At 34.7% G+C, this 72,089-nt stretch overlaps 5 protein-coding genes across 7 annotated transcripts; 1 reads left to right on the top strand and 4 right to left on the bottom strand.

The window, feature by feature from the left end:
* Positions 1-7,791: 7,791 nt before the first annotated feature.
* Positions 7,792-9,911, bottom strand: LOC103501632 (uncharacterized). Its single transcript, XM_051085624.1, has 3 exons — positions 9,731-9,911; positions 8,603-9,628; positions 7,792-8,369 (listed from the first exon to the last, which is right to left on the bottom strand). The coding sequence occupies exons 1-3, from the start codon at positions 9,909-9,911 to the stop codon at positions 7,792-7,794; spliced, it is 1,785 nt and encodes a 594-aa protein (XP_050941581.1).
* A 13,180-nt stretch (positions 9,912-23,091) lies between these two features.
* On the bottom strand, positions 23,092-42,940 carry LOC103501618 (uncharacterized). Its single transcript, XM_008465229.3, has 20 exons — positions 42,621-42,940; positions 42,433-42,521; positions 42,034-42,143; positions 41,833-41,887; positions 40,446-40,534; positions 37,579-37,645; positions 37,443-37,505; positions 36,316-36,486; positions 36,087-36,180; positions 35,916-35,995; positions 35,751-35,826; positions 30,678-30,721; positions 29,936-30,003; positions 26,891-26,976; positions 26,603-26,760; positions 25,188-26,502; positions 24,723-24,997; positions 24,347-24,553; positions 24,111-24,267; positions 23,092-23,802 (listed from the first exon to the last, which is right to left on the bottom strand). Exons 1-20 carry the CDS (start codon positions 42,730-42,732, stop codon positions 23,507-23,509), a joined length of 3,612 nt encoding a protein of 1,203 aa, XP_008463451.2. The 5' UTR covers positions 42,733-42,940; the 3' UTR covers positions 23,092-23,506.
* Positions 42,941-47,169: 4,229 nt separating this feature from the next.
* On the bottom strand, positions 47,170-47,754 carry LOC127149751 (secreted RxLR effector protein 161-like). The gene is made up of 2 exons (XM_051085622.1): positions 47,311-47,754; positions 47,170-47,250 (listed from the first exon to the last, which is right to left on the bottom strand). The coding sequence occupies exons 1-2, from the start codon at positions 47,752-47,754 to the stop codon at positions 47,170-47,172; spliced, it is 525 nt and encodes a 174-aa protein (XP_050941579.1).
* Positions 47,755-62,928: 15,174 nt separating this feature from the next.
* LOC103501617 (uncharacterized) lies at positions 62,929-70,502 on the bottom strand. 3 transcript variants are annotated; one of them, XM_008465228.3, is made up of 2 exons: positions 69,367-70,493; positions 62,929-63,779 (listed from the first exon to the last, which is right to left on the bottom strand). In XM_008465228.3, the coding sequence occupies exons 1-2, from the start codon at positions 70,389-70,391 to the stop codon at positions 63,776-63,778; spliced, it is 1,029 nt and encodes a 342-aa protein (XP_008463450.1). In that variant the 5' UTR covers positions 70,392-70,493; the 3' UTR covers positions 62,929-63,775. The 3 variants fall into 3 exon arrangements, with proteins under 3 accessions (XP_008463450.1, XP_008463445.1, XP_008463448.1); XM_008465223.3 differs by having other exon boundaries at positions 62,929-63,775; XM_008465226.3 differs by lacking the exon at positions 62,929-63,779 and adding an exon at positions 66,862-67,377 and having other exon boundaries at positions 69,367-70,502.
* On the top strand, positions 63,775-68,655 carry LOC103501615 (probable galacturonosyltransferase 12). Its single transcript, XM_008465222.3, has 6 exons — positions 63,775-65,211; positions 66,427-66,482; positions 66,588-66,746; positions 67,020-67,610; positions 67,788-68,090; positions 68,190-68,655. Exons 1-6 carry the CDS (start codon positions 65,001-65,003, stop codon positions 68,472-68,474), a joined length of 1,605 nt encoding a protein of 534 aa, XP_008463444.1. The 5' UTR covers positions 63,775-65,000; the 3' UTR covers positions 68,475-68,655.
* Positions 70,503-72,089: the final 1,587 nt, after the last annotated feature.

The following is a 72,089-nucleotide window of genomic DNA, read 5'->3' as shown; positions in this document are numbered from 1 at the left end:
TGGTAAAAGGAATAAAAAACAATCTCTAGTTTAAATTATTGCCAATCTTTTTGTTTATAGCTGAAACAATATTTTGTTGTAATTAGAAACCACATAATATGATATCGTAAATATAAATCATTTTTATTGAGATAAAAATATAATGTATTTCAAACCATTTAAATTGATATAATAATATGTTAGGAGATAAAAAGGTACTAATATGACTTTAAAATAATAAGAAATGATTAAGTTAATTCAAAATCTAAATATTTATTATAAATCAAAATCAAAAGGATGAGACAAATGGTTAAATCAAATATTTTTCTGTTTTTAAATAGTGGCTAAACAAATATTTTCGAGAAGTTGTTAAAGCCAAATCAGATCTAATGTAAAACTATGACTCAAATTTTGGTCCCTCTCTATCTTAAATCTGTTAGATTGCAATCTCATAACCCATGATTTCAATTATACTGTATTTGTATTTCTATTGATAATTGATAGACAATCTCATAATTAACGATTCAACCGACAATTTCTAGCAATTACACATTTTAAAAAGTTTTTATTTGACCATATTAAGGGTAAATTGGAGATTATGAAAATAAGATGTAATGTACGTGACATATTTTTGCTAAAAAAAACTTATTATTTCCATTTCCACGTATTTTTCTTTATTTTATCGGACTGACAAAATAAATATGTTTTATCTTGAAAAATATATATATAAATAATCAAATTGGAAAAACGGAAAAGTGATCGTAGAGTTTTTAATTATGAATTAGTAATTCACCAAAATATCCCTACCTCAAAGTCCTAACAACTAATATTTCATCGTAATTATATTGAAAATTGGATACTTTTAAATCCTATTAAATATTGACTAATTTAAAAAATCTAAATTTCAAATCGTAACTACAAAATCTTAACTAAATTTCCAAATAATTATCTGTAAAAAACTATATCAACTATATAAAAACATAAAATTTTCACAATAAAACTTAAATTATCTTTCCAAATACATTATATTGAAATAAATAATTAAATACATTGTATTCTTAAAATATGGTATTGTATTCGAAAGATTCTTTTTTGCATATGTTAAAAATAAAGTAGATTGATTCGAAGTCAATTTTAGTTCATGAGAGCAAACTTCAAATCGGAGGACAACACTTCTTTAGAACCTTCAATCCAAAAGACAAATTCGTTATCGAAGAAAATCAATTAAAGAGTTTGTATGGTTGAGACAATGTTAGATACCATTGTTCACACGAGATTTCAGGATAAATTTAATTCGTGGAATTAAATTTTGTATATTGATTGATATAGTGGATCCAATCTCTTTGATTCTTTCGCTTACATACAATTTAAACTTAGAACTTTTTGATCTTTGGTCTTCAGGAAGTTGTAATTACAAGTCAATTCGAACTTCAATCTTCTGAAATTCAAGGAAAGTTGATCTTCCAAGTCTTCGATCTTTCAGAAGGATGATTTCGAGGTTGATGATAACTTCATGTTTTGAGAGTCTTCAAAAGTTTTTATCTTCAGAGCTTCGATTCTTCTTTTTAACCAAAAAGTAAAAAAGTCCCTAAATTGTATGGGCTTTAGGTGGGCCTGGGCCTTTTGCTTGTTGGGCTTGGGCTTGGGCCCATCTGTAGGCTTGGCCCATTTGCTTGTTGGGCTTGGGCTTGAGCTCACTTGGCACTCTGGGCTTGGGCTCATTTGCTTGTTGGGTTCGTCCCCGCGTCCACTTGTTTGATGGGCTTGGTCCATTATTTCTTGGCCTAATTTATATTTAGGGCTTAATTAGATCGGGTACGAGAAAACTTAATTATCCAAACCCAATCGAATTATGATTATCACAATGTTTACTGTGATGACGTGGCAGAATTTAATTAGCCAAAATTTATTGCTCAACAAATGCCCCTTTTCGAAATTTGTACACCTGCATGAATGGATGAATTTCGAAAACAATAATCTGAAACCAACAATATAAGCGATTTGTTCTTGATTTTGACTCCCAAAAAAATGTCAAATTAATCAATATGCATTCAGATATGAGTGATTAAAACGCTATGTGAAATTTAATTTAATTTATTTTTTTAAAATAGTAATTGGAAGATTGAAGCTTAAAAGTAATGAAATTGGAATATTGTCAATTCATGAATGTAAGCCGTTGTTATTATTATTATATTTTTGAAGTTGTATCACAATTTTTTTTTAAAGAAGAAACGGAAGAAAGTAAATTTAGCATGTATTTACTTATTTTATTTTTATCTTTTATATATATTTTTAACATATTTAGAAGGATTTTTTTTTATCTATTTAGAAAAGAAAAAAAAATTAAAGCCCTTTTTTTAATTATTATTATTATTATTTATTTTTATGTATATTTTTATTTTTGAAATGTTTTGTTTTTTTTTACATTAGTTTTTTCTCTTTAACAGAATACTCAAATATCTTCCACTTTTAACAATTTTTTTTATTATAATTTTTATATATATTCTTTTCATTTCTTTTCTTTTTTTAAAAAAAATAATCTCAACTTTCTCTATATCTTAACCATTTGAACTTCAAATAACTTTCAATCTCAACAATTCTAGATATGATTTATTTTTACTCCCTATAAATATATGAAGCTAAGATGCAAAAAAGCAGAACATTCAATTATTTACTTTCAAAGAGGGAGGAAGAAGAAACAAAGTTTTTCTTGCTTTTTTATTTTATTTTGTCGACGCACGCCTCTGTTAGTCCGCACCGCCGCTGCACCATCGTACGAAGACTCATTGCTTGTTCGTTTTTTTTTTTTTAAGAATAAGTTGAGAGAAGGAGAGAAAAAGAATGAGATGCAAAAAAGAGAGAAAAAAATACGGAAGAGAAGTAGAGGAGAAGGGAAGAAAAAAATGGAAAAGGAAGAAGAAAGAGAAAAAAAAAAAGAGACAAAGGAGGAAGAAGAAGTGCAGAAAAAGAAAGAGAGAAAAGAAAAGAGAGAAGAGGGGGGTGGCTGTCCCTTCTTTTTTTTTTTTAAATCTATTTATAATTCTTTTTCTTCCTTTTTTAATTTTAATTTTTTGTTTTTTCTATACATACATACATACATACATACATACATACATATATACATACATACATATATACATACATACATATATAGAAACACTTTTTTTTATTGTTAATCTTTTCTTTTTCTTTCCTTTTTTTTAATTTATATATGATTTCTATAATTTTCTTTTTTTTTTCTCATTTTTCGTATATACTTATTTATTTATTTATTTATTTATTTATTTATTATTATTATTATTATTATTATTATTATTATTATTATTATTATTATTATTATTATTATTTTAAAAACAATTAGTTTCTTTTCTCTTTTTTTTGTTAACTCTCCTTTTTGTTATTCTTTTTTTTCTTTAAATCTATTATTTATATATTTATGATTTTTTTCTTTTTTTTCTTTTTTTTTCTATATATATATATATATACCTTTTCTAAAAAAAAGACTTTTCATTTTTTTTATTTATTTTTGTTAATCTCTTCTTTTTCTTTTTCTTTATTTTTTTATCCCTAGCTTACCTATTTTTTTTCTGGTTTGCACCAACTTGAAGCTCTATCAAAGGTTGGTCCTTTTTTTTTGCTATTAATGACTTTTTTTTTAAAATGGAGATCCCATGCGAGTATATATGAAGTTATGATCTCCTGGATGCCCTGCTTCTATGACTGTCAACTTTTGGGGTTTGTTCATGATAGACGATTCAACTCTATCATGACGCCCTGCTGCTTCCTCGACGCCTAGGATTTGTTCGTGATAGACGATGCAACTCTATCATGACGCCCTATTGCTTCCTCGACGCATGGGGTTTATTCGTGATAGACGATGCAATTCTATCATAACGTCCTACTGCTTTCTCGACGCATGGGGTTTGTTCGTGATAGACAATACAACTTTATCATGACGCTCTACTGCTTCCTCGACGCCTGAGGTTTGTTCGTGATAGACGATGCAACTCTATCATGACGCCCTACTGCTTCCTTGACGTCTGGGATTTGTTCGTTATAGACGATGCAACTCTATCATGACGCCCTACTACTTCCTCGACGCATGGGGTTTGTTCGTGATAGACGATGCAACTCTATCATGACGCCCTACTGCTTTCTCGACGCCTGGAGTTTGTTCGTGATAGACGATGCAACTCTATCATGACGCCCTACTGCTTCCTCAACGCATAAGGTTTGTTCGTGATAGACGATGCAACTTTATCTTTATGCCCTACTGCTTCGTCTACTTGGTTTTCATATATTCTTTGTTCCAAAACAATGTCATCGGCACTAACTTGCTTGTGATGATTTACTTTTACAGAACGATTCTTGTCTTAAGTTTGACACCTCGTAATACTTTCTGATAGAAATAAACCCAGAGAAGATGGACTTAGTCTCATTGTGGAGAAGCCACGGGCTGGCGCTTTTGCAGATCATTGGCCACGCTTAGACAACAACTCAGTTCTTCCTAGATTATCCGTGTAGATACCTTTATCTGAGGGAAAAAGCGCATGGGTCTTGCAATCTTCTCTCCACAACGTTTAATTGAAGGCCAAACACGTTGGGGTACTGTGACCAAGGTCCCTGGAGAGTTCTGCTTTACTGACTGCTATTGGGAGTGGTTGGAGCTTGTAGTTGGTCGAAATACATGACTTCTTTACAGTACTCGTTTATATGGCGCCGTAACAGCTTCTTTATACACTTATGATCGCAGCAGTGATGTTGTTCGAGCATTTTGTGAAGCATGGTGTCCTTCGACTAATACTATTCATACTATGGCGGGCGAGTTATCCATTTCTTTGTGGGACTTATGGTCCTTTGGGGGTCTTCCCATTAAGGGAGATTTCTACGAGGAAAGGATCCCTTCTTTTAAAGAATTAACCTCTACATCGCGGGACAAGTCGAAGTGTCTTCCAATGACCTGCCAATATCTTTTCCAGGCGTATTACTCAATAGTTTGTACACAGAGGAATGATCGCTCGGCATCTTCTAAGAATGACTCCCAAGTAACTATTGGCTCTTGGATTTCATTCTGGTATCTTGGATCTAGGAGTTATGATAAGCCAACAATGCGAAAGCAAAAGAAGGCGTCGCGCTCCAAATCTACTCAAAACCCTGATGGTTCGAAGATCCAAGCTCGTGAGTGGTCTTCTAGGGAGAGCATGTTATTTGCAGAACTCGAAATCAGGGATGATTTGAAGGATGAAACGTATTTAGTTGCCTTATTATCTTGCTGGTTGTGCCTTTTCGTATTTCTTCAGAAAAGATCGTTTCTTCATTCTGGAGTATTTAGGGTTGCAAGCCTAATGGCCGCTGGCACTATTTATAGTCTTGCAGTTCCAATTTTGGCGAACATGTACCATGGGCTAGGTTTGATAACCAAAGCCTCCAATCCGATAGGACGCATGGACTTTCACTTTCCCATGAATTACGTCCATGGCTGGTTAGCCCATTATTTTGGCACACATTATCCACTTCCCACGGAAGTTCAAGGCCCCAAGATGACTAACTTTTCAGGCGAAGGTAGGTCTATTTATTTTGGCAAATATGAGGCACGAGAATTGATCCATATTGGTGCGAGAATTTAGTGGCACGCTAACCTCCAGAACAGGAATAAACATGAACGTATGGTTGATACCCATGATTCATCGTTTCTGCAAACGTCATATTTCGTAAACATGCGTTCTTGCTACTTGTCCTCTTGTTGTGAAAATACCTGAATCATAACAACATACAGTACGTATCGATTTGGACGACAATTTGGCTTATACCAGGATATCCCTAATGATATAGGGGGCATGCCACATGCGATCACGCTGGATAATATATTATATCACTGGAGAATATGTACGAGACGTAACACTTTATCTGAGCTATACTTGCCCGCCCGTTCGTTAGAGCCTTGCAAGCATGTGACTCAGCGATTTAGAGACTGGTGGACCACGAGGCACAGAACCTATTTTGAGGATAACAGACACCATTTGGTGAGTAGTGCCATTCCTCCCCCTTCACAGCCTAGACTACCCAAGAACCAAGGGAGCAACCTGGGTGGTAAAGAAATTCGATTGGTTGAGGCGATGGCTCATAATCTTGAGGAGGAAGTAAAGGAGCATAAAGATGAGAGCGATAGCAGCAAAAGTGATCGTCATTGGAAGAGACCTTTGAAGAAAGCGAAGGTATCAGGTGATAATCCCGAGGGAAGGGGTTTAAGTGCTTTGGGAGTTCCTGATGTTCCACCACTGGTTTGCACGTTTTTCCTTCTAAATTTTTTTTATTTTGTTCATCTTCTTCATAAGTGACTTATTAATTGTTTACTTCTACAGTCACCATTGAACGATCATCTTGAAGGACTTATAGAGCTAGACAGTGATGAATCTTTGACGGGACATCACGCAGTTGATTCGGTCTTTGAAGAAGTTGGTACCTCGAAAACTCCCATCAATAAACTGGCTGAACAATCCTTACGCCCATCTGCTATTCTCAAGGAGATTCGTCAAGGCAAGATGACAGTGGGGGGAAAAGACCTTGAGAGCCCTTCATCCAAAGAAGGTGTCTGTCCTAAAGCATCCTTACAAAAAGTTAGCTCAATACATGCTCCCCTTAAGTTTTCTGAATTACCATTAGGCGCTTCTAATAAACAGACTACGAGAAACCCTGAACCTTCTCAGTGGGTTGGTGAAAAGGTGGTTTCAAACTTCTTTCGGAAAACAGCCTTATGTATGTGGGAGGATATTCAAGATAAGATCATGCGAACTCCTTTTGAATATATCCCGAGACTTAGGCCAGAAATAGCGACGGTTCTCTCGGAGATTGAGAAGATCCATGCGGATGGCCTGACTTCTCTTGAAGAGTATCTAAATAGTTACCTTAAGAGGGCAAACAATTTTAACGATGTGCAATCTTCATATTCTGCACAGCTGTTGTCGACGGACAAAGCTTGTCAATTAAATGAGAAGACATCTGCCATCAAGGAAGCTTTGACTTTGGTGAAACAACTACGAGGAGATGTCAAAGTTATTCAGGAAAGAACCGCGGAGTTATCTTTAGAAAGGAAGGAACTGGAGAAGAGACTTCGGAGCATAAATGTTGAGTCTGAACAACTGTCGATCTTATCTTGTGAAAAAGCGGAGGCCATAGACCAACAAGAACTAGAAATTGCCAAGCTCTAGAATGAAGTCAATACCCTAGAAAGCACCCCTGCTATTACTGAGGAAACGATTGAGGCACTAGCTACGGTTCGCAAGAGCATGGAAGCTGCACAAGAATAATTTAAGAACTTCAAGTGGAAGCTTTGATTTATGCCCCCTTTGTCCCCTTTTTCTTTTTGCTGCAAACCTGTAGATGTGAAAATTTTTGTTGAATTATAATGCAGAAGGATTTTTTTATATATATACATGTAATATAGCTACATTTACATTTATTTTTCCATGTTTTCATATGAGCAGACAATGAAGCATGATTTTTTTTTATACATGTAACTGAATTTAAAGTGAACTTTAAGCTGCCTACGTACCCTTTTTATAATATAGGGATCAAGTCATGATGTAGTTCAAAATTTATTTATTTATTTGTTTTTTTTTACATAACTGGATTAGGCATAAAACTTCTTGAGAAATTTGTCGTTGATTAGGCCAATTCGTAATCCGTCTTAATCGATGATTTTGTATGCTCCATTCGTGAAAACTTCTTTGACAATGTAGGGTCCGTCCCATTTAGGTGTGAACTTATTTCCCGTATGCCTTGTCATGATAATGGGTCTTCTTACTGCGAGCACTAAATCACCAACTTGAAATGATCGGGCCTTACCTGTTTGTCAAAGGCTTTTGACATTCGTGCTTGATAACATTCGAGTGCTTGTTGCTCTTCCAGTCTCTTTTCGTCAAGTGCTTCTAACTCTTGAAGGCGTAATTTAGCATTGTCTTCAGTAGTTAGCCCTTCTTGAATTGCCATTCTTAAGGAAGGAATTTCTCTTTCTAGTGGGAGTACTGCTTCAACGCCATAAACTAAGGAATAAGGTGTAACAACTGTAGGAGTACGATGGGTAGTTCTGTAGGCCCACAATGCTTCCCCAATCTTTTCTTGCCAATCTCTTTTTGTCTTGGAGACCGCCTTTTTAAGCAGACTACACAAAGTTTTGTTGAATGCTTCTGCCAATCCATTTGCTGTGGCATTGTACATAGAAGACTTGTACTGTTTGAAGTTAAATTTTTCACATAGCTTGTCCATCAAAGTGTTAGCGAATTGTCTTCCATTATCAGTTACGATACGATGAGGAATACCATATCTGTAAATGATGTGTGTCTGAACAAAATTAACAATGTTTTCCTTCTTTGCTTCTCTTAATGGCACGGCTTGAGCCCAATTAGAAAATAATCAGTTCCTGCAAGGATGTAAGAATGACCAACCAATGATTTAGGCGTGATAGATCCAACCAGGTCGAGTCCCCAAGCTTCAAAAGGCCATGAAGCTATTGTCAGATGGAGCGGCTCTGGTGGTTGATGTATAAATTTTGCATGGAATTGATAAGCCTCACAATACTTCGCAAAATGCATCGAATCGTGGATCATGGTAGGCCAGTACTAACCCATTCTTTTCAACTGATATTGGAGCTTTGGACCAGACTGGTGGGCATCACAAATACCTGAATGAGCTTCCTCTAAGGCCTTTGTCGATTCCTCTTTCCCTAGGCATTTCAGCAGAAGTCCCTCATATGAGCGTCGGTAAAGTGTGTCTTTGTAATAAATAAATCGCGCAGCTCTTCTACGTATTTTGGCTCTATGTCGAGGATCGGTGGAAAGTTTTCCATGCTCCAAATAGTCTATAATGGGCTGGCGCCAATCTTCTTCATCAATTGCATACACAGATATCACATCAGCTTCTTCGTATTGACTTTCAATTGAAGGCACAATCCATTTTTGACAAAGGGAAATGTTTATTGGTATGTCTTCCGAGACTGTTAAAGCAGTGGCCAAATTTGCAAGTGCATCAGCTTTCTTATTTTCTGATCTCGGTATATGCTCCAATATTATGCTGTCGAATCTGTCCATCAATCTTCTAGCATAACTAAAGTAAGGCTTCAAGTCTTGATGCTTTACCTCGTACTGATAAGAGAGCTTATTTATGATTAACTTCGAATCACCGAATATTTCTATGCACTTTATCCCAAATTTTGAAGCCATTTGGAGGCCGATAATAAGGGCTTGGTACTCGACAACATTATTTGAACAAAACTCACCGAGTGTGAAGCTATATGGCAACATATGTTTCTCAGGAGAAATGAAGAGAATGCCAACACCAGCTCCACTTCTTCGTGTCGCACCATCAAAGAACATGATCCAAGGCTCCATGCTTTCAACTAACAATACTTCCTCATCAGGTAAAACCTCACATAACTTCCAATTTGATGGAACTGGATGATCAGCCAGGAAATCTGCCAATGCTTGGCCCTTCACTGCTTTTTGGGGGATATATACAATATCATATTGTTGGAGTATAATAGCCCACTTCGCGAGGCGTCCCGAGATGACTGGCCTTGATAAGATATATTTGACAGGACCAGATTTTGCCACCAAGTGTATAGTGAATGCTTGCATATAATGTCTCAGTTTATCTATTGCAAAAAAGAGGGCGAGACACATTTTCTCAATTGGAGAATAATTTAATTCAGCTCCTGTCATAGTTCTACTTAGATATTAGAGTGCACATTCCTTACCTTTATCATTTTCTTGTGCAAGTAATGCCCCGAGCGAAGTCTCTTGAGCTGCAATATACAATATTAATGGTTTTCCAGCTGCAGGCGCACTTAAGACCGGAGGGTTGAACAGATACTTCTTTATGCTATCAAATGCATTTTGGCATGATTGGTCCCAATCAAAGACTGCATCCTTCCTCATTAGTCTCTAGAATGGTTGACATCGAGCTGCAAGATTAGATATAAACCTTCTAATGTAAGCCAAACGACCTTGCAATCGTCTCAATTCGTGCAGGTTCTTCGGACTTGGCATCTTCTAGATAGCATTAATTTTTGAGTGATCAACTTCGATGCCGCGATGTCTCATAATAAATCCCAAAAACTTCCCTGAAGTTACACCAAATGCACACTTGAGAGGGTTCATTCTTAGTTGATATTTTCTGAGGCGATCAAGTACAAGTTTCAGGTCTTTCAAGTGATCGCATTTCTTCTTGGACTTGACTACAAGATCGTCAACATAACATTCAATGTGTTTATGCAGCATATCATCAAAGATCCTCTGCATAGCGCGCTGGTATGTAGCACCTGCATTTTTCAATCCGAAAGGCATTACCTTATAACAGTATATACCTTTCGGAGTTCGAAATGTTGTTTTCTCCGCGTCATCTAGAGCCATTCTAATCTGGTTATATCCTGACGACCCATCCATGAAAGATAAAGCTTCATGCCCTGCAGTTGCATTTATCATGATTTCCATGATAGGCAAAGGAAAGTCATCTTTTGGGCATGTGTTATTTAGGTCGCGAAAATTGACACAAACACGTAGTTGGCCATTCTTCTTCCTTACGGGAACAATATTAGCTATCCATGTTGGATACTTGACTTCACGAATAAATCCAGCCTCAATGAGCTTATTTATCTCTTCCTCGATTTGAGAAATGAGTTCTGGTCGAGATCGTCGTTGGGCTTGCTTGACTGGTCGATGCTCTAGTTTGATCGCAAAGTGTTGAACGGCACCTTTGGATCGAGTCCAGAAATTTCCTTATATGACCATGCAAAGACATCTTTGTATGCTTTGAGTAAGTTCACATACTCATTTTCATCATTGTCAGAAAGTTGGGTGCTTATGAAGGTTGGACGAGGTTCTTCTTTCGTACCAAGATTGACTTCTTTTATTGGACGAGGTTCTTCTTTCGTACCAAGATTGACTTCTTTTATTGGACGAGGTTCTTTTTTCGTACCAAGATTGACTTCTTTTAACTCATCAATCGTTGATTGACCCCCATCCTCAAGTGATAATGGAACTGCTTCGACATCCTCTTCAAATATATCATGATCAGATGTCTCTTCTATTGTAACATGGCAACAACCTTCCACATCTACTTCATCTTCTGGTTCATTATCTTCAGGTCGAGTAAAAACAACATCATGTCACTTTACTTTCAATGAACCCTTTATATTTACTGAGACGAACATCTTTCATTTCATTCTTGATGGAACTGCACTACGAATTTCCTCGTCTCCTGTCACTAGGCTAGATTTCTGCAAGACGGATATGGAGGATTTCTTTTGGCCTCTTGTTACTGACACCCTTGACCTTTTAAAAGTAGATTTTCTTGTGGTCGAAGTTGGGCTTATAGATTGTACTTTCTTTGCATTTGTGTTTAGCCTTTAAAAGGCAAAAATTCGAGTGAAGCCGCAGGTTAAAACTTGATTATTGTCTTCCGCTATCGATGTACTCACCCTCTATAAGACTGAAGGACGTATAGCAGAAAAAGTAATGCGATCAAAAACTGAACTTCTTGTATTTCTATCTTTTTTGCCCTCTTCAAAATCTTTGTTTTCTTCAACTGTAATGTGGCATGTATTAGCAACTTTTGCTTTTCCTTTACCAATTATTCGAACTTGTTCAGAAGACTGATATCCAATTCCAGCTATGGAATTAGGTATAGAATATCCTTGTTTCTGTAGTTTCTTTTGAGTAGGGGAAAGCTCAGACCTTTCGTCAAATATTTTCACGCTTTTAAGCTCAGTACGAGTTGTAAAGTCATAACCCACCTTTGCCATCAACTTATATGCCTTTGGTTCGAATCCCTCCACTGTTCGTCTTTCTGGAAGGTATGCTTCTAAGTCCTTTTTCTCAATTTTTTTCGCTTCTCCTTTCTCTATCTTGGTAAGCGGCGCGATCAAATTTTCCTTTAATATCTCAATGTTTTTTACCGTCAGGTTTTTCGAACATTCGGCAAATGGTGACTCTCCCTTCTTACGTCAGGACAAAGGAATATAACGTAAAACAGGGGGATTTGAGACTTCCTTTTGTAAGGTTGCTATCTTTTCAGCCTCTGGCGCCTTTGACTTAGTTTCGATCGTTGATTCACCATTTTCTTGATTATTGAGTGCATCCCCTTTATTTGATTTCTTGCTTGTGATCATTTCTTGCTCGTTCTTAAAAGTGTCCTTAGTCACTGGAACTTCGGTTGATATGATTTCACTCACGTCTTCACTTTTTGTATAAAATTTTGCATCAACGAAGTGAGACTCAGCCTTTGTAAATGGCCTAGAGTCAGCATCAACCTTTCTAATTCCCTGTTTATAAAATTTAAAGCATTGATGAAGCATGGAGGTTACTATTCCATTTTCATGTATCCATGGACATCCCAATAACATTTTATAAGTAGTCCTCGAATCAATCACATGGAATATTGTGCTTGCCTGCAAATCCCCTATGAAGATCTCCAAACGAACAGTGCCTATTGCCCGTTGTGCTCCTTGATTAAAGCCTTGAATCACCAGTTTACTATTTGATAACTCTTCCACTGAGATACCTAATTGATTCATTGTTGACTTGGGTAGAATGTTGACGGCAGAACCGTTATCTATGAGAATTTGATTAAGCTTTTGCTCCCGAACGTATCCTGACACATATAAAGGTCTATTATGAAGCTTTGACCCAAGTAGCAAATCTTCATCACTGAATGATATCGACATACAACAGGAATCACACACCTTCGTTGGTGATGTAACAATAGTCGAGACATCATCATTTTTTTAATATCTCGATGATTATATACTTAACTTCTCGTGATATTGTTAACAAATCATTTATGCCTAAAGGAAGCAAATTCTCTGGCTTGGGTGTCTCCTCCATCGCATTTGAGGGGAAAGCGTCCTCCTCCGTCGTACTGGTAATATGACACGAGACTATTTCTATTGAAAAGTTTTTAGGGAAGAAGTCCTTTAGAGTTATCGATCGTCGTGGTCGAGAAAGCCCCTCACTTTCTTCAATAATCGATAGAAACTTTCTTAGGTTCTTTCTTGTGCTTCTTCTTTGAGACTTACCCTTGCTCCTGTATTTTCAGTACGAGCCGGATTCTTTTTGGAAAAAACTTTGCTTGCGCTTCTTTCGGCGCATTACCAGCGTCCATCCCTCTTCAATATTATCTACTTGTTTTTCTTCTTCCTTAGGGCCATTAGCCTGGAAGTCATTATTTTGTAAATCCTCCGGTGAAGAATATATAACAACAGATTTCAATGATCCAAATTGAATTAGATTCCCTATAGCAGACAATCTACTATCTGACTGTATGATTACTGCGGCATGATTTGTTTGTGCAACATCATCAAGTTCTAGCTCGTTCTTTTTGTCTAGAGCTAACTTTAGAATCAACTCCTTCAATACAAAACATTTTTCAACGGGATGGCTGATGACCCGATGATATTTGCAGTAATTGGGATCATTTACTCTCCCCATTTTTGCAGGCCTTTTACATTCGGGAAGTTGAATGAGTTGTTTTTCTAGTAGTTGGTCTAACATGTCAGGTAAGTCAGAGTCTGAAAAAGGATAAATTTTTTCTTGCCTCTCTTTCAATGTTGGACGTCTTTTTTTGCCTACGTCTTGGCGTTTTTTCATTTTCTTTTCCTTTGAGACAAGCTTCAAAGGGGTCGTACTGACGACCATAGCCTCCTTGGTAGCACCCTTCAATACCTTCTGGGTGCTCTTCACTTCTTTCTTTTCTTTTCTAACTTCTGGGACTAATAGATCATTGTTTCCTCTATTAGCAATACTTAGCTCCATATCATGAGCTCTGGTTGCTAACTCTTCAAAGGTATGGGGTTTTATTCCCTGCAAGATGTACAGGAGCTCCCAATGCATTCCTTGAGTGCACATTTCAACAGCTGATAATTCAGTTAATCTATCTTTGCAGTCAAGGCTTAATGCCCTCCAGCGATTAATATAGTCAATGACTGGCTCACCTTTTCGCTGCTTGGTTGCAGTTAACTCTATCATGCTAACAATACGTCGGGCGCTGTAGAAATAGTTAAGAAAGTCCCTTTCAAGTTGCTTCCAACTATCAATGGATTCAGGCTCCAAGTTGGTGTACCAGTCGAAAGTGTTTCCTTTGAGAGTTCGAACGAACTGCTTGACTAACAAATCTCCCCGTGTACCAGCAGTTTCACAAGTTTCGATGAAATGAGCAACATGTTGTTTTGGGTTGCCCTTTCCATCGAACTGTTGAGACTTTGGTGGCTAGTATCCATGTGACATCCTCATATTATCGATCCTTTTCGTATATGGCTTGGAATATAAAGAGAAGGTTTGAGCAGGTTCACAGTAATGAGTTTTGATGGAGTTTGCAATCATCTCTTGCAGCTGCTGGACAAACAACGATGCGATCGAGGTAGAATTTTGTGGTTGACTTTCTTGCATAATTTCTTTTCCTTTGTTAACATTTTTTATAATGTGTGTGTGACTTGATTCAGCAGCATCACAACTTTCGATGTGATTCTTCAATGATGCAATCTCAAAATCCCTTTCTTCAACTGTCCTCATGAGCATATTAACCTTTTTTTCGAGCTCTGTCATTCGGTCTTCGCTTGTATCCACATCAGTTACAATAACTGACATTATATTTGGCTGAGGCATCTCCTCGTTTGAGCGCTCAGATAACGAGTTGTGTTCGTCAATTGCAAGATTCTCTTTGATTACAATTCCACTTTTTGGTGGCTTAGAGATTTGCTCCCAAATATTCTTTGCAACTTCAAAAAGAGGCATATCTTCAGATGACTGAATCTCCCTTGAGCGGCTGCGAGTGTTTGGCCGTTTGTCGATGTCACTGAGAGCTTTGGAAGTGTTGCCTTGAGATGTCATGATTTTCTTTGGATGTTCTTCAAAAAGAGAAAGAGATGAAAGGTAGAGATGGTCCCATTGGGCGTGCCAAATTGTTCACACGAGATTTCAGGAGAAATTTAATTCGTGGAATTAAATTTTGTATATTGATTGATATAGTGGATACAATCTATAATATTTACTCCTTTGATTCTTTCGCTCACATACAATTTAAACTTAGAACTTTTTGATCTTTGGTCTTCAGGAAGTTGTAATTACAAGTCAATTCGAGCTTGAATCTTCTGGAATTCAAAGAAAGTTGATCTTCCAAGTCTTCGATCTTTCAGAAGGATGATTTCGAGGTTGATGATAACTTGCACGTCTTGAGAGTCTTCAGAAGTTTTTGCCTTCACTTCTTCAGAGCTTCGATTCTTCTTTACAACCAAAAAGTCCCTAAATGAATGGTAGATGTCTCTATTTATAGAGAAATTTTATGGGCTTTAGGTGGGTTTGGACCTTTTGCTTGTTGGGCTTGGGCTTGGGCTTAGGCCCATCTGTCTGTTGGGCTTAGGCTTGGCCCATTTGCTTGTTGGGCTTGGGCTTAAGCCCACTTGGCACTCTGGGCTTGGACCCATTTGCATGTTGGGTTCGTCCCCGGGCTCACTTGTTTGACGGGCTTGGTCCATTATTTCTTGGCCTAATTTATATTTAGAGCTTAATTAGATCGGGTACGAGAAAACTTAATTATCCAAACCCAATTGAATTATGATTATCACAATGTTTACTGTGATGACGTGGTGGAATTTAATTGGCCAAAATTTATTGCTCAACAACCATTTCTAGACAGGAGACTCCAAAATCATGAGAATGATAACTTTTTTAGATAAAAATAAAAATAATAACAACAATTGACATTTTAATTCAATTTGCATAATTTGGTTTAGTTGAATACAAAAGATGAACATAATAAAAAATTCTAGATTTTAATAAATACCTTGTATACGAAGGAACATGAAATTTTATGGTCTTCCACCCAACCTCATCATAAATTAATTATAAATTCATATCTCTCCATCAATGGATAATATTGTAGAAATTTCACATCTCTTAATCATCATCTTGCTTTCTTCCTCAAATATACGCTCACAATTGAGGCTACACATTGAGCTTTGTGCGATAATTGACAATTTTGACAGTTATGTTCATACCTTAATCCTCATCGTCGTTTCATATATTTGTAGTCGGATGATCCCTTTAATCCTTAAAACTACAGTTGCAACATCTCTATCTCAATCGCCTCGTTAGGATCATTTGCAAACACAATCCAACCTTACCCCTACGAAAGGATCGATTTCTCCAAACTTTTGATTCAATCTTCACATTTTCCACAAGTGTCATGCATTCTTTTTCTTTTCTTTTTTTAACTCATCAAATTTTCACTTAAATGGTTTTTACAAAAAAGAAATGAATAGATATGAATTGGGGTGAAAATCAATCTAATAAGATTTATAAGAATTTAACTATAAGATAATTCTCTCTTATTTCTGAATTTTAATTCTAAGAATTGCATTTGGGAGAAGAAAATCATTGGATTTAAACAATCAAATACTAAAAAAGGAAACCTCACTCCTACAATTGAAAGTTTTTTCGTTAAACACTGACGACATTTGGAAGGATTGCATTGGTGGGATGTGAAGATTGAATCAAACGCCAGGTAGAATCGATAAAGTTTTTGGAATATGTTTCTAAATATAATAAAATAAATTAGAATTTTACGACATATAATAAAATTTTGAACTCTATCAATGATAAAAACTGATATATTTCTATTATTATCTATCAATATGAATGATACGAGCACATTAGTGTCTATCATTTATAGAATCTAAAATTTTGCTATATTTTGTAAATATTTTATCAAAATTTTCATTTTTAACAATTTTCTAAATTTTTTTTATAGGCAAGGCCAAGTTACATTTGAAAATGATTCTATACAATTGGGATAAAGATATTGCGACTATAGTCTCAAGGATCAAATGAGAGATCCAACTGCTAATAGATGAAGATGGGGATTAATGTATGGGCATAAGTGCGATTTTATAAATTTATTGGCTAAAAATTGAAAAACTTGGGTTAATGTAAGATATGGTTCATCTTCATATACGCTGACAAGTGCCAAATTGTCGCATAAAGCTCAATGTGTTGTCTCAATTATGAGTGCATATATGAGGAAGAAAGGAAGATGACGATTAAGAGATGTGAATTTTCTACGATATTATCAATTGATGGAAATATATGGGATTTATCATTCATTTATGGTGGATTGAGTGAGAATACCATAAAATATTGAATCCTTCTGATACAAGGTATTTTCTAAAATCTATAATTTTTTACTATGTTGGTTATCGTGTTCAACCAAACTGAATTCTGCAAATTGAATAAAAACGTTGTAACTTTTTTTAAAAAAATTATCACTCTCATGATTTTGGAGTCTCCTTTATAGAAATGGGAACCATCCAAGCTAATATCTTCATCAAATTTGTTTTTTGGATTGAGAATTCTAAAAAAAATGTGTTATATTATACCTTTTGAGGTTTACTCTCAGTAATGGTTCTATAACAAGCTTCTAATGCTCTAAGCTTTCCTTCTACGTGGACTAATTGCTTCCTTATTTGGCTCTCAAATTTAGTTCATGAGCAATGTGCCTATCTCTTAATTTGACAATTAATCGTGCATGTAACGACCCGAACTTTTTAAACTAAGTTAAAGTCATTACTTAAAAGATAAACATCAAAAGACACTTTCTTTTTTAAAAGAGGATAACTAAAATCTTTACAAAATTAATATCAAAACATTCACAAAAACATAAGATTATCAAAATTAACAAAAATAATTTGAAAACGTGACCCGCGGGTTCTAACAATTTTAAAGAACTAAAAACAAATAAATAGGACAAAATCTTTAAGTAAAATGGTTGAAATTTAAAAATAATGAAAGACATAAATGAGTGCAGAAGCTGAACTGTGTCCCTATATGGCATGCCACGAGTCCTTCGCTGTCGCTCGCCAGCTTCTTAAGTTCTTTACCTTATAGCCTGAAATATTAGACATAGAAAAGAATGAGTATATAAATATACTCAGTAAGGGACCCACTATTAGTCCCGCTAGGTGATCTGTTAACTTTTCGTTAGAAACATAATCATAACGTTGTGTGTCCAATGGAGCACACCTAATTGTGCGAGTGGTCCCGTCGGAACACCCCTAGTCGTGCGAGAGACCTCATATACATAATATAACTGTCCCATAACCGTGCATGTGATCCGTAGGTACACCCCTAAATCGTGCGAGTGATCCTGTAGGAACACCCCTAGTCGTGCGAGTGACCCCATAGATAAGACCACAATACAGGTGGGGTAAAAAGCTTAACAGACACACCACAATCCAAAGCATGTAACATCATCATAAACATCATAACATGACATGAATATTAATTATAACGTTCTTATTCATGTGATTAATATATCATGTATCATAAACATACCAGTCATCATCATCATTCATAATATCAATCATCATCAATAGTATCGGATTATGCATCTTAGCAACCATCAATGCATAATCGTAAATACATGTAGTCTCTTAAATTTAGTTCCAAGGTCTAGTAGTAGAATCTCTTACCTGGAGATTAACTAAAAATATTTCTTTGCTGACAGTAATATCCCAATTAAAGCAGATCCTAAACAATAAGGGAAAATCAATAACTTAATTAATAAAATTTACCAATGGCTAGTATCTAAAATTTTCCAATTTACTTATCCAAAATTTAAGGTTGAAACCAATTCAACCTTGATTGATTGGGAAAAATACAAGATTAAATCTAAAAAATTTAACCAACTGAACCTTTAAAGAAACCCCAATTAGATCCGAAATTAAATTAATAAATTATTAGTTTGAAAAACATATACCCTATACCCTATAACCCTATAACCCTATACCTTATACCCTATACCATATACCCTATAACCCTATAACCCTATACCCTATACCTTATACCCTATACCCTTGCCCTTACCCTTACTCTTACTGATACCCTGTACCCTATAACCCTATACCCTAAACCCTATACCCTTACCCTTACTGATACTCTATACCCTATAACCCTATACCCTATACCCTATGCCCATGCCCTTACCCTTACCTATACCCTATACCCTCCATCCCTAAACGCAAATCCTTCTAAACCCTAAACGAAGTTTTTGGCCTATTTATAAATAATATTACTTTTCCTTTTCTTTTAAATATTACTATTTTTCTCTTTTCTTTCTAAAATTCAAATAAACTTATTTTTACCTTTTCCATACTAGAAAATGTGAAACTTATTTTTTAAATAAAGGTTTCATGTAGGTGGATGATTGGTTCTTTTGAAAGTTGTCAACATATAGAAAAGACTTAATTAATAAGAATTTAGTTCTTAACATATCTAATAATAAAGTTTAAGATTTCGACAAATAGGTAAAATAGTTTTAAAAAACGATTCTCCTATTAACCAATTTTAATTTGAAGATAAAATTGTGTTTTTTTTTTCAACAAATGGATAAATATAATCATATAGATTTAAATTTATTTTTCATCTTAAGTGAAAATGAACTTTTTTTAAAAAAATAAGACAAAAAAGGAGGAAATGTTGATTCTTGAACGAAAAATTAACAAACAATTGATAATATATTATATATCGTTTTCTTACTCTCTTACATACAAAAATAAGTGGTTGTATACTACAAGAAATTGACCTCTTGTCGATGACAAAAATCGTCGGCATATCTTCAAAAATGCATTGATTTTGCTTTTGTTGACGATATTAAGCGTCGACACAAACTGTTGATGTAAGTCCGTTGGATGAGCCTCTGCTGACAACGGAAAAGAGAATGTCGGCGTATACTGAAACTACCAATGAAAGTGAACAAATGGAATTATGTTGACGCTAGAAATTAACCGTCGGTGAAAGTTTCACCGATGACAAAAAAAAATCGTGGGCATGCCGACGGCGTGAGAATGTCATCAACATATCCTCATATTTTCGACAGTAATTTTAAAATAGTGGTGTGGACAAAAGCCTATTTTTATTTTAAATATATATTTTATATTTGTATTGTTTTTTAACCATTCTTCTTGTTTGTACCTAAACACAATTGAAAATATAGAAATAGAAAATACTAAAATGCATTTGATTTTTCAATAAAATTTATAATTGTTTCTTACGAAATAAACATAATCCAAATAGTAAATTTGTCCAAAATAACAAATATTACATAACAATAGATAAATAGTACAAAAATTTCTAATTTGCTTGCCATGCAGTGATCTCCATTGAAAGTTGAACTTGAAAAACAAATAAAAAGAAAACAATAGAAACATATTCAATTCTTACTTGATGCAAGCCAATGGAGCCCTCCAATAAGTCTATAGCAATTGGTTTTGTATCGAGGGAATCTCATAAGCCATACATAACGAATTGATGTGGTATATTCATATCATAACATATGAACAGTAAGAACTGGCATTCTTCTTCAGACTCGAACTCATAAGGAATAAAATTTATGGATGGAATCAAATATGCAGTATTTACAGACAAAAGTGTTCGGTTATTGGAAAAAATCAATATACTTCTAATGTCGAATCAGGATCAACTAGGACAAAAATAAACCCAAAACCCAAAATCCAAAACCCTGTACCCTATACTCTCCTAAACACAAACCCTCATAAACCCTAAACCCTATTAAACCCTAAATCCTAAACGCAAACGGCTCTGATTGAAATTATTTGCTTTAAATTTATTTTTTTATATTTTTTTAAACTCAAAATTAAATCTATATTTCATAAGGTTTCTTAATCAACTTTTTTAATAACCTACTTCGATTTCGCTAAAAATTCCTACAATGGAATTTAGAAATTTTTGGGAGTTCGTTATGTATAGATTTTTCAGGTGAGAGATCAATATTTTTGGGAGTCCGAGATTTGATCCCAAAAAAAAATGAATTTAATCAATGTTTTAAAAAAAGAATCTTTATTCAAAGACTAAACTATGATAGAATTTGAGAAATTGGTGAAAAATTCTTCCTCAATATAGTCTAATTCATAGAATATATTCTACTTATTTTATGGGATCATTGCTTCAAATATTGAAGTAATGAACAATAAAATAAGATATAAAAAAATTGTTTTTCTAAATGAATTTTATTCAAGACATTAAATTTGGCCACTGTTTTCTAAACAAGTGTTATGGGTTGTTAACACATTTCCCGTACACAAATGACTCCCAACTCAACTCTAGTTTTTTTTTTCAGACCATTTTTTATTTTATTTAAAATTATTTATTTTATTTCGGTGTTCAATCACACCGTAAAAAAATCGGTGGCGACTCCCTTTTTTTAAAGAAATAACTCTTTTTAAGGACGTCAATCGTTCCGCATCGTCTTGGGTACGTGGCAACACGAATAGGTGCTATGTCACCATTTAAGAGTGAAGGCCTTTCAATTAATGTATATGGAATGGGTGGGGAGGGTCACCGGTGAGGAAAACCCAATGATGGCCATGGTGGAGGGATAGTTATGAAAGATCAAAGTGGAGAGAGATGAAAAGAGAGAGGAGAGAGCACCTTTTTGGGAATTTGACAAAACTAGCACCATTTTGGTTTTATATTTTAAAAATAGTACGATTTTGAAAAACTCGTAATTTTGTTCTTCTCGATCAATATTGGCCAAGATTGATCCCAAGATTCTTTCCCAAATTTTAAAAGACTGTTTCAATAGAATTATTCGATCTTTCTCCACCAAGATCGTGATATAGCAAATAACCAAAATACCCTTGGAATACCAACCATTTGATATTCTCACAAAACGCGTTAAACCTTCAAAACTTTTCATGCTATTGACAAGAAGCAAGAACCCGCCTAAAATCTTTCATATTTTCCTTCCCCAATTTCTAACAAGGTGAGTTACTTTGTCTTTAGTTTTTTCTTTTAGTTTTTTAGTTTATTTTTAGGTTTTTAGTTTATTTTTTTAGTTGTTAGTTTATGTTCTTAGTTGTTTAGTCTATGTTTTTAGATTTTTAGGTTGAAATTTGAGGCAAATGGGAAATCTGATGTAGTTAGATGTTAAGTTAATTTGGGTTTGTGTTATTACTTATCGTCAAATCTTTCGAAGAATCTTGGCTTGTTTCATGAATCTTGGTAGGTACAGATGATGGATCTCGATCGAGATTCATGAATTTTTCTCGAGAAGCGTTGAAGAAGTCTCGATATCATATGAGTTTCACATGCATTTTGTAGGATTTTCTCAGGTTGATTTTGCTCAAGATGGGGACTGAGATTACCACACAGAATGCATGCAAAACCCTAGTCTCTATGCATCGCGTTACTCTAGTTCTTTGCTTATTCATGTAATCTCGATCAAGAATGGCCCAAGATGGCCCTGAGATTAATCGTCTAATACTAATTTATGTGTGTTTTCTTTTTCTTGCAGATGCCTCGTCACGAAGATCAATTCTGAGGATTTTTTTTGGCTAACCTCACATGTTGTTTGCACTTAGCAAAGATAGTTTCGAACATAAAAAACAAGCTTGCACATAACTACACATTTTCATTGAACGTGTCACAGTTGATGGTCTTATTAGTTGTCTAAATCAAAAGCAGACAAAGTTGTTTAGACAACAATACATTGCTAACTTATGGACGAAAAAAGTTTTTTGGTCTGATTAATTTTTTTTTCACATGTGCTTCTGAATTATTGTAAATTTCTTGTAACCAATTGAACCTTCTAGTTCTTTCATTCTTGTAATGAACTCTCTTTAGTAACAAAGCCCATATTATAATAAATGAGTCTCTTAAATTCATTATTAAATTCATCCAATCAACAACCATATTAAATTCATTCTTCTTAAATTCATACTTGCAATTACTACCTATTAAAATGCCTTGCACATAATCTAAAATGCATACCTTGGAGCAATGGTAGCCTGAGATCTACCGAGATCTATTAGAAATCACTGTAGATTCGTGGGGAAAAATGGCTATTGACAATTCCTTCTATAGTTTTCAATTTATCTTCATATGCACGAGCATGCAATAAACATGTCATTCAATATGTCCCCCGTTAAGAAAATGGAGAAAGGTTCACGGTGAATCATTCATATATGGACAACTCAATGTTACAAAACTGAATTCCATTAAGGGAGTAAAAATTATTATAGCAACACAATGATATTAGGGCAACAACAAATGAAGCAACTAATTTTCTACATGATAGAGCATTATATATATAACAAAGTCATGTACAAAACTCATTACTTTTGAGTGAGGAATCTGAGTCTACAAAAATGAAATATCATTTCTCCCGAGCTAAATTACATACACTCAACTTGCATTTCTATTTATCTCTATATATGTATATATACTGGAGAAAGAATGGTGAACTATATATTTGAGAAATGACCTCTTTCTATCTTGAATTACACAATTCTTGAATCACCCCGTGAGTTTCAGGGGAGACGAGCATGGCAGCTGCAGGTTCCAAACGATGAGCAAATATTGGTCACGTCACAGTATCTCATTCCTGAAAATAGGATATAGCCACCTCGACCCGATGAACCTCCAATTGCATAGCCATGGAAAAATAAGATAACAGCAGATGCAAATCAGATTTGATTCCGCAACCTTGACAGTAATGTCTGCATGCTATCAAGTTTCTCGTGGAGTTGTTTAATAGTTGCTACATGTGATGACGAATCTGAACTACTAAGTTCGGTCATGAGAGAAGTGCATTTAGATTGGGAATCAAGAACAGCCTGCTCCAGAGAAGTCACTGTAGATTCTATGGTTGGACGTGGGCTTTCCCCGATCAAATATGCTGACGGAGACACTCCCAAACTGGCCAGACTACTTCCCCTGCTAAGCTTTTCCGGAGTGAAGATTTTGTCAATGCTTTCACTTCCTGGAATAAATAAGAATTAACCAGTAAAATAGTTGTTGTCTAAGAGACCTCAAAAGAAGTGCTAGAACGAGTAAGTTCATCATGAGCACAAAACGAGATTGTGGTATAAGTTCCAATTTTGAAGTTTGAGACGTGGCTAATTTTGTCATCTCAGTGCATACTCTCCTCAATCCTCATAAGGTAAAAAAGATAAATTAAAACAAAATATCAAACGAAAGGTGAAGTTCGGGGAATTGGGGGATTGTAGGCACAAATAGAGAACTTTTCAAAAGCCTAGTATCATGGGCTTGAGTAATAAACTGACATACCAAGGTTGCTTAGCTGATCCAAGGTGGCTTGACCAATAGAACCCTCCAGCTTTAGTAGCCTAAGAATTCCAGCAGCAATTCGACCCATCGAATCAACTTCTGACTTGAAGAGTAAGGCAAGATGTTGCAGCTCATTCTTTGTAACAACTGCCTCGATCTATCATGAATAACAATGCTTAAGAACAGTTTCTAAACAAATATATGAGGTCACACAAGGAAAATCGATTGTCAAATACCGGATGCTTGACAGAGAACTTCAAGTTTTCCATAATCCAGTTGGCCATCTCAACATCAACATTATCCTCAGACACCACCATGCGAGCTTCAAGATTTATCCCTCCAAGTGGCTCGATCGTTTCATTCACCCCATTGATGAGAGAGACATTATGATGGGAGTTCTTTTGAGCCTGAGGCTTCAATGTTTGCAGGCCTTCTACGCTCATCTGAATTTGACACAAGTATTTCAAGCTCAGGCATATAGATTGGACTTAAACCATAAGCATGGAGAAAGAAAGAGAATGTTCAATAAAATCGTAGGCACCAGAAAGGGAGTAAATTGCTAATGGTTAGTCAGTTTATGTAATTTAAAATTTTCAGTTGGGAGGCGCTTACTATCACCAACTCCACGGGAAACTGTTGACTTCCTAATGAGCTTCCTTTGCCACTAAGTGGGTCCTTTCGTCTACTCTGCGCTTTTACTCGGAAGCTCTGGAAAGAAGTGTGCCAACACCTCTCTTCTCTGCCTGCATTATTAGGATTATAAAACCACCATCTTTCTGCCATTTCCTGTGCACCTTCAAGTGCAAATAACCAGTTTTTAAGTTCTATGGAAACGTCCACATCATCTGGCTTTCCTAATTGCAATAGAGAGCTTTCTTTCCCATCTCCTGAAATTCCACACAGAAAATTACAACTTGAAGATTGTAAAAATTTTGTTTCTAAAGAATTTAAAGTAGACAGATAACAAAGGAAACTTCTGCAACGAGAACAGAAGATACCATGCATCCTTAAAAGTCATTATAAATTAGAGTGCATGAACAATGTAATTCTTAAGCAGTCAACATATAGATCCTGCACCTTCTAAACTGCCAGTAAGAAGAGGTGAAGTTTTGAAAAGTTTCACAAGTGGCCCAGCCCGTAGATTCTCCAGACCTTTCATCAGACCCTTTCCTGGGCCCCCATCAGGACCAAGAATTCCAAACCGATGCAGCAAGGCTTCGGCATAGTTCATTCCTCCACTTAGACGCACTCCAGCAATACAAGCTGACACATTCAAACTATGACACTCCATGTCACGCTCATTTAAGGGAATCACATGCACTATGCTAACATCAAGAAACGGAGTTGGGAATCTATCCCCTTTGTTATGTACCCAAAGGATTGCTCTTAGTCGAGATAATTCATTCCCATTCATCAGAGAACCATTTTCAATTGAAGTTGACACGGTTCCATTGTCATATGTGGTATTTCCTTCGGTGTCTACACAATCCACCTCAACATTATCCCATCGTACTGTGGATGTAATAGCAACAGCACCACCAAGCGTTCTGTGAGAAACTTTGATGAACATGTCATTACCAACGAATTGAACAAGCGGTAGCTCCTCGATAATTGTGGAAGAAGACTCCAGAAATCTAAGTTGAAGGTTCCTTACCAATAAACTAACAGCAGTATCACTTGGTACCTTATCCACAAGCTTTCCAACCAACAAATTGCTTCCACTTTCTTTTGGTCGATTTTTCTTTCCAACAAGTGCTATCTTTTCAGTAACTCTACCAAAGTATGCATAGAGATCTAGAACAAAAAATAGTTGATCAACTGAGGTGTTTGATAGATACTGTTGACAGGAAACTCCAACTCTTACAACACCCCCAGGAGGAGGAATTGCTGTTAATGTTCTTCCATCTGCAGTTGCCATAGCTACCTCAATGGAAACGTCTGTCAGCTCCACACATCTCAACAAGGCTAAAATAGCATCAGATCTCTTAGATCCAGACACTTTATTGTATGTTTCTAATGATAAACTAATCTGAGACACACTAGTGGACCATTTTTTCTGGCTAGCATCAACAGGTTGACCTTCCCAGAGAAGGAAGCAAGCAGGATCTTTATCCAAATTCAGTAGTCTAAGATTCAGAGAAGGTGATTCAGAAAATTGCATGTTCTTAATATGAAGCCGGGCTCCATCAAAAGAGCTATGAGAAATGCCATCCCAGCTGCCATGATAATCGGTAGATTTGGCCACGTCTAATGGAACAGAAACATCTAACTCCTTGAGAGAAAGTACAATAGAACTAATGGAAAAATCTGGTAAAACAGAACCAGGGTTCACAACTATTCCATCAGCTAGGAAAGATGATATCCTCAAACATGATTTTTCCTGAAGATGAATCTGTAAGAGAATTACAAAGATAGAAAACGAGTTTAGAAAAATGATAGTCCTAAATATGTTTAAGTAACTAGCATGGTCGTTTTAAAAATAGTTCACGTACTGTGAGAGGTTGGCAGTGGATGACTGTCTGGGAAGCAAAAGAGGGGGGGACTGGAGAAGGTTTGACCTGCACAGAGTGGAGGCACAACAAAGGAACATTTCCACTTAATCCCCACTGCTTGTCCTTGAAAGGATATATTGGTGGGCAAAAGTTCCTAGCTGTCCAGCAAAGAAGTTATCGTCAGCATTAGACAAGATGCATTTCAAATCTCAAGTCTTAAATGCATATTATTAAGCTATAGAACCAAGAATGGTTTATTGAAACTAAACAAAGGGCCAGTGACATTACCAAATTCTGGAACATGTAAAAAGTCATCTATAACAGCCTGCATAGCTGGTTGAACTAATGTGCACGGAGGGCGTGAAAAAGTATCCCTAAAAAAGTACACATTCTTAGAACTCAAGGATACAATTGCACAACCTATAGAACAAATCTTGTTCAAGTAAGGTTATATCCCTAAAAACGTACACATTCAAAAAGAAGAATCAACTGAATACATACATACAATATCAAATTTAGGTCAAATAGCACATAGTAACTTAAACACTCGAACACTATCACTTAGACAAATTAATAAATACAACTAGCTATAATTGTATTCAGGAAAATGTTATGATGTCAAGAATATACAAATTTTTGGTTCTTCCTCCTCTCAACTTGATCTTACCCTGGGTCATAATCCAAGAAACCTTCCGTTTTGGGACATTTGGGTGATATGATGCGTAAAACGAATGCATCTTGGAAGAGAAGCTTCTCCAGCCCGCTCTCAAGTAACAAAGAACAGATATGATTCTTACTCTTTCTACAACTAGCCACTCTATGGAAGAAGCTAGTATTGCAGTCCCCTTCCTTGACCCATTTAATTTTGGCCTTCCGATTCCAACTGACATTTTCCTTTCTGATTAACTCTACAAAAACCCTTTTCAAGTCTTCCCTCTCCACTCTCAGACTTCTTTCTAAAGGACCACCCAACTCAAGACAGTGAATTTCCTCAATTCTACCTAAGATCTCCTTCTTCCTCAATCTTATATCTCCAAAAACGTCTCTATTCCACACTTTAAGGTTTCCTTGAAGCCTCCTCAATTTTCCCATCATACAATAACCTTCCCACTTCCCTTAGACCATCATGCTCCACCAATTCAAAATATTAGTCTTAAAATCCAGATGATCCAGTCACATATTCTCAAAATGAAAGGGGCTCGGGCCCAATTTAACTGGTCTTGAGTTCAAGATAATAGGCCCATGATCTAATGTAACTCTAGGCCCTCTAGTTTGTCTAGGATAACCAAACCTATCAATCCAAGCCTCTGACAAAAGAAATCTACCAATCCTAGTAGTTCTCGCTAGGCCTCCAATCACTCAAGTTTACCAAAGGAGGGGTAAAAAGGGAAATTCCACCTAGACAACATTGTTGTTAGGATGGCCGGTGGTTCTTGCAACACGTGGCAACAGGAGAAATGGAATATATATCTTGGTGTTTTGTGTTAGGGTTCTTCATCTTGATCATTATGCATTTTGAGTGAACATTGTTCATTATGGAGAGTGCAGCCCTCTTACTTAGCTGATTTTCTTATTAGGAACTCTTTTTGTGTAGCAGGTGATTTTATATTGAATACACAGCTCTCTTCCATTGATATTTCTGTTGTGTGTTGCTGGAATATTTGTGTTGTTTGTGTGTGTTTTGGTTTGAGTTATTTGCAGGTATAACCCACTCTCTTCAGTAAACTTATTGGACCCCCTCATTGAGGTTGTTATCCTACACCAGACTTCCTCTCCTCCGGAGATCAAACCTCATTAAAATCCCCAGCCACACGCCAACGCGAACCACAATAGCCATATAGATCTCCCAACTCTTCCCAAAAAGCCTCCCTCCCCCGAGGTCTCGAGGGACCATAAACCCTAGAGAACCAAAAATCTTTACCTTCACTATCCGAAAATGAGATAGAGAGAAAAATTTCCCCTAACCACCTCAATTGGAGAGCAAGACCTAGTATTCCATATAACAAGAATTCCCCCTAAAGTCACTCCAGGATCTCCCACTCAACCCTTTTATTCCTCCAAATGATTCCAATACTCCTACAGAAAGAATTCCTTTTCGTTTCCGTAAGAATAACTATATCCGGACTCTCTTATTTAAGAACCTCCTTCACAAGTCTCCTTTTAACTTGCCCCTTCAATCCATTCCAAGAGAATATTTTTAACATTTAGAAGTCGATAGCCCCACCCCTTTTAGGTCTTTCTTACTTCCGTAATTTACTGAACTATCCAACTTCTTTAACTCCCTTGCGATCTCCCCCATCTTTCCTCTTCCTCTTCTCTACACCCTCTTTTTGTAAAGTGCCTAACTCCCGTTTCCCATCTTTGTCTCCCTTGGCCTCCAATTTTTTAATTCCCACCAAGGCTAAAGCTGCCCACCCCATATTCTCTGAACCACTGCTTGAAGGAGGAGTTTGAAGGCCTGCAGAGTTGGACATTGTTAAAGAATTTCCAACAACCTCTCCATTGGTTAGAAGCCTTCAACTTCTCCTCGACCCGTCACCCGCAGAATGGATCCAAGGATTAAGCACTGGCCACCTATCTCCCATTGAAAGAGAAATTGCAGAGGGTAAGGCACACCTCGAGTAAGGAAAAGATTGAAAATAGACCAGCTGCTGAAAACAACTCTCAATCCCAACTTGCCCCTCAACTACAAGGAACCGAATACAACTACTTCATGTGAATGACACCATCCCCACTGTCAAACATTCCCGACCCTAATGGAGGATAAGACACCAGAGAGAGAGGACTTACCTGGTCCATATTACCTGGACCGCTGTACTTACCACCGGATAAGTGTAATGAAAAGAACCTATTGCAGAACCTAATGCCGAACCATTAACAGTGCATCATATCCTTTGGAGCGATGAGTTCACTCCATCATTTTATTACTTACTTTTTTGCAAAGTTCTGAGTTCAAGTTGCTAGACATAGTTATTACAAGGAGATGACTGAAGAGTTTCTCTGTCATCATCCTTTTCCCTTACTTTGAGAAGCTGGTATTCATGCTATTTTGTGGGGTCTTTAAGGGGAAAGAAACAAAATAACCTTTCAAGGTAGTGATGTTTGGTCCTTCACTAAGTTCTATACTTTTCTCTATGCATTGATGACATAATCTTTTTGTAACTATAAATAAGGTTTTATTTACTAGAGTTCCTTCCTCTGGTGGACCTTTTTTCGGGTTTTTTTTATGCAGTTATTATTTCATTCCTTGTCAATAGAAGTTCAAATCTTTATCCAAAATTATAAGTAGAAATAAGAAAAATGATAATCAATAGAGATGAAAACTCAAGCTACCTCAAAAAAAGTCCACCAATCATGACCCTCGTCAAGTTATTGTCATTTTGTCCATCACTAACACTAGCCTGCAATAAAAGAGCACCCACATTGAGGTATGATAAAGAGAGGTGGAGGGGAGGGGGAAATCTATAGATGAACTAAATGAACTCTAATGAGCAGTTTAGTGTCATAAGTTCAATAAAATCTAGACTAATTCATAACCCTACAATGGTATGGTGGTGGTAACGTTTAAAGAAGAAAATTGTGAATCCACAACAGGACTTTAAGGACATTGTTAATTCACACCATCTCATCTACCAAAAGATTGAAATTTTCCAATAATCTGTAATTGGTTAAAACCAGTAGATCGGGAAACAAAGTGGGAAAATAAAACAACAGCACGATAAATAACTAACATTACCTTTTTTAGAAACCGAACTTCTATTGACAAATGGGTTGAAATATGAGCCTGGTAATAGGCTGGGTTAAATGTTGTTACAATTTTCTCATCAGTGTTCTTGGTTGATATGTCTCAGTATGACAAGTCTCGTGTGTTTTCAATGGGTGTAAAATTAAAAAAGCATAAAAGTAACATGGGACAATTTTTGTGAAGCATCAAACACAAGTATGAAACATGTTCAAACATATCCATGTCCCACACCTGTCCGTGATTCCCAGCCCCACCAAGCCAAGAGAATTAGAAAAAAAAATATTATTTGATACAATTCCAATTAAAAGCTGCAACCGTATGGAACATTACCCGAGAAAAGAATAGTGACTGCATCAAAAATTCAAGCTGGAACTCTGCAAGTACAATATAATTTTGTAAGAAATTAAAATAGGGAAACAGAAGTATATAAACAGCAAGTAAAATTCTATCAGAGCTCCTACCAAACAGTTGCGAACTTAAAAGCTACAAACAAACTAATCAACTTGAATACCGACACACCAAAACGACCAAGCTATGATGAAAATCAATAGTTTCCCTCAAGAAAGCACACATTTTCCCTTTTCCTTTCTTTTCCGGGATGAGAGCTGTTCCGAGACTTTTTTCACTACAGGATTCCAGAAGAAAACACTCACCTCTAGTGTTAGCGGGGGAAATCGCCAGAAATAATGCATTTGAGGTTTGACTGTAAAAAACTAACCCGCTTTTTGAAAAGTCGTTCAAATATTTTTTTTCTAAATTTTATCTTTTTTAACTTATCGATTGTTGTGGGTCTTCTCGATACATATCGCCATAATTAGCATCGGGATTTGCTAACTTTTTTATGTAATATTCCCAAATCTTATGTTAAATTTTATCTCTTCAAATTTTCTTCAAATTCAGTTATCTTTACTAAATATTATAACAAATTATAACATAATTTTTCAAATCTTTAGCAAATTTATGTTTACACAAAATTATATGAATTTCCAAATTTTCAAATCGGTTTTCCAATTATCAAAATAATTTTCCAAATTGGTTCAACAAATTATGAAAAAAATCAAATTTTGCAAAAAATTGGATAAGATTTGAAATATATATATATATAGAATATCAGTGTTAATCTGGCCCAAGATTTCATCTAAAAAGCCAAAATATATAGGATCCCAGTGTTATTTTACCCGAGATTAACACCAAGATTCCCATAATTTTAACACTAAGATTCACATAATTTTTTCAAATCAGAGAAATTGTGGTGACTTGGATGTTGTTTGCAACATTGGTGTGACCAAATTTGGATTTGTGAAAGTTCACAATTTGGAATTTGAAATTTAAAGAACTTTTAAATTAGATGAAGATCTAAAAAATTGTAAAAAGTTTTGAAATAAGATCTGATAGAGACAGTAAAATTTTGAGAAGATATGAAAAATTAGTTAAGATTCGCTATATGATTTGGAATAATTATATAAAAGTTTTCAAAAATCATAAAATCCCGGGGTTAATACTAGCCGAGATTTCAACGAGAAAGCCAAACTAATCGATAACATTGAAAAAGTTAAATTTTCAGTAAATTTCGATCATCGATCTGAATAACTATTGTAAGGAGTTTTCTCAAAAGTCACTAGTTTTTTAAGATGAAAACTTAACTGAGTTATTTTTGACAATTTCCCTGTTATGGGCAATCAATATTCTGCCAAACCATTTCAACCTACTAAATCCAACCGAACTGGCTTCGTTCTGTTGGTCAATGTATTTTTTCCATCGCATCTGTAGGTTGGTTTTGCCTCTTTGGTCAGTCAGTGGGCCTAAAAAGAAGCTCAAACTGACTGCATGAGGCCCAACACTCAGCATCAGAGAACCCCAATCAAACCACTACTCTACATATCCTTTCTTGGAAAAAACTACCTTCATTGAGCCTATGAAGCTTCCAAGTTGCGTCTATGTGTTCACGAATTCCTTCAGCCCGAAGTTTTATGACCTTTGGATATCAGTGGCGCCTGAATTGTTCCAAAGCCACTGTCCGCAACTTCCCTTCGTGTTGACAATTAATTAGTCCTAAATTAAGGCTTCTGCAACTTCTCTTTTAAAGAACAACTCTACCTTTGAACAACACATTAAACCGCCTAAACAATCTCTCAACCATGAAACGCCATATTTTGGCTAATCTTTGAAAAAATTTCTTCTGCCCACCTCCTTAAGTTCCATCTTCCCTTTTCTCACTAAAACCAAAAGCAAAGTTTTTACACTTGATTTTCATTGCGATCCCTAATCTCGTCAAAAGAGCATTCCTCAGGTGAATAATGCATTTCTATTTTTCTCATATGCATATGTGAGAATAATTAATTTTTATACTGTTTTTCATCATTGATATGAGGACAAACACAAAACCAATTTTTTTATTTATTCTCTCCTTTTCTTCCTCTTTCTTCTCTCTTTCCTACCTCTCTTTCTTCCAATCTGTCTTTTCCTCCCTTTCATCTCCCCTCCTCTCCTCCCTATACACATAAACTCTACCTCCCTATACCTCCCTCCCTCCCACAACAAAGAAACAAAGAAGTTCCTCCCATTCGCCCTCCCTCCCCCCCCCTCCTCCTATACAAGTTAACTCTTCCTACCTATACCTCCCTCCATCATACGACAAAAAAAAAAAAAAAAAAAAAAAAACTAAAAGCAAAGTTTTTACACTTGATTTTCATCGTGATCCCAACACTCATCAAATGACCATTCCGTAGGTGAATGATGCCGTTTCTAATTTTCTCATATGCAAATGTGAGAATAATTAATCTTTGTATTGAACCATCATGGGTTGGCCTAGCAGTAAAAAAGAGGCATAGTCTCAATAAACTAACTAAAAGGTCATGGGTTCAATCCGTGGTGGCCACCTATGTAGAAATTAGTTTCCTACGAGTTACCTTGACATGGGTTCAATCCGTGGTGGCCACCTATGTAGAAATTAGTTTCCTACGAGTTACCTTGACACCCAAATGTTGAAGGTTAAGCAGTTAGTCCCGTGAAATTAGTCAAGGTGCGCATAAACTGACCCAAACACTCACAGATATAAAAAATAAAAAATAAAAAAAATACTGTTTAACATCGTTGATGTGACGTCAAAAACAAAACCAATTCTTTTTACTTATTCTCTCCTTCTCTTCCTCTTTCCTCCCAATTTGTCTCTCCCTCCTGCCATTTGCCCTCCCTCTACTCTCCCCATCTCCCTCTCCCTCCCCCTCCCCCTCCCCCTCCCCTCCTCTCTATACACATAAACTCTCCCTCCCACAACAAAGAAACAAAACTCATAGCATCATCAACAGAAAAGCCATAGTCAAGAGTCAGAACCATCAACTATATTTACAGGATACGTATTTTTCCTTGGAAATCACAAACAAAATCTTAACTTGCTACAAGAGTCCATTTACCTCCACAGCCTGGGAGGAGATAAACGTTGCTAAGAGAAAAATGGAGCATCCAAAGCTTCAAAACACTTACAGTATTATATTCAGCTGGCAAGTTCACTTGTCAAAAATAAAAGCTTCAAGAAGAGTCCTTGCCTCAAAATTTGAAGTTTCCAAAGGTAGATTGACCCAATTGTATGACTTCTAACCTCTCCATGGGAAAGACATCAACAAAATAAAGGATTTTATGGCTTCTTAATTGACATATTAGATTGACAAAGGTGAAAAGAATCAGACCTAAAGGACAAGTAAATTGGCTACAAGCCTTTCTCTTTCAACTTTTGCCACCTTGAGGAGTCTCAAGAATGAAATCCTTTTCATAGATCAAATATATAGAAAGTCGACCATTCTTTTCAGGATCTTCAATGTAGGTTAACCTTAGTGATTTACAAATCCAACCCAAGAACATGATCAAAGACAAGGAGCTTTTGCACTAGCAAATCTACTGCCATCTTTAGCATCCTTAGTGATAAATGAGTGAAGAAAAAGTTCCCTGATGACTTTTGTACCCCTGAGCAGAAACTTTGTGAGTGGACTTGACCTCTTATCCCAAAGAAACAGGTCATGACAGGGTTTCGAAGATCTCATTGTACGTGTAGACTAAAGTGATGAACTCCCAAAAAAGAATCCCAAGTAGCTTCCATTCTTCAGAAGAGGTATGCTAGGTGCAAAGTGAGCAATAAAAAATATCAAGACCCGCTGGCATCTCAATTTTGGCAGTTTCCCACTGGCATCTCAATTTTGGCAGGCTTGCTTCAATTGGTTCATTGTTTCCTTAACAACACCAAATCACCCTTTTTTTTCTTTAATTAGCTTAACCTAACTTTTCCATAGGCATTTGTGAGACCGCCTATCATTCATCAGCATAAGAGAAAGGGGATGAATGTAATTGTTTGGAAGTTAGTTATGCACGGGTGTGCAGGACATAAGAATCATGTAATGAGAGTGGAGGGGACCATGAGTGATGTGAGGGGTAAATTGGGGAAGAAGGAAGTACTATAAGTAGCCAAGGGTATTATTACTCTAATTATCATCTATTGCCTGAGGACTTTTCTTTCATTCAATAGAACTCTATTTTAAGGGATACCTTACAGTATTTTGGTTCGATTAGTTCTTTAGGCCACCTTTTCATGGTTCATATTCATACTAGAAATCAAAATCAAACGAGCTTTTACACATGCAGAGTTGGCTCCGAATGTTGTTCCTTGATCCACCTTTCCAAGCCGCCAAAGAACATTTGTGGCTATGCATTATTTGGGTTGTTTAGGAGATGATTTGGGATGAAATAAATGCAAGAATCTTCCGGGTGGGCAAAACGACAAAGAATATTATAGACACTATCACCCATAATGTTTTTTTTTTCATGGCTATAAATAGTCAAAGTTTTCTCTTTCCTCAAAACAGTTCTAAACTGACCAAGCAAAGTCACAAGTCCACAATAATGATCGAGCTCCTCAGCTGCTTCCCTATAAAGAATACAACATTGTGGCCTTATCAAGCAAGGTGATTTTAAAATCCAAACTAAGGTACTAACCCTGCCTTCACGCAGCATCATATTGTTTTTGTGGTTTATCTTCATCCAAATTGTTCAAACCTTTTGACTACAACCTCTTAAACTCCTTGTACTATTTGGAACATTTTGAACTTCCTTATCTTGGGTTGAGGCTTTTGACCCCTACTCTACATATTCATCCACTCATCAAACATAGTTTCAAATCAGGAAAGGAGAAACATGAACATACTAAAGGGTTGAGTTAAGCTTTCAAAACTCAGATGGTAACTTCTAGCTACTAACGTCCAAAACATGACCACTATTGGATCGGTTCAGCTCTGACCCAATGGACTCGGTCCTTTTAATACATAGGATACAATCCCAACTACACAGTGCACATATTATTAAAGATAATATAATCCAAAAAGGGTGGGGTTATTTTTTATGGCAGAAGGTACGAACCAGGGTCTTTCACACACAGAAATATATGGTCTACGATAATAGAAACTAAAGAACGCCCTGCTGCTTCTGTTGAACGCTGCCAATAAAAACAAGAATGAGAAAGATGTGTGAGCTTTCCCTTAACATATTCAAAAGTACATTTCAAAGAGCAGAGTAAATGATAACCTGCTGAGATTTTAGATCCACATCTCCTCTATTCAGACAGACATATAATCCCGTCAAAAAGCGAAGAAAGGCACGAAGTCCTGTTAATGTCATAGATAAATCCCATCAGCATGATAGATCACTATCTTACAACACCTTTGTTCACGATCTAAAACCAAATGATTTAAAAACCTGGTTCACTTAAGGCTGGGCATACAGCTTCTGTAATATGTAAATTCACCTCGAGACCAAGTGGACTGTTTAGTTCGGTCCTTTGCAATGTTATCTGTTCAAGGTTACAAAACAAAATGTAAGAGAATTTCAAAACAGTCATTATTCTATAAGCTGCTTTGAGCCCTTTAAGATTGCACCATAAAGACAGGTTCATCAAGAAAGAAATTAAACATCAGACTTGAATTACATTAGCTTCACCAGATATTCCTTCAATAAATCGCTCTCCACCAAAGAAAACACGTTTAGCACCATCATCATCCCTACCAATTGGTCCCTCTTGAGCACGAGCCAAATTAGCATCAGCAAACATATCCGGATGAGGTAGAAGATCAATTGATAAAGATTCCCATTCAAGTTTCTAGTATCAAGAAAAATTTACATTATGAATCAATAAACATAACATTACTTCATGTTAGATTGAAATTTGAAGTATGCACAGAGGAGCAAGGCCAACATACGTTCCATTCAAATAACAAACTAGTGTTTTGAAAGGCATTTAATGCTCACTCCTTCAGGCTCACCTTAGAGTGAAATTTTAATTTGTAGCCTTAGTTTAATGGTTTCTTTGAATAATAAGAAGCTAACATCTCTTATAGCAGAGGCTTATATTTCCATATGATTAAGGCTCTGAGTTCATATGCCTTACGAAATGATTAGAAGAATGTAATAAGTTTTCAAGATTCTTAAAAAAATATTAGAATTCTCTCATCTGTTTAATGCCAATAAGCTACAAGTTAGTAATTTAGCCCAACAACTATTTACTACAAAGGTTTACAAAAAATTGAAGACAAAAACCAAAAAGCAAGTCGATTATAGTGATAAGAAAGTTGGGAATGGTGGATGTGGTTCTTTTTTCTTTTCCCTTTTTTTCTTACTTTTATGCAATCAATTTGTTTAAGAATACCTAATCTATACATTATTCTCATCCAGCATTTCCTTTTCAGGTAAGAAACCACAGATTCATTAAGATAAACAAAAGAATATACAAGGCAAGCAAAAGAAAGCCTTATCAATGCATTTTTTATATATAAGCTTAGGGTTACACCTCATTGTTTCTTAAGACTTACTTTTTGCCTCCCTCGCAAAAAGTAAGGCCACTTTTAGACTTACATAACATTGTACTAAGCTAAAAATGTTATTGTCCTGATTTCTCCATTGTTATAAACTACAGACGTTTTTGTGAGCTTCAGTGGTTTTAAAATTCACTTCTACTTTGGTAACTTTTCATGCATTCAACGAGAATGTAGCTTCTTCTCAAATCTCAAAATATAAAAAGTAAATACCAAATAAACCAAGCATAGAAGCTAGGATTACCTTGAAAACATATATAAATTTCTTATTTGCAGAGAAATCACGGGCTTCCTTAAGATTTACCACCTATGATGGAAAAGTTGTTAGAAAGTATATATTATGACTAAAAATATCAGTTGCACCAATGTGAATAACCTACCTGCCAATTTTCATTTGTAGTATACAGCAAAAGGTTGCGTATAGTGATAGATGCCAAAGGTGAAGCCCTACAAAGAAGAGGAAAGCACAAAAGGAAATAACATGAGAGCTAAGTAGTAACACAATATTTAACAGATGTAAAGCTAATCGTCATGACTGAAAACTTTACAGGACTGCATTACTGGATCAGGGCTTGCTAATCATCGTGACTGAAAACTTTGTAGGACTGCATTACTGGATCAGGGCTTTCATTTAGTTATTTGACACGGGCAGTAGGAATGCACGTTATTCTGTGGATAGTTTATAAATCATTTTGCTCTTTTGCCTTTCATTTAGGTGAGCTAGTATAACAAGATTAGATACTAAGGGGCCGTTTGGGGGAAGGGTTGGGTTATGGGAGGTTAGGGTTATGATAAACCTAGTGTTATGATAAACCTAGGATTATGATAAGATGTGTTTGAGGAAAGGGTTATGAATGAAGTGTTATGATAAGATGTGTTTTGAGGAAGGGTTATGGAGGAAGTGTTATGATAAGACGTGTTTGGTGGAAGGGTTATGTGAGTAGGGTTATGATAGTGTTTTCATATGTGTTTGGGGAAAGAGATATGTAGGTAATGTTATGGAATTTATTTATATATATATATATATATATATATATATATATATATATATATATATATATATATATATATATATATATTTAATTCATATTATGAATCCGATACACAAATTTCGTATTTTTAATTTACCAAATCGTCCTAGTTTTCGTAAAACAATTTGCATTAATTTCTTTAACTAGGAGATTTATTTTCCACATTTTTTAAGTAGTTACGTTCGAATAATTTTTTTTTAATTCATATTCTAAATCCAATACACAAATTTTGTATATTTAATTTACCGAATCGTTCTAGTTTTTGTAAAACAATTTGCTTTAATTTATTTAACTACGACGTTCATTTTCAACATTTTTTAAGTATACATTACGTTTCAATAAATATGTTTTATGAATGTGACACGCAACTCGTAAACATGTAAATAAGTACAAATAACAATAGGAAATACAAAGTACCGGAAACAATGAGGTTGATATTGATATCAAAATTTAATTACCTTCAATCAACTCTATGTTCGAATTCATATCAATATATTTGTGAAATTAAAATTTTAATATTAATCTCATAAATACAGTACGAGATTGATATCAACCTTTTAATTTCACAAATATATTGATATGAATTCGAACATAGAGTTGATTGAAGATAAATTAAAAATGTAATTGTGTAATCACAATAAATACCCTAATTCAAGAATAAAGGAAGACATTAAAATTTTAATAATGTAGTTGTACCAAATTGATAACTTAAAAACAAGTTGTGTTTTTAAAATAAAAAAATTAAAATTAACAAAACTCATAAGTATAGAAATTACAAATGAGAGAAAAAAATGGATTAAGGAAGAGTTGACGAAGAGTCGAGGAATGGTTGAGGAAGAGTTGAAAAAGGGTTGAGGAAGGGTTGAGGAAGGGTTGAGGGGGTAAAACTAGGGTTATGATAACCCTTCCCCCAAACAAGGGTTGGGTTAACCCAAACCTCCTGTTTACAACCCTTCCTCCAAACATGCCCCGAAAGATGTGTGGATAAATAAAGCTGAGAGCCCTCCATTCCTTCATACACTACAAATAGACACATGCAGGCTCCATAGCATCTTTAAACGGAAAATTTTAAAACTAAAGGGCGTAGATCTACAACCTACAGAAAACATACTGTCCAAGTAAGGTCATTGGCCTCAGCTCTTTTAACTGCAATCTGGAACTCGGATATTGACAACCAAAGACCAGATCCTCAAAACCAGATTACATATATGTACCCTCGAAGTTTGAATCTAAAAATGTAAGTTTTTTGCATGACCTCGGGAGCATACTTTAGTAATAAACTAACTTGCCATGGTGGCCACCTACCTAGGAATTAGTTTCCTTGACACCCAAATGTGGTAGGGTCAAGCAAGTTGTCCCGTGAGATTAGTCTGTTTTTCTGGGAAGATAATTTTTTATTGATGAAATAGAAAGAGAGGATTAAAAGTTACAAGCAGATACTGCCATCCACAGAAGTCTGTCTTGTGTGACAAGACTACTGAAGGCATCCATCAACTTTCGTTGCGAGTTTTCAGAGAGTTTCGAGTTAAATACTCCTCCACAGAAGTCTCTCTCTCTCTCTCTCCATCATTCCTTATTCATACATAGAATCTTGGACAACAAAGTAGAAAAAAAAATTAAGCACTATGAAGAAGTAGAAAAAAAAATTAAGCACTATGAAGTTATTATACAATATTCCCTTCAAGTCATAAGTCATCAATTGAACTATAGCTTACAAGTTAATTGCCTGGGTGCTAGTGTTTTATGTGTATACATCTGAATGAAAACCATGCATGCAAAAGTTCAAACATATACAGCTATTGTATCATTAACAAAAAGAGGAGGTAGGCAATGGAAAACAGAAAACTTTACTTTATGAGGGCTTGATATTTTGATCTAGTTTTAAGTCTTTAAAAATATTAAAAGGTACCAATTTTGGTGGGAGGGGGTAGTCTCAACCCCTGCCCCTAATACCAATGTAATTAAATATTGAACAATTTTGGGGGCAATGGTAAATATCATGCAATATCATTATATATTAAGCAAAAAATATATATTTTGATGTAATTTTAAGTCATTAGAAAAAGTACATTACATAAATAGTAAAAGGTGGAAAAGAAAGGAAAATTCCTCAAGAAGAACCAAAACAAGCACCTCTAATATAGATCCACCACTGGGCAGAGAGTGGAGGGAGAGAGAGGGAAAAAAAGGCAAATAAGGAAATAACCCAAACTCACCAGGTTGCTCCTCCTTGATGTCGTGATCCACCACCAGTTTCAAGTAGCAGATTGACTGTACGAACCTCTACTGTCATCCCATCTGCAATCTATTATATATGAAGAGCTCAGCAATCTAAACATATATATGAATGTGGAATGTAAATTACATATAAGTGCCAAAGAGTGAAATGAGGACGTGAACTATTGCCATCAAAAACTAAGAATTCCCAATAGTCAACATCTTTCTTTTCTATAGGATAAAACCCCAACTTCATTGAGCAAGTACAATATATAACTTTGTTGCTGCTTTCCCAATAGAAAAGCAATGGAGATACCAGTAGAATCTAGAATCAGAGGAAGTCAATGGTAATAAAGATGCCCCAAGAAAAATTAATGTTTTTTTATCATGGTCAAGGTAATCTCAACACTTAAGAAGTTTTACAAAGGAAGCTCCCTTTCATTTTTCTCGTACCTTCAGTTTTTTCTCTTTGCTGGTTGAGTGGGGATGCTATTAATCATATTTTTTCCACTGCATCTACTCTCAAGCTTGTTGGCGCAAATTATTTTCTTTTTTAATCTTCAGTGGGTTTCCTCCAACGTTTCCAAGGAAAATGTCTATAATTTGCTTATGGTTCCTTTGATTTCAAAGGCAAATGTTTAATGGATACGCCGTTAAAAGCCTCTTAATGTGGTTGGAAAAAATCAAAGGTTCTTCCAAAACAAGCATCTTTTTATATGAGAGAAACAAAATGAAAAAAATGAAAGAATACACGTGCAAACAGAAAAAGTCAGCCCACAAAAACACCCCGACTAAAAGAAGGGGAGCCAACTGAGAAGAATGTCACCAATGGAATAATTACAAAAGGACTTCGAAATCGAAGCTTAAAGAGACATATGAAGCCTCGCCTTGGTTGAGCCTTTTAACAGAATTTCTATAAAGAATATCTGTCTAAATTTTAGTGCTTTTATTTTCCCTCTGTTGTTCTTTCTATTTTATGCTATTTTTGTCTTCTTTTTTTTTCACTATCTGGTGGAAATTCTATCTTTTGAGCAGTAATCTCTATTAATTTGTACAATGAGATGTTTTGGTACTTGTTCAAAAAAACTAAAATTGAAGAAAGAAGAATAACATAGGAAATTGGCTGACAGCCAAAAGAAACAGTCCATCATTGATCCATAAATAGATAGCCAAAAGCCCAATATTGATCAGTTTTTATGACATTGCACGTGATTTGGTGAAATTTGTCTTAATCTAGAATGAACTTCTAATTCATATGAGCATATCCAACAAAATTTCGTGAAATGAGCATTCCTTGTTAGGGAATATCAAATATATATATATATACAATAACTTTAGCACTTTTGAGTTTCAGTCAACCAGAGTGATTAGGCAAAAACGTCTTACCTTATCTGCAAACCCATAACCGCCACCCTTCACGGTGCTGGAAGAAGTCTGACTGCTGCAAGATAGAAAAGCAAAGGCTCAGTTACAACTAATTGAGATTAGAAAAGCATCCATCCAAAGTTGATACATAAAGCTTACGAAATGGTAAGAAGCGAGGACCAGGGGAAGGGGCAGAGAGACGAAGAGATACATGTGAATTACCTACTCGTGCTTCTACCCACATCTGCATCTGGATTCTCCTCTAAAACTAAATCCAATTTATCTATTTGCACAACCACTGGCTCTACTTGTACATTACTCAGCGAAGGTAACTACACAACCACAAAAACAAAACTCAATTAGGGAAAGAATCGAAGTACAGAAAACATATAAACTACTACAAAGATCAGCCGAAATTCCACCTTCTTCTTCACTGCAATAAACCCACAAACCAAAAGATAACAGACAGGCATCATTATACCATAATTTCATACTTTCACATAGTTCAACAAGCGGAAAAAAAAGCGACAAATCACATTTCCAATGGATCTCGGCCACGAAACAGAAATCCCCAATAATCTAAAGGAAGAGAGGGAAACTTCTAAGCAATTAGCCACCCACCATGATCTCCAACTTGCCAACCCTCGCCGTGGTAACATTAAGCGCCGGCGGCAAACCCAGACTGGAATGCAAAGCATCGCCATTGATATCTACCAAAATTCAAAACGAAAAACGGAATTATGGATATTGATAGAAGTAAGCAGTGAAATTAAAGAAATTAGGAAAGGAAGGAATCAGAGAGAACTAACCCAAATTGGAGAGCTGAGCGGTCCGGCCTTGCAATTTGAACTGGTCCCTTGAGAAAGATTTCAACCAGTACTTGAGAGTGTACTCAAGGGCACGGGCAAGAATGGACTCCATGGGGGTGGAGGCGGCTGCAGGGAGCAGAGAGCGGTGAAGAGAAGTTGTAGATCTTGGAAAGATGAAAGGAATTTAGGGGTTGGGATCAAAGATTGGGATTGGAATGGGAAGAAGCATGGCCTGCTGATTCTGATGCTGATGCGGATGCTGGGGCTTTGGAATCTACCACTGCGAGATCAGCATTTGTGTCTGAAGAATTGCTTTCGGCCGGAGGGAATCCCGAAAACATCAACCGGGTCGGCTGCCCTGGCGGGCGAGTGCTCTGCACGTGCGCCGGAATGTTCACTCGCACAACACAATATTTTGGCACGTGTTAAAATTTATTAGATTTTTTTCTTTTTGTTTTTTTTTTTTCAATTAGAAATTCCATCTTTTTCAAGTTTGTTTGCGCGAGTAATTTGATTATATGTAATACTACAGGGACTTGAATTGTTTGCCGATCGATCGTAATAGAATTTTGTTGATAGATCAGTCGTAATGGTCTACGATCACAAACATATTTGAATTGCTTTTACTCATGTTTACTTAGATTTATGAATCAGTCACATTTATTATTACTGTTATAGTTTATAGTTACCATTACATTTACAATTAAACAGATTTTTCATATTTATTAGACAATAGTATCTATGATTATAATTTTAAAAGAGTAAAGAACATCTTAAGGTAAGCAATTAGGATCTAAAACACTCCAAACACATCAATTTGTAGAATTAAGTCATGCTAGTTTTAAAGTCAAAGATAGAGAATTGAGTACTTGCATTGATATATATAGCTCAAAATTGAATCGTTCTCCGGGTGATTATGATCACGAACACATAGTGGATCGACGCTAGAGTTCCCGACTAGTCTCTGACCTTAGAATTGGTTTGTATAAACTAATTTGTAATGAATTTGAATAAACTTTTGGAGTAGAGAGAGAAATGATGTGGTCTATTTTTCAAAGATTTTTCATTCCATGATCAAGAAGAATAAGATTGTTCAAGAGATTGACATTCAGTCTCATTTAATCTTAGTTAGTGGGATTAGTGTTAAGCTTTTGTGACATTACACAAACCAAGCAAGTAGTCTAATCACATAACCCATCAAATGTTGCGAAAACCCACTAAAATCCTTAAGTTGACTTTTGATCTTCAAAGGTCAACTATTTTGATTTTTCAAGTAAATTATATTTTATATATTAATTAATTCAAAATTACTTTTAATTTTAAATAATTAATTCAACCATCTAATTAATTATAAAAATTTAATATCAAATATTAAATTCTCACTCAACCCCAATGAATCCACATTCAAACTCCCGCTGTTTATATCAATATTTAAATATCTTTTACTTTCTTTAATGTCAAGTCATTAAATATATGGAATATACATGATGTTTTACTCTCTTGATGATTTCGAACACTTCAAACTTATTTATCGCACTATTCTAAAGTTTAATAAGATATGGGTTAGCAAAGGAACCAAGATCTATGGATTATGAGCTCCAATTATTCGTGTTTAACTAATTAAACTCTTTAATTTAGTTAGCCAACATTGGTAAGTTACCAGGACACTCTACTAAAGTCCAGTAGCTGCACTTTCCTCTTTATATTGTCGTGTTTATTATGTGATTTGTGAATTTTTATCATGTTTACTTGGAAGGTTAAATTACAAAATCTCTCTAATTTTTATAGTCTGTGTCAAAAAATACTCTTAAACTTTCAACCATGATTCAAAAATATACATACCGTTAGTTTTTGGATGGAAAGAGTTAAACTTTTGTTTAAAAAATACTCATGAATTATTGAAAAGTTTTATAAGTACCATTGAGCACAAAAAAGTTATAAAAATACTCTCAATAATTCAAATTCTATACGAATTTTCTCACCAACCAAAATTTTAGGTTAACAACATAGTTTTAAATTTATTTAACAACTAACATAGAGGGATAGATCATGTCGCAACCAATTTCAATAGTTATTGTTGTAATTAACATACAATTAATTATCAAATAAATAAATGTATTTGATTATTAACACGCAGTGATAATCTACTGTTAGTGTAAGATTTTCTTTATTTGACTAATTATTGTTTTAATATATTTTAAATAGAAATTTTTATTTTGAAATTTTGGGAGACTTTGTTGAATTTTGTGTTTTAAGCAAGGTTTAAAATATCGAAGTCTTAATTTTATAGAAATTTTTATTTTAATGGATATTTATAAAAAAAATTTATAAAAAAATTCAAAAAATAAATTTAATTTAGTAAATAATTATTTTTTATCATTTTTAAATAAGTGAACATGTCTCTTATTTATATTATATTATATTAGTGTCATTTTTGTGTTTTTTTTTCATTTGTGGATTTTTCTACGATATAATGAAAATATCGATTCATCCCTTCTATCGATATCAAACCCATAAAAATGTGAAAAGATTGATAGAGATATCGATATATCGATGTAAATCTAAACTATGATTTTAACTTAGCATTTTGGTTTTCATTTTGGGTTCTAAGAAATTTGGTGTAAAAATTGGACTAATTAAAGTATTTAAATTTTTTTTTAAGCTTAAGGTATTTAAAAAAACTTTTCAATAGTTTATGAGTATTTTTTAAACAAAACTTTAATGGTTTTCATCCAAAACTAATGGTAAGGGTACTTTCAAACCATTTTCAAAAGTTGAAGGCCATTTTTTTAACTTTTAAAAGTTTAGGTGCATTTTTTGTAATTTAGTCTACTTAGAATTATAAAGTACCGTCGCGTTTACTATTATTGTTACTGTTATTGTTACAATTACCGTTGGCTAGACATATCTTTCATATTTATTTGATGACAACATCTATAATGATAAAAATAATGACAACGATAATGGCTAATGGACCCCACGTAAACTTCAAATGCAATCAGTTGAGCACTCCTTAATTCTTCAATAAAATTATGTTCTTAGATTACATAATTTAAAGTAGATCCCACATTTAATTGTGATTACATAATACAGATAAGCAACAACAAACGTAATCACATGGGAGCCACGTTTCAAATTACCACTGATTTATTACGTTTATGGGTGGGTAAACACGACTTTAATTTAATGATAATCAACATAACCTTCTTTTCCAGATGTAGAAAATCTGATCATCTATCTCCATAATTGTTTGGTAAATATGTATTTGGTAAACAATCTATATACTAGTTTTAAAAAAGGATTGTTGAATAATGTGGACTTTTTTCACTCTTGCTTAAAATTTTCTACTAAGAAATATCCCTTTCATGGAGAATTCGAAATTGAATCTCTTAATTATTTCTTAATCGTCATACTTTCATGTCATTTGAATCCATCTCGTGTTTTCCTCCTTTACTCGGGCATTACAAGGATATGGTATTGTGTGTCGAGGAAAATGACATAAGAACTAAATACACTAACAAACTGTAATGACTAATTTGGGTAAAACCTCGAACTACTCAAATATTTTTTTGAAGAAATGAGAAAACTCTTCAATTTGCAAAGAAATACTACGGATGAAAAGAATGAGTTATTGTTTATATACTACAAATATTTGATTCCTTTATTTTGGAAAAAGTCCATAATTTTAGTTTAGTAATACGGATTTTTCTTTACAAAATTACTCATTATAAATCATCACTAAAATAAAATCGGGTCTTTATTTTATTGACAAACTATTTATATTCCATAAAACAAAATAATTAAAAGAAAAAAATTTATTAAAATATTTTGCCAAATATATGTTCCATATTTGACAATTTCCATGAAATAATCAAAGAAGATTTTGGTACCTTTCAAGTCAATATACTTAAATATAACACAATAAAAGTTTATTTTGTTTATCATTGGTAAAATCTAAAATTTTTATTATATTCTATAAATATTTTCAACAACTTTTCCATTATAATAATTTTTCTTTCAAAATGTTATAATTTTACACTTAAAGTTTGAGTTTTATTTCAGTTTGATCTATAGCTTTCAAGGTTATTAAATTTGACATCAAGTTTTCTTTAAATACTCTCTTTAATTTTTCTTTTAATGTCAATTGATTAACTTAAAATAATTATGAAGTAAATTTTAAAATTAATTTTGATAATAATTAAAAATGAAAAATTGTAGGGTTTTTTCAAAAAATAGGAAAATTTGACAAACTATTTACACTCCATAGAATAAAACTAATAAAAGACAAAATTCATTATACTTAATTTTTTTATGAAGTGTAAATATTTTGTTAAATGTTCTATTTTTTACCCTTTCCCAAAATTTAATAATAGGATGCAAAACTTATTAAAGAAATTTAAAATACAGCTTGGGTTTTTAAAAAGTTTGGTACAAATAGCAAAAAAATAAATTTTTCATTTTAATTATTTTTGTATTCTTGTTTTTGCCTTGAATGTATTTCCTTCCCACACACACCCTTCACCCTAAAACTCATTTACAATCTCACAATTCACTCTCCATTATCGTCTGACCAATCCTTCATTGTTTCAGTGCTCTTCCATCGATCCACTGTTGGCTTAGAACCAAGGATCTACAAATTAAAAGAAAACTCACAAGCACACATTGATTCGTAGTCTTGAAGAAGATATACGCAAGGAACAATATTGCAGAGGGAAAATAATGCTATGAGCTCTGCTTCGCAAGATGAGAGAGTCAACGTCTTCTGCTTTTGTGAATTCCATGAAACTAAGCTTTCATTTAAGTAGAACACCACTCCACTTGTGGTTTTCCTCCTGTCGAGATCACCAGCTAAATCACTGTCAGGGTAGCCAAATATATTGACATCTTGGGATCCTTTCACATAAGCAAGCCCAAAATAAATTGTCCCTCTTAAATATTTAAGTGTTTGTTTGACCACCTTGTAATGCATGATTATAGGGCTTTCCATATGCTTACTCTCTATCCTGACAACATATGAGAGATCTGGCCTTGTCTTCAGCAAGTATTTAAGACAACCAATGGTGTATCTATACTTCGTGGCATCAACTGGAGCTTCTTTCAAGTCTTTGTGAAGTTGTATTATCTTGGGCTCCATCGGGTACTTCGTGACATTGTAGTAAGTCATTCTAAACTAAGACAAAATTATTTTAGTATAAGTTGGTTGTTTGAGCAAGATTTGACCCCTCTATAGTTCTATTTCAATCCCTAAGTAGTAAGAGAGTAGACCCAGATCGCTCATCAAATTCTGTCATCATTTGTTGCTTGAACTTTTTCAATGTTACTTCCTGTTACAATAAAATTGTCAACATACACTTCAACGAGCACAATTTCTTCTCAATCTCTTCATGGGTAGATTGATTTCTCTTGAGTACATTTTTTAAAGCCAAGCTCTTTGATACTTCTATCAAGTTAAGTGTTCCAAGCTCGTGGAGCTTGCCTCAATCCATGGAGAGCCTTCGACAATCTATACACCTTATGCTTCTAGTTTGGCATCTCAAACCCCTTCGGTTGATTAACATATACTTCTTCTTCTAACTTCCTATTGAAAAATTATGACTTCACGTCTAGATGGTGTACCTCCCAACTTTGGTTTATAGCAAGTGCAAGAATGACTTGAATGATGTCAAGTCTTGCAACAGGTGCAAAAAGTTCTTCAAAGTTGATGTCTTGCCTTTGTACATAGCTTTTAATGACTAATCTTGCTTTGTGCTTGACAACTTTTCCATTAGAGTCTTTCTTCAGTTTGAACACCCATTTTAGGCTAATAGGTCTGTGTCCCTATGGAAGCTCGATTAGAATCCATGTATTTCTCTTCTTAATGAATTTTAGCTCATTTTCCATTGCTTTGTATTAGCGGGCCAAGCCTCGGTTGCAACTTCTTGGTATCAAGTGAGTTCATCAGGCACCACCACTATCACCTCATTTTCTTCTTTTTCAATTCCTACCACTTCCTCTATGTTGACATAGTTGTCAGAGAGGGACCTTAGACGACTTAATGTGTTTGTCGATGGTGTAGATGGACTTATCTCTTCAATCGTGGGTACCTCGCCATTATGGTGTGGTATTTTCGGTTCTGGTTTCTACATCCTCTACATCATCAACCTTATTGAAATAAAATAGGTCTATCATCTTAAACTCGGAAATCTCCTTGCCATCATTAACGCCTTTTTTCCAAGCCTATTTGAAATTCTCTTAAAAAATGACATCTCTACTAATTTATAGTTTTTCACGACTTGGGTCATATAGGCGATGAGCTTTGCAACCTTCTTCGACACTAAAATATACCATTAGTGAGCTTCTATCGTCAAGTTTCTTAAGGTAAAGGGTTATGTTTTTTACATACGTACGCCACACAACAAATACTCTTAAGTGTCCAATACGTGGCTTTCACCCCATCCAAGCTTCAAATGGCATGTGTTCTCCACGGACCTTTGTTGGAAGACGATTTAATAAATAAATCGTGTGCCTATTCTCCTCTCCCAAGAACCTTGTAGACACATGCATGCTTTTGAGGTGCGATCTCGTTATCGCCATTACGATGTGATTACGATGCTCTACAATGTCATTTTATTTATGGTCAATATGGAGCTATGATGTTTCATTTGATTCCTTCTTTTTCATAAAATTAAGTGAACTTTACAGATAAAACTTGCCACCTCGATCCGTCCAAAGCGTTCCGATCTTATACTCCATCTTGTTCTCTATCAAGAATTTGAATTTCTTAAATGCTTGGAATGCATCACTTTTTAACTCCAACATATACAACCACATCCATCTCTTGGAATCATCAACGATAAATAGAAAATACTTGTTGCCAGTTAGTGTACATGGTGAAATTGGTTCGCAAATATCAGCATGGAGGAGTAATAGTTGCTTCTTCACTCTATAGTTTGATTAGCGCAGGAAAGATAGCCCTAGCTTGTCTGGTAATCATGAATGCTTCGCATAACTTGTTTGATTGAGTCACTGGTGGTACTCCAACTGCCAATTTCTTCTCCCCCTTGAGCCTCAAGTCATGAAAATTGACATGGTCAAGTCTCACGTGCAACAACCATGTTGGATCTTCTAGGCTGCCAGAAGGCAAACTTACTTGAACGTCTTCAAGGTTGTCTTGTACAAGTAATTTTGTGTTCGTTTCATCGACATCAAAAGCTTCGACATCAAAAGCTTCTTACTTCTGTCAGACACTTTCATGGCATCTCCCACCATTTTCACCTTGCACTCATCTTCTATCATTTTCTCAAGGTTTATGATGTTGCTACATAGTTACGGAATGTAGTACACCTCTTGGAAAGCCTTCTGATCACTGTTTTGATACTCAAACACAATCATTCCTTTTCCCATTATCTGAATAGTTGATTCATTGAGAAACTTCACCCTCCCAGTGACACTTCCATCCAATTCTTGTAACTTCTCGTGATGGCTAGTCATGTGGTTGCTAGCACCGTTGTTAAGGTACCAAACACCTTTGTTTTCTTCATTCTTATTGTTGTAGTATATCTTTGGCAATAATTGCTCTTTGCTAAGTAGTACGACACCCACCCGATCACGTCCAATACAAGTTCCTATCATCAAAGCTGGTTCTTTGTCGGTGGCACGAGTTAGATGAGCCCCGTCGTCACGACCTTTTTCATGGCACTCCGTTGTGTAATGTTCCATCTTATTACAAGTGAAACACTTTATGTGACTTTTGTCGCGAGTGCCATTGTCGGTGTTGCTAGTGCCTCCTGCACAATTTTGAGGTTTCGTACCACGATCACAACCATGACTGCATCCACATCCTAGCCATCTTCTGCAATCTCTACTGCTAGATCCGCACCTCTTTTTCATTGAAAAGTTGTCATTGATATTCCCTCTCCGTCTTGCTTTCCACTCAACATGCGTAAGTAGGAGTTATCCTTCGGTGTTGTTGTAATTTCCACAAAGTCGGGCTGTCCATTCCTCATACGCCTTCATTCATCATATCGCCTCTTCAAACAACATGGTTTCGAGATCTTGGAATCGCTCAATTTAACGACGACAAGGAAATGTTTGTCGAGGACAGAGTCGAAGAGCTTTTGACTAAAGATGAATCCTCAAGTGCAATGTCAAGGATGAAGAGTTTGCTCATTAATGCACTGATTTTTTTGACGAACTCATCGATCATCTTGGTCTCCTTCATTTGAAGAAAATAAAAAACTCTCTTCAAGGTTTGTACTCTTACCTTCTTCACCCGTTCGTTGCCCAAGTACTTCGTCTTGAGACTATCCCAAACTTCCTTCGCGGTCTTTTTCTTCGCATTTGTAAAAGGTCTTCGGGGATATATTAGAGAATGTAACCATAGGCCTTCTTTTCCTTCTTTGCATCCACTTCGGCTCCTACCGCTAGCTATTCCAAACTCCTTGGACGTCGAGGATTGCTTTCGTCTTTATCGCCCACATTGTATAGTTGTGAGGAGTTAACATTGGGTAGAGAATCGACACTCCGTCGTTCTCTTTCGCAGCTTGTTGAGAAATCGTCGTCATCTTCTAGGACTATGAAATCTTGAACGAGAAAGTACCCAAGCTCTAATACTAGATGTTGGCTTAGGACCAAGGATCTACAAATTAAAAGAAAACCCACAAGCACACACTAATATGCAGTGTCTTAAAGAAGTTACACGTAAGGAACAATATTGCAGGGAGAAAATAATGCTCTAAAAATAATTGAAGTGATAGGACCTTTATTAATAACTTGGTGTAGTATTAATTCACTTTAAAGACTTATATATATAGCCTCACAAGGGAACTAAAAATAATAACTTAAAAATAGGAACTAGTGGGAATTGTGCTTACTGCACGTTACAAGTGGAAACAATAAAAAAAACTGGAAACGTGTCTTATTTTGGATCCAAGAGAATTGATCTTTGACAAAGACCATGCTTAGATTATTTTCTCACGTCCCTTGCCATGTCTCTCACTACTTGTTGTGTTGGCAAGCTCCTCTCTCTCTTTTTTTATCTCTCTAAAATCTTCTTCTCTCTTTTTCTAAAATCTTCTCCCAATTTTAGCTACTACATCATGCCATCGTCACTTCATTTTCATCTACCACCAACGGTGAAATTGATACAACTATCGTTGCTACTATTGTAAATTAGTTTTAAGATTGAGCATCTTTGTAGGGTATTTGAATTTTTGTTGTTAGATATGCTCTTCAGTTGAAAGAAAATATATGATTGTAATCATGTCTATGTTTGTGCTAAATTAAGATTTTTTTTCTTGATTTTGTGAAAATTTTAAAATTAGATTTTCAATTATCTGATTCTAATTTATGAAACTAAAATTTTGTTTTCACCTATATATTTATGATTTGTAATGGAGATGAAATTGAACTTGATCTCTCCAAAGATTTGAATAACGATGAAAAACTGATGAGAGAGAAAGAAGGATAGAGAGTGAAACTAATAAGCATATCTTACTAGCAGTGATTCAAGCTCGACAACCGACGAATGGACGTGCAACGAAGTTATGATCACGAAGTTGGTACGGATGCAGAATGTTGGATAATGGTGGATGGTACAAATGGGAAAGAGAGGGATATATGGAGAATGAATATGTTTGTGGAAGAAGATGAAAGTTGATGTTCTTTCTTTTTTAAAATAAAATCTAAACTTAATAAATCTTGTTCAAGTGTATCAATTGTATAACCCAATGCATTATTTATTATGTATATTAAATAGTTATAAAGTATATCAACAATATATTAGAAAAGTGTATCAGCATATCAATCAAACACAACATTATCAAGTACATGAATCAAGTGTACAAGACTATATTGATAAGGTGTTTATAGGACTTCAATTATATTAAATTATATTTAATTAATATAGTATGTCAATGAAGCATACAAAGTGTATCAACAATACATCAAGTGTATCAAACCTATCATGTGTATCAAGTGTATTAAATTCATCGATTCTATCAATGAAACATAATTAGTGTATCAACATTACACCAAGTGTATCAAATCATCAAGTGTGTAATGAGGCATAACAAGTGTATCAATGATGCAAAACGTGAGAGCATGTTGATAGTTTTCCATTTTCAAATGTGGGTTGGACTTGTTTTGACATTTTTGCAAAACCAAAAGTTGTGTTTTGTGGATCTAGTTTATTAAACCTATTATGATAAATGTGCAAAAGCCCTTCAAAAATAGTAAAACTTAATTAACTATATTTCACTTATAATTCTTTTAAATTAATTAAAATACGTGAACATTAAAGGTTAAAAAATCAGTATTTAATGAAAATTGAGTTTTAAAATTTAAATCTTGAAACTTAGAGATCTCAGATTAAAACAAAATTCAAACTTCAAAGATAAAGCTGTAGAACTTTGAAATCTACAGACTAGATTGTAATTAGACTATAATAAAAAAAATGTAATCAGGTTCAAACTTTTAGAACTAAAAATGTTACATTTCTTAACTTTAGGGACAAAATAAAAAATAAACCCAAACTCTAAGAAACAAATTAATTTTTCTTAAAATAAATTAATTTTTATTTTTCTATTTTAAAGATAAAACAAACAAACAAAGAATGTTGTGCCTCATCACAATAAGTAGAAAAACATAATTGAATGAGAAATGAGAAAAATCAAGTGTCAAATACAAAATAATGATGATAATAATAATAATAGTTTATAGACTTTAAATTTGTCTAACAAGTTGTGTTAAATATTGCTATGAATTTTGAATAGTGTTCTATCAGATTTATGAACTTTTTAATTAATAATTAATAAGCCATATTTGTTTCATATGATTTTTGAATATATTGTAGGAAAAATATGAGAATGTCGATCAATAGGAAATTGTTGTGTTGTAACGAACCACTGCCCTAAAAGCAATTTCGACCAACCGTGGTGCTAATTGTGATGCTGGTTGCTCCCCAAGGTTAACATAGCTTCCCTGTTCAGACGTGCACTCGTCAGAATAGAGAATGAAAAAAAAAACCGTATGAAATGCTCAGAACTTTTAGAGAATATGAATTGGAGAATGAAGAAGAGAAAAGAGAGTTGGAATGAATGAGTTCTGTATGTTGAAACCAAATGAATTGCCTCCAATTTATAGAGAACCAAGGAGGGCAGAATGTGGTCGAGAGTGATCATTGAAACAACATTGCCGGGAGTGAACGTCAAAACTATAAGACCGGAACAATGCATGAAGAACTAGGCGGCAACGACTGCGTAAGAGTGTGACACATATCTCTTGGCATTGAATGAAAGAGATAAAAAGGTAAATTTACCAAAAGTATAGGCAATAAAAATTACATTCTTTTTTATGCAAGCGCGGTTACCCGAGCCCACCCGCCCAATGAATCAAACGAATGGCAGCAGCGGCACGCATGTGGTGACAGGGTTATATTATCACCGTCACCATAGTTTGAAATCCCATTTGATTGATTATGTGTATATAATCATTTACCACTTCAAAAATTAGCAATGTGGGACAATTTATCTCAACTTTTCTAATTGGGCCAAAGCCTACATGTCATTTCTAACAATCCTCCACAATGATTGTAGCAGTAAAGTTACTGGGTAGGGAAGGAGAATGAGATTTCACTAAATTTTTTCTGAGCATAGATGGGACATGCACATAGAATGAACCTCGGGTCATCGTGAGAGCTCTAGAAAGAGACCTTTAAACTCTTTCATAGAATTAAGGTAGCCCCCCTTCACTATCACGTTATATGTTTCATCAAGTTTGTCAAACCAAACCACTCTAAAAGAGCTATGGAGACTTTATTATTATCCATACCAACTATGGACCACTCAAAGGCTTTTGTATCATCCATCAAGGTCCACACAATGGGCTATAGACCATCAAGTCTATCGCAATAGACCACCCAATAAGGGGCTATGGACTATCAAGTCTATCACAATAGACCACCCAATACCAAGTGTTATGGATCTCCGAAGGGCTTTAGGCCTATGTTCAATGAGGAATCTAGAACCACTTTCCTTGTTAGTCCTTTGGTTAAAGGATCAGCCTGGTTCTTCTCAGATCAAACAAACTCTAAGGAAATAGTTCTTTCCTTTAGCTGTTGTTTCACAACTGCATGCCTAAAACGTATACGTCTTCTTTTGCAATTATAGACACTGTTCTTGGCAATACCTATGGCAGCCTGTGAATCACAATGTATGGACACAAGCACAGATGCCCCCCACAATGGTACATCTCCTAGTAGGCTTTTGATCCACTCAACCTCTTGTCTTGTCAAATCTAATGCTATAAACTCATACTCCATAGTGGATCTAGCTATACAAGTCTGTTTTGCAGACTTCCAAGATATTGCTCCACACACAAGAAAAAATACATACCCACTAGTAGACTTAACCTCATCATTATCTGTAACCTAATTAGCATCACAATATCCTTCTAATATGGTAGGAAATTTGTTAAAGTGCAAACAATAATTTATCGTTCCTTTAAGATATCTCAATAGATAGCGTAAAGCATCCCAGTGGCATCAATCAAGATTATGTGTTTATCTACTCAATCTACTGATAACATATGCAATATCAGGTCTAGTGTAGTTCTTTAAATACATAACAATACCTATGATCTTTGTATATTCAGGTTAAAACACACTATCTCCTTTATTCTTCTTAAGATGTTTACTAGCATCATAGGGAGTTCTTACTGGAGAAACATCAAATGAATCAAATTTCTTTAGTCTTTTCTCTACGTAGTGAGATTGACATAGGGACAAACCGTTTTTATTTTTCGTGATTTTAACACCAAGAATTATGTCTGCATTTTCTAGGTCTTTCATTTCAAAGTGTGATGAAAGGAACAACTTGGTCTCATTTATCAATTCCATATTTGTTTCAAAGATTAACATGTCATCAACATATAAACATATTTATATGCAATCAACTCCAAAAAAACTCGGAATAAACGCATGTATTTGAGGAGTTTACTTTAAATCCATTGTTTATCAAAGTATTATTAATTTTTCATACTATTGTTTAAGAGCTTGCTTAAGACCATAGAGAGATTTTTTAAGTTTACACACTTTATTTTTCTTGGCTAGAAATTTTGAACCCTTCTGGTTGTATCATATAAATTTCTTCTTATAAATCACCATTTAAAAAAGAAGTTTTTACGTCCATCTGGTGAATAAGAAGGCTACGTATAGCTGCTAGTGCAATCAATGCCCTAATTGTGGTTATCTTAGTTATAGAAGAATATGTGTCAAAGTAGTCAATAGCTTGCTTTTGAGTATACCCTACCACCACTAATCTAGCCTTGTATCTTTCTATTGACCCATTTGGTTTTATTTTTCTTTTGAAGATCCACTTACACTTAATTGGCTTACTTCCCATGGGAAGGTCTACTAAGTTCCATGTTTGATTCATGGTCAGTGAATCCAGTTCACTCTCAATAGCCTCTTTCCACATACTTGACTCTACAGAGCCTCTTGATAAGTTTTAGGTTCCTCATTTATTAAAAACAAATTTGTGAAGTTACAATCAATTTCATCGCACCTTTCTATTATAAAGGTGCTTAAGAAATCTTGACCAAAACTTTTCTCATTTCTCTGTCTTTTACTTCTCTTAGGTTCTAATTCACATCCTATGTTCGATGTAGTAATAGTTTTAGAAACAGGCGTTTCACTAACAACTGAGAGGTTTTCAGAATCATGCATACTTCTAGATAGTCAAGGAATAAAAAGAGATTGCTTTAATGGAAACACATGCTAAAAGAATTCTGCATCCCTAGATCCATTTATGGTTTTATCATTTAAACACATAAACCTATATGCAACACTATTTTGAGCATAGCCGATAAATATGCAGTCAAAGCTTTTAGACCCTACCGTAGATTTCTTCAATGCAGGAAATGGTACCTTAGCCAAGCATCCTTAGACCTTCAAGTAGGAGAGATTTGGTGCATATCCTTTCTAGACTTCGTAGGGAGTTTCGTCTAGCTTTTTGTAAAGAACCTTGTTAAGAACAAAACATGCAGACAATACGGCTTTTCCCCCACATATTATCATATAGATCAGAGCTTAACAACATGACATTCATCATTTCTTTAAGAGTTCTATTTTTCCGTTCTTTTATGGCATTTTGTTGTGGTGAGTAAGGAGCAATAAATTCATGAATAATACCATTTGACTCACAAAATTCTTTAAGAGTTTTATCAGAATACTCACCACCTCTATCTAATCTTAATCTTTTTACCTAATTGATTCTCACTTTCTGCCTTAAATTTTAAAAACATGCTACCACCTTGATCTTTTGTTTTTATCAAATAGATCTTAGTAAATCTAGAGAAATCATCAACAAAATATACATAATAATTTTTACCACCTCTACTAGTAGTGTTTTTAAAATTTGCTAGATCAAAGTGAATTAATTCTAGTTTGGTACTTCTAGTTTCAACTGGTTTGAAATGTTTCTTAAAGAATTTACTTTCCAAACAGACAAAGCTTTTACCAGTTTCATGCAATTCAAATGCATTAATAAGTCTTAAGTCCTTAAGCTTCCTAATTGATGCAAAATTCACATGTCCTTGTTTACCATGCCATAAATCAATAGATTCAACTTTGTAGGTGGAACTAGAAACATTTGCATTCATGAAAATAGTATTAAGTACAAACAGACCATTGAACAGATACCCCTTATTGACAAATTCTCCATTTTTGGTGAGGACAACCTTTTCACCTTCCAGTACAATATTAAGATCTACCCGATTCAACAGACTCTCAGACACCAAGTTCTTACTTAGGGAAGGGACATACAAAATATTACTAAGCGATAAAGTTTTTTCAGAAGTTAATTTTAAAATAACCTTATCTTTCCTGACTACTCCTACAGTAGCTAAGTTTTCCACATGAATACACATTCTCCATCTGCAGTATCTTTGTAGACATGAAGAAGTTCTTAATTGGTGCAGAAGTGTCTAGAGACTCTAGTATCGAGAATGCAGTCAGTCTTGTTTTCTACCAAGTTGACCTCTACAACAGCTGTTATGACATCGTCGTCTTGTTCTGCAAGATTGGCTTGAGGTGCTGGTTTCTGGTTTGGTCTCCCTTTGCTTTGATTGCATTAGTATGACTTGTGTCCTTTCTTTTCGCAGACATAACAGACTAGCTTCTTCTTCTTGATTTTTTCCCAGGAGCCTTGAACTGTCTCTGTTTTTAGTTTTTCCCCTTATGCCCTTTATCCTACTTGGTTCTGTCTCTGTTAACAACAGAAGATTCAACTAAGTTAGCATTAACTAAATTAAAATTTTTAGAGGCTAACTTATTTTTCAGTCTGCTGGCTTGTTTTGCGCATGTGACTGATCAATTCCTAAAGTTTCAAATCCTTCTTCTTGTGCTTTAGGTGATTTCAGTAGTCATTCCATGGGGGAGAAAACTTCTCGAGCAAAACATTTTCTTGGAGTATTTCACACATCTTCATGCCTTAAGATAGAACATTTGCCACCATGTTTTCGTACTTATGTATTTGTTCCATAACTTGCTTGTCGTCTATCATTTGGAACTGCAGCCACTTTCCAACAACGTATTTCTTTCGCCCAGCATCATCTCCTCCATATCGAGATTTCATGGTACTCCACATGTCATTGGCATATTTTTTAGTCACAAACAGGCCGAACATTGGGTTTGACATGTGGTTCAACAGATGCCCGCGAACAGTCTTGTTGTCCTTTGCATACTTCATAGGATGATTCTGGATCAGAAGGTGCTGGAGTGGTTGTTGGAGGATCAGATGGTAGATCAATGGTAAGAATATAGCCGACTTCTAACTACCAAAAAAAGATCAATAGTTTTTGGGACCAACGGTGGTAATTTGTTCTATCAAGTGGCTCTAGCTTGGACAGATTGGGTAGAATTTTGTTGGAAGTCTTGATCGACATTGAATTGCTTTCAAATTTTAGGAAAAATGTGAGAATGTCGATCAATAGGAAATTGTTGTGCCGTGATGAACCACTGCCCTGAAAGTAATTTCGGTCGACTATGGTGCTAATCGTGATGTCAATTGCTCCCCAAGGTCAACACGGCTTTCCAGTTCAGACGTGCACTCGTTGGAATAGGGAATAGAAACAAAATCGTATGAAATGTTTAGAACTTTTAGAGAAAATGGAGTGGAGAATGGAGAAGAGAAGAGAGACTTGGAATGAATGATTTCTGTGTGGCTGAGAGCGATCGTCAGAACAACATGGTCGGGTGTGAACGAAAACGACTGTGTAGGAGTGTGACACGTGTCTACACTTGGCATTGAATGGAAGGGGTGACACGTGTCTACACTTGGCATTGAATGGAAGGGGTGACACGTGTCTACACTTGGCATTGAATGGAAGGGGTGACACGTGTCTACACTTGGCATTGAATGGAAGGGATAAAAGGTAAATTTTCCAAAAGTATAGGCAATAAAAATTATATTCTTTTTCGCACAAGCACGTTACCCCCATCCGACTAGACGGATAGTAACGACAGTGCACGTGTGGTGATAAAAGATTAAATTGTCACCACCATCATAGTTTGAAATTCCTTTTGATTGCTTAGGTGTATATACCCATTTACCACTTCAAAAATTAGTAACGTGGGACAATTTATCTTAACTTTGCTAGTTGGGCCAAAACCCACATGTCATTTCTAACATATATGAATAATAGATCACGTATAAAATTTAAGATTATTTCAAATATTGTAAACTAATTCAAAATTTATTTTATATTTAACCGATCAATCCATTTTTTCCTAAACTAAATAGTTAGATATTCAAGAATTTATTAAATGTAACACACCTGCTTATTATTTTGATTCCATAAAACAAGAGTTTCCCAAAGTTAACTGAGAACTATTATAGTATAATCATATTTATCAAAGGAAGATACCTAGGACATGTATATTGGGATTATAGAAGACACGTTGGGATTTGTGCTTTATTCAAATTGAAGAAACATATTCAAACTTTATTTTCACGTAAAGCTCCAAAATGGAAATTAAGCATAAAGAAAGGGAAAAAAGAAAAATAAATAAAATGTCATTAAGTATTAGAACTTTATGATGCTACTCATTGTATATTGTGCAAAGCCTCTTATCAAGATGTTTTGTTCAGAGAGCTCAACCTTTCGACTTTAAAAATATGGATTCCATATTTTATTAACTTTATATAAACTTAGGTTTTAAGGTTAAATAATTTTTTGGATTTTTACGATGTGCGCTTCTTACTTTAAATATTTATCCTCGATAAATTTGTATTATAATTAAAATATTTAATTATTATAAGGAAATCAATTTAAAAACATTTTTAAGAATTCATTTTATATGCAAGGATTAACATTATAGTAAAAGAAATGATGCAATAGAATGAATAGTAATGAATTTTCATTAGTACGGATGATATACTTTCATCTTATCGTCTTCTATTATTTTAATCAACTTATTTAGAAAGAATTATCTGATAACTTTTTTCCACTGCACAAATATCTTTACTTAATTAAATTTGAGTTGATCTTAAATGAAAGAAAGTAAAAGTTGTTACAAAACTTTAATGAAAAATCTATTTCAATTCACTTTGGAGTTTAAGTGGGCATATTTTTTAAATTGGAAATTGGAGATTTGTTCCCCATTCTTAAGGGTGTGTGTGCCTACTTCATGGTTCTAACTTGAAAGACACCATGAAGTTGCGGGTATTGAACTCCACCAAAAATTTGATCTTCAAATAAGAAAAATCACTTTAACTGGCACTTAAAACGTGTTGCTAAAGGTAAAAACTGACACTAAAAGTATTAACAATGTTGAGCCACATGGTAAAAGGTGTTGAGGCTTCTATCGATCAAATAATATTCATAAATCACCGATCAAAGAACTTCAACTAACAAGTAGTATCGATAGCATGAACAAGGTCGAACCCTAGGAAGCGCAGAAGATTAGCTCATCAAACCTCATTTTAAATTGGTCAATGGGGGAGGGGGGGTTGGTGTGGAAGGATAGTTGAAAATACATAAAAATAAAGTACAAGAAAAGATAGATATGCAATTAAATGAAAGCAGTCTAACTTAGGGTGTTGGAATGAATGAGTGCAACCTTGATCATTGAGATGCTTAAGATGTAAAATAAGCTTCTTGTTTGTGTCTAGCGATTGATTGGAACCCCGATCAATGGTTTTATTAGTCTAACTAGCTAAGCATGGCAAGTCGAACCTGTACCTAACATGCTTGACTAATCGCATTACACTCTAAGGATTATGCTAGAATATATGAATGCTTGATTTTCATTGTTGTTTAATCAAACAGCACCTGGCGAGCACAACAACACTTGCTTTACGCTCCAGAGGCATTTTTGTAATTTAAAATGATTCTATCCCAAACTGATTTGATTTAGCATCGATTGGCTCCAAATGCTTCGTTGTACCTCATAAACACTAACTAACTTTAAATTAGACAATTAAGCACATTAAACAAGGGAAAAGCCTAGAATTAAGAAGAGGAAGATAGTACATTTCGGGTACTATTACCATATATTGCTAAGAATGTCGTTGTAGTCGCATAGCTAAATATTTTAGTGACATATTCACCCATACCACTAAAGTACAACTTTTACTGACTTGTGTCCGTTATTAAAAATTCACTTTTAGCAACATGTTATTTGTCGCAATTCTGTCTTATACAGTGACATTGCAAGTTTGTCACTAAAAGTTAAGTTTTAGTAACATATATGAGTGTTGCTAAAAGTGAATAAATGGTTATTTCAAATATTATTTTGCAACACACGTAAGAATTGGTAAAGGTATTTCATTAATTAAAAAAACAATATTCAGTTTAATTTATAAAACATGTTATCACTAGAATATCAGTCACTTCTTGACATAAAAGGAAGGCTAACTAACAACATTTATGTAGATATATAATAAAAGTAATATGATATTTGTATGCATAACTTATCTTTCAAAAAAAAAACATAACAATTAACTAATTCACTTTAACAAAAGTAATATAATTATTTGTTCCTACACAAGCTATATTCAACTTACAAGGATAAACAAAATTGGTAACTATGATAATTACAAAACTCAAAAAAATATTTTGATTCATTTTACCCTATTTGAAAACAATGTAAGTTTCTATTTTTTTTTTATTATTTATCAAATTTGTTAAATTACGTTTCAAGGTCAATTTTCTCTTCCCTCTAAAATTGCAATTTTGAGGAAGACTTTTGTTGCATTTTAGAATTTGATTGAAAACGGTTTCCATGGGAGACCACTTGAAATTCTTCCAATGGTTTTTACTACTTATCAACACTTTGTACTTGCATTAGATTGAAATTTTTTTATTGTAAAACTTTTCAATTTAGCTAATCCCAGTCGATACTATGTAATTTTTTTAAAAGACTTTTATCTCTCTTAAAAAAGTTAGAACATTTTGAATCTAATATAAATGATGCAATGCTTTTCAAAATTAAAATGTATTTGCAATTAATATAGATAAAAGAAATTATTAAACTAATTTTTTTAATATGATAAAAAATTCTAACTCACTGCCCAAGAAAAAACTAGAACTTCCTAGCTTAGACAAAATAACTTTCGAACCCGAAGGTAACCATATAAATTCTACTAATATATATTCTCAACACAGTATAAAATAGGGTAAAAGAGTTATCTCAATGCGTTATCTTTATAAATTAAACATGTGTATGAATGACCCAATTTAAAGGTGTTAATCTAGAAGGGTCAAATTCTAAAAATTCAATAAATTTTAATTTTTTTTACGAAAAATGGTTAAAAATATCAAATTTGACAAAACATAATATAACAAAATTTAAAATTTTATGAATAATAGACCCGGGTAAACAATATTGATAGATAATCCAAACTTTTACTATATTTCGTAAATATTTTTACTTATTTTATTATATTTAATAATGTCTTTTTTTTTTTCATTTATTGATAACACATTAGAAAGTGGTGAGCTCTAACACATTATTATTTTCAATCAGTTTCTTTTATAAAAAAAAATCAACAATTGTCCAATCAGAGGTTCACATGTGCTACCCGTTGCAATACAAAAATCTATTCTTCAAGGAGGTTTGAAGAACTACAACCCAAAATCCCAATGGAAATAAACATTACATTAGTGTGTCAACTCTTGTAAACTAGGTTAGACAAAAGATTAGTTTTTGATTAAATCATCAGAGGTTGTTTGGAAAACTTAAATTTTTACCTGAAATGAAAATCAATGAAATCTTGAAAAGCATGAATAAATAAAAATGAGATCATAAAGAGCAAAAACAACGAAATCGGAAAAGAATCACAAAATAAGTTGTATATTATAAATCAGATAAAAAAACATGCCATTCAAATTTGAGCTTAGATCAGAATTCCATCCGATTAACTATTAGCTCAAAACCCATCCGTGTGTAGCTGACAAGAAGTGGTCTCGAGTTCAAAATTTCGACTCAAATTGTGTTATAGTACTTTCTCTCTTTTTTTTTTTTTCCAAAGAAAAATCCATCCGGCAGGGCGGAATTGAGTCGTCTATATAAAAATCTCATTATCCTTGCATTTCTTGATTAGCTCGAGCAGCGGTGGTTCATTGGCTGCGCGCGGAGTGTGTTCGATCGGATTTACATCTCCCTTCCACTGTTACAATTTTTTACAATTTCTCACCTTCAATTTAATTTGCGTCAGAAAATCGAAATTCTCCGCGTACTTGTTGAAACTCGATGGATGGTATAACTGAGAAATCTAGGGTTGTGACGAAGAATCCATCGCCATGTGATGTTGAAGCTCTCAAGAAATGTTTGCAGGAAAATAATGGCGATCGTGTCAAGTGCGAGTCTCAAATACAAGCCTTCAAGTCTTCTTGTTCCCTAATGAAACCAAATCCATCCTTGCAATCTGGGAGAAATGACTTCGGCACCAGTGTTTGATTTCTATCGACCTTCTGTTCTATGTTGAAATTTCAAAAAACCCCTTCTTTTATTTGAGTGCAGCAATGAAGAGGTTTGTCTACAGATGTTTGTAATTGTGGTTTATTGGCAATAAAAATCTTAATCTTCCATTGCTAATCCTTCAACTTCATTCTGAATTTCCGTTTTGCTTTATGAAATTTCATAGTCTGAATCAAATCATTGTTCTGCTTGGTTTCTAACTGAAAGGAAATATATTAATAATTAAGCATTTCATAAATTCATTTTATTAGTATTGTATACCTACTCTCGACTTGAGATCATTACTTCTTTAATGGAAATAATACAGAACAAACAACATTAACAAACCAAATGCTTCATAGCTGCAAAAACTTCATCAAAATGGAAAGTTTATTGATAGAATTATGTACATTAGAATTTAATGCTCATAACAAACAGTGGTCAAAATAGACATTAATAATACAAATGAAGGAAAAGTATGTATTGTGAATTTGTAGAAATTTTTGCCTTTTTACTCACTTTAACCAAATGAAGTGAGTTTAAAATCAGCCTGGTGGTTGAGAAAGTACAACACAATATTTGATGAAAGGAACAATCCAATCTGAAGTTTCCCTCAGTGATTAGTAAAATATGGAACGATCAATCCCTTTTCAAGAGAAATTTAATGGAGTAATCATTAGAATTTGTTTGATTAGGGAAAAATTAAGGACTTCTGATAGCTTGAATTAACTTAATCACAAGGCAAACATGCAACAGAAGGATTAAAAAAAAAGGTTTCTGCATTTTCACTCCAAAAAAGACCAACCAAACCAACAGAAGAGAGAGAAGGAGAAAGGGGAAAAGTCCCTTTCTATTTAGAAAATATGTTCTTTCAGAGTTCAAACTCTTTTGTAGACTAACATTTGTAAACTTCATGTGAAGGCAAAGCCAAGCCAAACACCAACCCCTCCCCCCCATCCCCTGTTTCACATTTCAAGTTCTTTCTTCTTCTTCTTCTTCTGCTTTAAAAGAAAGTTTGAAGTATTTATTTATTCTTTCTTATTCTGTTCCTTCTAAACTTCCCTTCTTGAAAATGAAAAGAAACCAGTAAAACAGACAAAGCTTCTTATCAGTCCCATGTCCCTTTCTTCTTAACAACCCCCTTCCCTCTCCTTTGAATTCAAAAAAACCACTTACTGATAAAAGCTGAAACATCTAGCCCAAATACTAAGCAAGGTTAGGTAAGAGATAGCAACCTTAAACACCATCAAAAACAGCATATCTATTCCTTGGATCTTCCAATTCAAATTCAGTTCTTCTTTGGGAGATTGTCAAATGAAATAACTGTCTCAAAGGAAGAACTCTAACCTGGCTAGCTTTCCCTGAGATTTGGGTTTCACTTCAATTTGCCGTTTGTAATAGTGTTTTTAGCAATAGCAGTTGTTTGCTTCTGTTGGAAAATAATGCAGCTTCATATATCACCAAGTTTGAGGCATGTCACAGTTCTCCCAGGAAAAGGTGTTAGAGAATACATCAAAGTGAAGGTTGGATCAAGAAGGGTTTCGTGTCGAATGCTTATCTATTCACTTCTATTCTTCACCTTTCTTCTCCGGTTTGTGTTCGTGTTGACAGCAGTTGATACGATTGATGGAGAAAGCAAGTGTTCTACTCTAGGTACATTACTTTTAAGCTTTGTTCTCTCCCCCCCCCATCTCTCTATCTATACACACACAGAAGAAGCAGAAGAATTTGCATATAGAGAAAAAAGAGAATTCTGAATAATATCAGGTGAAAGCTTTCCAAAACCAAAAAGATTTAACCCTCAATGTCTTGCTGAAGGAAAACAATAAGAAGGGAGGTGAAGATACATTCTGGGATCTGTTATAGATTATTATTAAAATAAATTATTCATTTCCCAGTTGAGATAAATTTATTATTACTTAAACGAAATATTTTAAGAAATTAAAACAAATCTAATAGGTACAAATTTGATCCTAATTTCTGAGATGTCTTACTATCAATAAACTTAAAAACAAGAACAGCAGAAACTGAAGTAGAGAGAGCCCAAAAAGGAAAGTATGGAACGCATCTAACTGGAGCCTCTCTATGCCTAACTTAAGATGTGCAGCCTAAGCAAGTTTTAGAAGCACAAGATAGAAGTTTTTTGTTTTTCTTTGCAATTTCTCAATGCCCACTATTATCTAATGTCCTATGATAGGACTCCTATCTTTTATACCTCCAAAAACCCAACAAGCATATTAACTTTGAAAACTTTTAGGAGTGTACCTTATCAAAGCCTAATCAACTCCTACCACTGGACACCATCAGATTAGTTTTTCCAAGAAACAAAAGGGAAGTATGGAAAGCATCTAACTAAAGTACTGAAATTAAATATCCCATCTAGTTGAGAATTTTTCTTATTAGAACTTTAGCACAATCTAACAATGTAAGATGAAATATTATGGTCTATTTTTTGTTTTTGAAAACTGTGCTTGTTTACTCACCCTTTTCTTTAATAGTTTCAACTTTCCTGAATAAATATTTGAATGCATAGCCAAATTCAAAAAATGAAACAAGTTTTTAAAAACTGATTTATCCAAGTTTTCAAATCTTAGTTTGAATTTTGAAAACACTCCCAAGAAATAGATAGCAGAATGAGTAAACCCATAGGTAGAAGTAGCATTTATAAGGTTGATGCTCAGAAGCAAAAAAGTAAATGATTATCAAACAAAGCCTAAATTAACACATGAAATAAGTTTATTCTTTTGTCATATTAATGACATGGTTATGATAAATAAATTAGAAAATTAGGATGATTAAATAAACAATATGACTTGAAAATAAGTCATGGCAGCTTCTAATAGTCTAAACTTCTTTATCTTATGGTAGGTTGTCTGGGGAAAAAATTAGGCCCAAGGCTCTTGGGGAGCAGATTGGAACCAAAAGTAATCTCCAAACCTCTGCTCTGAGGGCATATTTCAATGTCTATGTAGGTAGTATTGATGAACTTTGTACTAAAACTTTCTATATTTTGTTGGATTTTGGGTCAGGTTCCAGATGTTATGTATCAAATATTGGATAAAACTATGAGCAAAGATGAACTTCAAGGAAGATTAGACAATATTCCTCAGACTCTAGAAGATTTTATGGCTGAGATAAAGGAAATCAAACCAGATGCAAAAACCTTTGCTCTCAAACTCAGAGAAATGGTTATTATCCCTCATCTCTTAGTTGATTATTAATTATTATCCATCAACCTCTTGAAACACACCCTTTACCTAAAAATCCAATTATGTTAGCGTTAGGTGTGTGAGGAGAATTAAATGTCCAATCTCAAGGAGATATGTTAATCATTTAAGAAACAAATCACCACTTCCACAATCGTATTGTTTAAAATCCTTTAGAGCTTAGCGAAGGTATTTACATTTGTCAGGTTGCATTATTATAAAGGTATTAATTTGAAGTTCATACGTATCTTGCAGGTCAGTCTTATGGAACAAAGAACCAGAACTGCCAAAATTCAAGAATACTTGTATAGGCATGTAGCATCTAGCAGCATACCAAAGCAGCTCCATTGCCTTGCCCTCAGGCTTGCCAATGAGCACTCAACCAATGCAGCTGCTCGTCTCCAGCTTCCTTCAGCAGAACTTGTACCGGCCCTTGTTGACAATTCCTACTATCACTTCGTCCTTGCCACTGATAATGTGCTTGCTGCATCTGTCGTCGCCAAATCCCTCGTGCACAATGCTTTACGCCCGCAGAAAGTTGTTCTCCATATAATCACTGATAGGAAGACTTACTTCCCAATGCAAGCATGGTTTTCCCTTCACTCTTTATCACCTGCAATTATTGAGGTTAAGGCATTGCATCATTTTGACTGGTTTACAAAGGGTAAAGTACCAGTTTTGGAAGCAATGGAAAAAGACCAGAAGGTCCGGTCACAATTCAGAGGAGGGTCATCTGCCATTGTTGCAAATGAGACTGAAAAACCTAATATCATTGCATCAAAGTTGCAGGCACTAAGTCCCAAATACAATTCCGTGATGAATCACATTCGTATCCATTTACCAGAGGTAAACAAGTTCTTTCTATGAAACATAATTAACCCTTGTTTTTATCTGAAGGAAGATATTCTTTTGATTTTTCTTGTAAACTGGCAAGAAAGTGTTCCATTAAAGGCAAAACTCCCAATAGTTCTATCTTTGATGCTTTACTATGTGAATCCTAATGAATGGAAATTCTACATGCAGTTGTTCCCAAGTCTCAAGAAGGTAGTGTTCTTGGATGATGACATTGTGATTCAAACTGATCTTTCACCTTTGTGGGACATCGATATGAATGGGAAGGTTAATGGAGCTGTCGAAACATGTAGAGGAGAAGATAAATTTGTGATGTCCAAGCGATTAAAAAACTATTTGAACTTCTCACATCCTTTAATAGCAGAAGCTTTTGATCCTAATGAATGTGCATGGGCCTATGGAATGAACATCTTTGATCTTGAAGCCTGGAGAAAGACCAACATAAGCCTCACATACCATCACTGGCTTGAACAGGTAAGGCTCAATTGAATCATGAATCAAACTTTCATTTGCTACATTATGTAATCTACATTTTCGAACATATGGGCTGAATGGAAATTGTTTGCTATCCAGAACTTGAAATCGGACCTAAGTTTATGGCAGCTTGGGACTTTGCCTCCTGGCCTTATAGCATTTCATGGTCACGTTCATATCATTGATCAATTTTGGCATATGCTGGGCCTAGGGTATCAAGAGAATACAAGTTTTGCTGATGCGGAGACTGCTGGAGTCATCCACTTCAATGGCCGAGCGAAGCCATGGCTTGAGATAGCCTTTCCACAGCTCCGGCCATTATGGACAAAATATATCAGCTTCTCTGATAAATTTATCAAGAGCTGCCATATAAGAGCTTCCTAGGTTGGGAAGAAATTTTCTTCAACTGATGATAAAGAATTACTTGTAAATGCAAAGAAGAAATATACGAGAGTTCTTTGATACGGGATACGAGATGATAGCTGCAACTTTTACTTCCGGATTCTGCTTGCTCTTCATCTTTTTGTCCATTCCCATCTTTTCAATACTAGTAACTTTTTCTTTCCTTTTACACATAAAACCCGAATGCCATTTCCAAATTTTTGTAGATTTAGATACTTTTGTTATGGTACAAAGATTGAAAATATAAGGCTTTGCATTGCAAGCTGAAAATTACATCAACTAGTCTTAAAAAGGTGCAGTTCTACTTAAAATACTAATTACTAAAGAGAACACTGCGACAAATGGAGTCATGATAAACAGGCTTAGCTGGACGACCAGTAATTAGTGGAAGCCAATTGCATAAAAATTAAGTAATGGTTCAACGTAAACAGATTGCAAAATAATCAAATGAGGCCTTAGTTTAATCGCCAAAAATCTTATTGTTATTGAGGTATACAAATAGACAGATAACAGGATCACCTTAGGAGATATGTCAACTTCGTTTAATTGCTTATATTTAGGCATAGGATTTCTCAATCAAATATTTAATTAAATATTAACTCAAAGACATAACCAATATAGAAGTACAAGAATTAGAATAATTTAAGAGCCATAAGTACAGAACGAATAGTGTATTTTAACTTAATTCATATTATGCATGCAAACTTTCATGTCATTTTCAAAATGGATAGTCAATTTTCCTAGAAGCCACATATAGAAGGTGGAAGAAAAGGGACTGGAGAACTAAAGAGAACATTCCAAAAGCAAGTACATTTGGTTTAGATTATACCTAAAGGCAAATGGGGAAGCTGATGGACATCGACATGAAACTTACTTTTTTCCAGTTACGTTTGAGACCAAATCCCTCAAGAACTTTGCAGACTTGGTGATGGGTGAGTTCATGGCCATCAAATTGTACAACACATTCTCAACCTCTGTGATTGATGGTCGCGCCTTGAACTTCGAAACCGCCTTCAATTCTCCTCCTTCCTCTTCAACAAGCACATTCCATAGCTCACCACTCAAGACCCCATTTCTCACACACTTGAAAATCATCCCTTTTCTCTTGTTCAAAATCCCTTGAACTTCCAAACCCATGAAGGAATAAATCACCTCAAAAGACCCAATAAACCCACTCAGCTCACCAAATTCAATCTCCTCCTCAAATGCCCATTTGGGGTTGAAAATCACCACTGGCTTAGGATAAAACCCATCTGTAACAGTTTTTATAGTTCGAATTTGAGAAGATTCTAGCCCCAAAAACACTGCCACATCATTAGAATTCAGAATTCTACCATCTAATCCATCAAACGAAGAAACGTCTATCTGTTCAACTTGATCAGTAGAACGAGACTGAAAGGCTTTACTAGCAGCTTCAGCCAACATGGGGTTAGACCAAACGAGTAAGATTTTAATAGGGGACCCTTTTCTCTTAATGGGCAAGTCCCCAAACACCTCATAAGCGAGCTCGATCAGAGAGCCGGACGATTCATCAACGACCGGAATCTCCACTCGGAATCTGGGTTGCTTTGCCTTCTTGATGATCTTGCCGGAAAACCTAATGTTGTTGAGGGGTTTTTCGAGTGTGGTAGAGAGGCAGGTTTTGGCCTGGGAAATGGCATCGTCTTTTGAGGTGGGTGGAGTTGAAGAAGACAAAGAAGAATGAAGTATAAAAGGTATTGTTCTTGATTTGTGAGTTGAATGAGGAAGATAGGAGACATGGAAATGGGGCTTTGGGAGGAGCTGAGAGGGCGGAACTGGAAGTAGAGGGAAGAAATTCTTGGTGGGGAGTAGATTAGGGAAAATGGGTTTAGCAGCTTCGGTTATTTGGGAATGAAATTTGAGAAGATTGAAGGCCATTGATGAGAGAAAAGAAAGAAGAAAATGAGACGCGAGTTCTTCATCCAAGTTTCAATCATAACTGGATAATATTTTGTTGGTGACCGTTAACTTTGGAAAACATAAAGTTTAGACCTGTTGGTAGAGAAACACATTTGAGTTATATTCTATATTTTCAAATACATGTTAGATAGCATATTCATAAATTTGATTTCAATTTAAAACAATGTTTAAATGTATTTGATCTTATAAATCATAAAACTAATATTATTTGTTCATTAAAATTTAATTGACAACAAACAAACTATTATTGATTTATTTATTCATATATATATATAGTTTTTATGAATTGAAAAACTTTGGTAAATTGTTCCTACAAACTATTTTCGATGATTTTATCAAACCAAAGGGACTAAATTCTAGTTATAAGTCATAGGGATCGATTCAATTTAATCTTTTTAAAGCTATAGGCACAAATTTTGTAAATTAAACTAAAATATTTATACTATTATTTTTTGTAATATTTTATAATTTATAATCTATTACGCTATACATATGATATTAAAAAGTTGAGTTTATAACATGAATTATTGTATTTTTAAATGTCTTTATATATATATATGTATTTAATAGAATACATACAATAAGAATTTTCAAAAATAGAAAAATATTGAAACTATTTACAAATTATAACAAAATTCATCGATCTCTGTAGAAGTCACCTAAGTTTTTTTCTATATTTTATAAATAGTTTTATTTCTTTTGTTATTTATAACAATTTTCCTAATTATATAATGGACAACAATTTTATGAATAATAGTTAAGTATATAAAAACATTTTTAGAAAATATAGATACAACAAAGTCTATCGAAGATAGATTTCTATAGCAAATAGATGCTTATAGTTTGTTAGTGATACACCAATATTTGCAATATGGTTATGATCACTACTAGAAAAAGAGTATTTCTTGACGGTTGTATTTTTAATTTCTTGATGGTTTTTGAAAAAAAACGTCAAGAAAAAGGCGATTTAGAAGAAAAACTGTCAAATTTTTTTATGAAAAGGCAGATGGTGGTCAATTTTAAGCTTTCTTGACGTTTTTAAAACGTCAAATAATATGCATTTTTCCTTGACGTTTTTAAAAACGTCAAGAATTTTTATGAAAAGACGGAGAGGAATCATTTTTCAAAATTCTTGACGTTTTTTAAACGTTAAGTAAGATACTTTTCCTTGAGGTTTTAAAAATGTCAAGATTTACTGAATAATTAAGAAAACTAAAATATTAAATTTTATATTAATTAAAAAATTTTAAAAGAGCCCAAAATTTCGAAATCTCTTCGTCTTGCGCGCCTAATCTCTTTGTCTTCCTTGTTACATTCGCCGTCGCCCTAAACATCTCGCCTAAATCTCTTCCCAGATTTCGTCTTCTCCGTTCACGAAAACTCAGTTCTCTGTCGTTGCCATTGGTTCGCACCCAACTGTTTCCACTGTTCGTTGTTCGCATTCGTCTTCCTCGTTTGCAAAAAGTGTGCCTTTGTCGTTTCCGTCGAGCCGTCGTTTGCACCCAATCGTTTTCGCCGTCCGCCAGTCGCCTCCCTTGATCTCCTTCGTCTTCCCCGTTCGGTAAGATTTTTCTTTCTTTATTTAAGTTTTTTTCTTTCTTTAGACAATTTCGATTGTTGATGATTAAGATGGGGATAACAAATTCCCTGAACTAT

The sequence above is a fragment of the Cucumis melo genome, chromosome 6 (assembly GCF_025177605.1).
Source record: "Cucumis melo cultivar AY chromosome 6, USDA_Cmelo_AY_1.0, whole genome shotgun sequence".
NCBI classification, from domain to species: Eukaryota; Viridiplantae; Streptophyta; class Magnoliopsida; order Cucurbitales; family Cucurbitaceae; genus Cucumis; species Cucumis melo.
Note: the sequence above shows the minus strand (reverse complement) of the source record. Positions and strands in the feature narration are given on the sequence as shown.

Coding starts and splice junctions, on each gene's coding strand:
- LOC103501632 (XM_051085624.1), bottom strand. CDS start 9,911: ATGAGGAAGGATGCAGTCTTTGATTGGGACCAATCATGCCAAAATGCA. Junction 9,629..9,730: donor TGCACAAGAAAATGATAAAG/GTAAGGAATGTG, acceptor TTTTTGCAATAG/ATAAACTGAGACATTATATG. Junction 8,370..8,602: donor ATATCAGTTGAAAAGAATGG/GTTAGTACTGGC, acceptor ATTGGGCTCAAG/CCGTGCCATTAAGAGAAGCA.
- LOC103501618 (XM_008465229.3), bottom strand. CDS start 42,732: ATGGAGTCCATTCTTGCCCGTGCCCTTGAGTACACTCTCAAGTACTGG. Junction 26,977..29,935: donor ATTGGTGGACTTTTTTTGAG/GTAGCTTGAGTT, acceptor GTACTTTTTTAG/GGATACTTTTTCACGCCCTC. Junction 26,761..26,890: donor TTTACATGTTCCAGAATTTG/GTAATGTCACTG, acceptor TTTGCTGGACAG/CTAGGAACTTTTGCCCACCA.
- LOC127149751 (XM_051085622.1), bottom strand. CDS start 47,754: ATGGAGCCCAAGATAATACAACTTCACAAAGACTTGAAAGAAGCTCCA. Junction 47,251..47,310: donor TCTGCAATATTGTTCCTTGC/GTATATCTTCTT, acceptor TTTAATTTGTAG/ATCCTTGGTTCTAAGCCAAC.
- LOC103501615 (XM_008465222.3), top strand. CDS start 65,001: ATGCAGCTTCATATATCACCAAGTTTGAGGCATGTCACAGTTCTCCCA. Junction 65,212..66,426: donor AAGCAAGTGTTCTACTCTAG/GTACATTACTTT, acceptor ATCTTATGGTAG/GTTGTCTGGGGAAAAAATTA. Junction 67,611..67,787: donor TTCGTATCCATTTACCAGAG/GTAAACAAGTTC, acceptor TTCTACATGCAG/TTGTTCCCAAGTCTCAAGAA.
- LOC103501617 (XM_008465223.3), bottom strand. CDS start 70,391: ATGGCCTTCAATCTTCTCAAATTTCATTCCCAAATAACCGAAGCTGCT.